The 72,089-nt window shown below is 46.0% G+C and overlaps 2 protein-coding genes across 2 annotated transcripts in view; one reads left to right on the forward strand and one right to left on the reverse strand.

Moving 5' to 3' along the window:
- Nucleotides 1–3,509, reverse strand: part of UCHL1 (ubiquitin C-terminal hydrolase L1) — a 20,914-nt gene extending 17,405 nt beyond the window's left edge. The window contains exons 1-2 of the mRNA XM_073657002.1: nucleotides 3,428–3,509; nucleotides 308–436 (exon numbers count right to left, since the gene is read on the reverse strand). Of these exons, the coding sequence (XP_073513103.1) occupies nucleotides 308–436; nucleotides 3,428–3,439 (141 nt within the window). The 5' untranslated portion in view covers nucleotides 3,440–3,509. The remainder of the gene's footprint in view (nucleotides 1–307; nucleotides 437–3,427) is intronic.
- Nucleotides 3,510–22,791: 19,282 nt separating this feature from the next.
- On the forward strand, nucleotides 22,792–54,141 carry LOC141165732 (uncharacterized). The gene is made up of 4 exons (XM_073651628.1): nucleotides 22,792–22,818; nucleotides 52,770–52,911; nucleotides 53,009–53,156; nucleotides 53,237–54,141. The coding sequence occupies exons 1-4, from the start codon at nucleotides 22,792–22,794 to the stop codon at nucleotides 54,003–54,005; spliced, it is 1,086 nt and encodes a 361-aa protein (XP_073507729.1). The 3' UTR covers nucleotides 54,006–54,141.
- The last annotated feature ends 17,948 nt before the right edge of the window (nucleotides 54,142–72,089 follow it).

Consider the following 72,089-nt stretch of genomic DNA (forward strand, 5'->3'; position numbering starts at 1 on the left):
AGCACAGTTTGGCACAGAGGGCATTGTGCCATGGTCGGTTGTGCACACTAACCCAACAGCTATACTGGAACAATTGCATCTTTATAAAATTGCCTTTTGAAGGAGTATTCCCACTTAATGTAACTATGTAAAAAGTCAAACTTAACGCAACTAAAAGTTGAACATTTCAACCTTGTGGACCTGCAAGTACCAGATTAATGGCAAGTCTTGTGGTTATTCCAGTAATGTATAATATAGGAATAAGTAAAGCAATATAAAAAAAAAAAAATCTCTACACCTAATTAGTGCAAAATATGCCATAAACTACCTGTTGGGTGTGTGGGAAGAGCAGCAGCAGTGCATAGACTTCATGAGAAAATGACTTGAGATAATCCTCGTCAAACCCCAAAACATCCACAAACTTGCAGGTTGGAGAGACCCCCACCTTCATCATTAGCTGCAAATAAAGACATTAGGAGACACTGAATATAGAAATCAGTGACATGTAATGAACTTGCAAGTTTTATAGTTTTTTTTGACAATCAGGTATACTGAAACTGGGCATGTGTAGAACAAAGGGCTAATTTTCTCCAACTGATATTGACCAGTCAACTTAAGGACATACAATTATGATCTGCAAACTCATCGTTATCCGGAAGACATTACAGGCAAGACGGGAAGGGCGGCTGCAGTGAAACCTTAGCAGTGTCCATCTAAGGAGGAACGCAGATCAATATTGCATTTCTACAAGAGAGACTTTTTCCATCATAACTTGATATCTAGAGCAGAAATGCATATACCATGGAAGGGCAAGACTAGTCTAGTGACAGTGAGCTTCCCATTAAGCTAAGGTAGTTAAGGCAAAAAAAAAAAAAGTTATGTTGATCTATACAACTGGATGCTGGCAGTGCTCCCCATAAAACAGTAAGAAAGTATGGGAGTTTTCTTTAGAAGATGCAAAGTTATCAGCCATCCAGCATAACCCATCGATTCCACTGTTATCACCCTCTATTAGGAGCCATGTCATGTTCACCATTTCCCCACCAGACAGGAGTCCCAAGTGTCAGCACCTGCAAGGGACCCACCAAATTATAGCCTGCAGTAATTGGCACCTGTATTTCTGCAGTGCCCAAAAGGCAGAACTACAAGGGCAATAAGAAGTTAAGCCACCCTGATAGCATCTACCTTAAGATCTCTGCTTCTTTCCAGCAAAGGGGATGCTTAACTACTGTCAGGCTTTAATGGTCTTGTCCAATAGTATTTAAAGCGCATCTGTCAGCAGGATTGTGCTTAGTAAGCCACATACACTGCCATGTGAGCACAGTTACACTGAGTAAAATGAGACCTTTATTGATGAAATCCATCCTGTGGTTCTTTGATAATCTTTATTTTCATTTCTGCCATAATGAGATGCTTGTGCTTTGGTGCAGCCTTTGGGGAGGGGCTGTAACTGGTGCCCTCATTATGTATGCCTATCTCTGGCTTCTGATAGGTCATTGTCCTTTCAGTGACCTGCCTACTATTTTAAATACTACCTTTGTAATTTCTGTGCCAAAGTGAAAATTTACATGCCCCAAAATGGACGCCCATGCTGTAGCATCTTTTGGTTGCTGGGAGATGTGACTGCACATGCCATTTTGCTTTTGGAAAAATAGTTTAGGTGCAGCAATATGGCACCGCACAGTAGCATCTCTGGGCAACCGAGAAATGCTACTGCACAAGCAGGAGCCATATTACTGCAAGCAAGTTTTTCTCCTCTAGCAAGATGCTACTGCTTGGGTGGCATTTATCACTTGATGATTCTACTGCGCAGGTGCCATTTTGCTAGAGGAAGAAAGTTGCATGCAGCAATATGACCCCCACAGTAGCATTTCTCGATTGGGTGCAGCAGCATCTCTAGGCAAATTCTTTCTAAAAGCAAAGTGGCTACTGAGCACATGGCAGTGGCCATTTTGTTGTATGTAAATTTTGTTTGCCACAGAAATTACAAAGGCAGTATTTAAAATAGGCATAATGAGAGCACCAATTACAGCCCCTCCCCAAAAGCCACCCCAAAGCACGAGCATATTATGTCAGAAATGAAAAGATAACAGAACCTCTGGACAGATTTCATCAAAGGTATCATTTTACTCAGTGTAACGTCACCCACCTGACAGGGTATGTGGTTTACCAAGCACAATCCAGTTGACAGGTGCGCTTTAAGCCATGGAGAGAAAAAAAAAAAAAAAATCCCATCAGAAAAAATTCAACTACTTCAGAATTGCCAATAAACGTCAGGGGGGGGGGTACACTTTCCTGTATATTGATGTTTTAGTGTGTGAGCGCATGTTAAGCAGCTGACATGAAATTCTGAAGCTGTCCGACTCTCCCACGAGAGGCAAACCTGCTGTATTACTAGGTTTGCCTTCTTAATCATTATATATACCAGGGCTGTAGAGTTAATATAAAATGAATCAACTCACAAGTTAAATAATTTGGGTACAGTAGTACAAAGCAGGATGTGCTGGAGAGGTTAAGAATTTGGGAAAGTTGTGAAATGTGCTATAAAGGTCTGTTCCTGATCTAAGGATTTTGGCTTTTAGTTGAGATGAGCGTGTACATAAAGTGCAGCACTGACTCAGTAGTGAGGCCTTGTGGAGGAGTCAGTTTTAGCTTACCAACTCCACAGCCCTGTGTATACAGATTAGGAAACACCACTGTGCTTCCTCTTCTACACCCAGTGATCACTGGAGGGAGAGAAGAGCTGCTGGATGCTAGGAGACCCAGTCAGCTCTGCAGCCCAGAGGCTGAATTTCTCCTGTAAGCCATACCAGCAATTAACAGTTTACAGATTTGTTAAGATACCAAAGTCTTTAAAAACTCTGATTTTCTGTGGGCACTGCAAAAAAAACTACCACTCTGAGTCAGTATGAAGCACTAGCCATGATAAAAGTCCTAGAAATATTTTTAGCCATGTCACTGCTTGTAACCCTGCCCAAGACAGGGGTGTGGGGTGGGGCGCTGGCAACACCATCACAGCCAGAGGAAAGTGGTATTGAACAGGTTAAAAAAACAAAACAACAACAACACAGGCCTGCTGTGAGCATGAGCCCACCCGGAGAGATACTGACACCCCAATAGATAGAGGTCTTATGGCCCTTCATAGTGTGTCCCCTATGTTGGGGGGGGGGTGCTGACCCTCATGTGTGGACTTGTATCCTCCAGTGTCAGCAGTTTTAGGCTTCCACACAATTAGCCCCTATAGATTTAGGCTGAGGATATACAATGATCATCTACCATTACAACTTTACACGTGGGACTAAAACCCCCAAAAGCCACCAGAAGTGAGGAGCAGCACATGTAGTGCAGGGGTGAGAGGAGGCACATGGACCGCGCCCTAATCCGGGTCATCCATTATTAATGGGCGCCGGCCAGGAAGGAGGACCACAGCCCCGCCATCTCCACTCACTTTATTCAGCATCTGTGGAGACACAAAGAAACGAACAGGGTCAGAGAGAAGCCGCCATACAAACAGACCTGGTCATGAGGAGAGAGCCGGAGCCTGTACCTCGGGGTTAATCTCCATAGGTGCCAATGTTGCCATGACAAAGCCTTCTCTGTCCGCTCTATACACGATGCTTCGGCGCTGCTCACTGACTGAGACAAGTGACACGCCCCGGCTGCTTTTATGTGGGAGGATAGGTACCAACTGAACCGCGAGAAGAGGGGGAGAGTGAGTCAGCTGGTACCTTCATTGGATCCTCCCCCCGAACAGAACCGAGTCGTCTGTTCCTGGCGCGAGATAACAGGTGCGAGCTCAGGGCGGGAAAATGTGGTGTTGATTGTTAAGTGCGCAACTCTTCGTGACAGGGCGTCTCGTGTGAGAGAAATAACGGCCCAGAGTAGGCGCCTGTGCACACAGTGAGAAGAGAGACGCTGCCAGACTACAGGCAATGGCCACAGGGCTTCCTCACTGCTGTTTCTCCATATTTCTGGAGTAATTTGCGCCATTTTTATTTTTTATTATAGAGGGGTCGTCAAATATGAGACATTTTAAAGGGGTTCGTTCCCTTTTTGTGGTAACAAAACAGTTAAAGACAAAAAAGCATCTGAATCATTAGGAATTTGGGCCTTTTTTTCTTCTAGATTTTGGTATTTTTTCACTTGTTTTTAATTTGTGGATTTTTTTTGCTGTTTGTCATTATGGGTGAGGTTTAGGAATTTCCAGATATTTTCAGGAGATTTATCAATTGTGACTTTAAAAAAATAAAATTGCAAACATTTGGTAGAAATTGTACTCCGATTGATCCCTTCTTGAGTGATTTTAGGTACAACGGTTAGTTTGCTGCAAATTTTTGCGAAAAGTTTGGATTTTTGCGCTCAACAGTCCTCAAAGTTTAAAAAAGGCAAAAGTACATTTATTTAACACAAAATTCATGAATTACATGCGCCGTGTTGAAGAATTTTGAACAAAAAACAGCAACGAATTAACCACAAGACTAAAAAAGAAAAGCGACTTAAAAGAAAAGGCAAATTCAAAGCAATTTTTAATATTCGGCCATATTAATGAGCCGTGTGCGCCATGGTGATGAATAAGGCGTAAGGCGTAAAAAATGCAAAGCATAAAAAAGAAAAATGACAAAAAAAAATTGCAAATAAGGAATCGGGGACTTTATATTTTATCCATCAATGTCCCGTCACTGATCAGCATACTAGGGAATTTTTTTTTCCCCAGATGGGAATTTGTAGCTTCATTACAAAATGGAACAAAAAGTTGGACGTCCGACCACCGCAACATTCACTCCCGTTGGGCTGCCGGGAAAAGCTGAGCGCAGCGCTCAACAGCCCCATATTTAGTGAATGGAGCGGGGGCCGAGCACTCACGTTGGAGCTCCATTATAACAGGATCTAAATGTCTCTGATCAGTGTGAATACCATCGGTCAGACCCCACCGATCAACAACTCATCACTGGACAACCCCTTGCACACCTGACACACCCATAGATGCACTGGTGGACACAGACAGAAAAGGGCCCCTGTGCAAGAACAATATATGGGCCCTTTGCAGCCCAAGAGCTACTAAAAATGCTAAATTGCACCTGCTTTGGAGGTATAAATGGGGCCCAGTGCGGCCGCACAAGTTGCAATATGTCTGCCCCTGCATAGATCAGCTGTTAACGCTGGTAGCGTCCTAAAAAGTGTACTGAGTAGAACAGCACCTCTCTATTCAATGTATAGAGGCTGCTGCAGGTCAGCTCTTGTTCTCTTAAAGAAGCACTCCAGCTTTTTTCCACACATAAAGCTTACTATCAATATTCCAGCAGTATAATTTATTTCAACCCACCTCAATTATAAATATATATTTACCCCCTCCCCCTTCATTATTGGAAGTTATCTCCAAAAAATGTCACAAATCGGGTCAACGACAAAAATGCAGCCCATTTTTATAAAACTTTGTGCAAAATTCTTTGAACCACGTACTCAGTTTTGAAGAATTTGCAGCGAGAAACGGCAATACATAACACAGGACATAGAAAAAAAGAAAAGTGACTTAAAAAACACCGCAAATGATGAATCGAGGCCAAGCAATTTGTACAAATAAGTGAAGTACATGCACTAAGGCCGGTTTCACACGTCCGAATATTTCCGGTACCGGAAAAAAACGGTATCGGAGATATCCGTGTGCCGCATCAGGATCACACGTACTGGTGCCTGGGAATCAGTGTACAGGTAGCACTGTTCCCAAGCGCCGAGTGCTGAACACTGCCCTCATCATGGTTCCATGCCGGTGCTGCGATAAGCATCAGCAGGGACAATGATGAGAGTAGTAGTCTTCTCCTGCTGTGTCCCTGTGTAAAAATAATAAAATCCTTATACTCACCTGTCCGGAGATGTCCCCCGCTGTAATCCTCTGACAGCCGACGCCGAGGAGACGGGGAGAATGAGCTCCGGGGCCCGCTCGCTGGAGCGGCTCATTCGCCCCGCCTCCTCTGCTGATCGGTCGCATGGATTACAGCGGGGGGACATCTCCGGACAGAAGATGTGTGCATGAGATTTCTGGAATCTCATAGACTTTGCTGGTACTGTAAAACGCAGCTGAAAATTTGCATAAAAAACGCAATATGTTAACATAGCCTTTGTAACGGGTCTGGGAGGTGGAACCTCAGAGCAACTATACAAAGCGGCAGTCCTTGTAAGGAAGCGGGTGGCTCCCAGGGAAGGCGGGCAGGTAGTCACGGCAAGTGACAGGGACAGTCTCTGGGTAGAAGGGCAGGAGGTCACGGCAAGTGACGGGGACAGTCTCTGGGTAGAAGGGCAGGAGGTCACGGCAAGTGACGGGGACAGTCTCTTGACAGGCGGATGGTCACGGCAAGTGACAGCAGGGTAAGAGTCTCTAGACTGGCAGGTGGTCACGGCAGGTGACGGCTGAGCCTCCAGGTAGGCTAGCAGGCAGGTAGCAGGTAGGCGCTCCCAGGTGAGCAGGCAAGAGTCTCTGGACAGGCAGGTGGTCACGGCAAGTGACGGCAGAGCCTGCAGGTAGGCTAGCAGACAGGTAGCAGGTGGGCGCTCCCAGGTGAGCGGGCAAGAGTCTCTGGACAGGCAGGTGGTCACAGCAAGTGACGGCTAAGCCTCCAGGTAGGCTAGCAGACAGGTAGCAGGTGAGCGCTCCCAGGAGAGCGGGCAAGAGTCTCTGGACAGGCAGGTGGTCACGGCAAGTGACGGCAGAGCCTCCAGGTAGGCTAGCAGACAGGTAGCAGGTGGGCGCTCCCAGGTGAGCGGGCAAGAGTCTCTGGACAGGCAGGTGGTCACAGCAAGTGACGGCTAAGCCTCCAGGTAGGCTAGCAGGCAGGAAGGAGGTGAGCGCTCCCAGGTGAGCGAGTAAGAGTCTCTGGACAGGCAGGCAGGTAACAGGCAGGTATCTGGTAGGTACTTCCTGGTCCGCAGGCGGACTGATCCATAGACAGACTGGCAGGTGCTGGTAGGCAGACTGTCGGACCACAGGATAGCAAGCAGGTAAGCAGATATCAGGCAGGTATCAAGCAGGAATCTGGCAGGTGACTGGCAGGTAACTGGTAACGGGACCTGAGGGCTGAAGCAGTGTTGAAAGGCTTTGCAACAACATTGCTCGGGCACCTCCATTTTGGAGGAGGTGCCTTATATATGGTGAGGTCCTCCGGCCATTGGCCGGGGACTCCTTAGGACGATGCGCGCGGCACCTTTAAGAGAGGGGGAGCGCGCGCGCGCCCTAAGCACAGAGGCCGGGAAGCAGCGCGCGCTGCCAGCAGAGCGGAGGAAGCCGCCGGGCACGGAGCGGAGAGGTGAGGGGAACGGCGTCCCTGCCTAGCAAGAGGCAGGGACGCCGACGCTACAGCCTTACTCAGATTTTTTACAGATTTTCTTTCTTACTGAGCTGGAAATTCTGATCAGAAAGTAAATAAAAATTCAGTAACAATATATTCTTATAGGATCTGCTTTGTCATAACATAAATAATATAGGAGAGCTATTGTAGAAAAACCATGTGGAAATATTTGAGCCTTGAAGTCAACTTTCACATTGCTGGTGCTGTAGACATGTACATACCTGACAATGAGGACGAGGGTGGCAAACTGCTAATAGCATCTTCTCTATTAGATAGAGGAACAGTTTCTTTCTGCCTGTTTGGAAGAAGAAAAACGTGTAAATCACAAGTAAACGCAGAAGAAAAGGGGTTGTCTCATTATAAGAACACTGACTATAAGGCCTAATAAGACATATGTCTGTCATAGTGGGGAGAGGCCTTCTGCTCAAAACTACCTTTTATAAAGCAGAGCGGAATATAACTACCAAGAATGTCTGACATGTAATACTACATCTCTCCTACAGTGTGGGGAGTATTAAAATTGCATGACCGGCTGCCAGTGGTTATCACCTGCGATTTCTAAGGCCAAAAGCACAATGACCATGGGGAAGTGGATGTTGCATTTGATATTATGGTAATTATGTCCTATATTTGGTGTTGTGCACATATATCACCCTGGAGCTCCCAGTAATGACTCCATAATCCACTCACATTTCTGAGATGTTTGTGTCGGATGCTGGTGTGATACACTCTGGAGGGGACTTGGGATCCTCAGCCTTCATCATCCCAGTAGGAGTGGTACAGAGCTAAATGAGGACAACAATAAGATATTACATTTTTTATTTTTTTTAGAGGTCTTTTTCTTTTTTTTTTACATATTTTTGATTTATTGATCACATACTTACTTTAGAAAGCCTTTCAGAAGATTATGTTAATTTTAGGAAGAAAAAGCTCTCATTGTCCTCACTTGTGCCCTCCTCATCCTCTGAGACAAGATGGTTGTTTTTCATCAGATTGATCTAAAAGACATAGGTAATGAAGTATTATTTGAGGTTGTCAGTATAACACAGTCACAATTTATCACTAGCTGACTGGATGCTACAACGTAATTCACAGAATACATGAACAAAAACTCCTGTACAAAATTAGGGAAATAGCAGTATTGGCCCATGGTCAACATAATTGGGATCCATGAAACATGGATAACATAGTAGACCTATTGCAGAAAAACCATGTGGAAATATTTGAGCCTTGAAGTCAACATTCACATTGCTGGTGCTGTAGACATATACATACCTGCCAATGAGGACGAGGATGACAAGCTGCTAATAGCATCTTCTCTATTAGATACAGGAAAAGTTTCTTTCTGCCTGTTTGGAAGAAGAAAAACGTGAAAATCACAAGTAAATGCAGTATAAAAAGGGGTTGTCTCACCAAAAGAGCACCAACTATAAGGCCTAATAGGATATATGACTGTTATAGAGCGGAGCGGAAAACAGCTACCAAGAATGTTTGACATGTAATACTACATCTTTCCTACAGTGTGGGCAACACTAAAATTGCATGACGGCTGCAATTATGGGCTGTTATCACCAGTGATTTCTAAGGCCAAAAGCACAATGACCACTAACCATGGGGCGGTGGCTGTTGCATAAGATTATGATTATGTCCTATAATTGGGGCTGTGCATATATATCAGCCTGGAGCTCCCAGTAATGACCCCACAATCTTCTCACATTTCTGAGATGTTTGTGCTGGATGCTGGGGTACACTATGGATGGGACTTGGGATCCTCATCGTTCATCATCTCAAAAGCGGAGTTACAGAGCTAAATGCGGACAGCAATAAGATATTAAATACTTTTTTTTACTTTTAGAGGTCTTTTTTTTTTTTTTACATATTTTGGATTTATTGATCACATACTTTCTTTAGAAAGCCATTCAGAAGATGATTGAAAATTTAGGAAGGCTCTCATTGTCCTCACTTGTCCCCTCATCTTCTGAGACCAGATGGTTGTTTATATCAGAGTGATCTGCAAGATATAGGTAATTATGTATTATTAGAGGTTGGCAGTATAACACAGTCACCTTTTATCACTAATATTAATGGGAACCGAAGGTCACATATTAGGGAAGACGAGACAAACAAACACTTAGTCTAGATTGTAGCGTCGGTGTCCCTGCCTCCTGCTAGGCAGGGACGCTGTTCCCCTCACCTCTCCGCTCCGTGCCCGGCGTCTTACTCCCACTCTGCTGGCAGCGCGCGCTGCTTCCCGGCCACTGTGCTTAGGGCGCGCGCGCGCTCCCCCTCTCTTAAAGGGGCCGCGCGCGCCGTCCTAAGGAGTCCCCGGCCGATGGCCGGAGGACCTCACCATATATAAGGCACCTCCTCCAAGATGGAGGTGCCCGAGCAATGTTGTTGCATAGCCTATCACTCTGCTTCAGCCCTCAGGTCCCGTTACCAGATACCTGCCAGTTACCTGCCAGATTCCTGCTTGATACCTGCCTGATACTTGTCTATCTACTTGCATTCCTGCGGTCCGACAGTCTGCCTACCAGCCCTGCCAGTCTGTCTATGGATCTGATTGCCCTCTCACCTGGGAGCGCTCATCTGCTACCTGCCTGCTAGCCTACCTGGAGGCTCTGCCGTCACGTGCTGTGACCACCTGCCTGTCCAGAGACTCTTACCCGCTCACCTGGGAGCGTCCGCCTGCTACCTTCCTGCTAGCCTACCTGGAGGCTCTGCCGTCACGTGCTGTGACCACCTGCCTGTCCAGAGACTCTTACCCGCTCACCTGGGAGCGTCCGCCTGCTACCTGCCTGCTTGCCTACCTGGAGGCTCTGCCGTCACGTGCTGTGACCACCTGCCTGTCCAGAGACTCTTACCCGCTCACCTGGGAGCGTCCGCCTGCTACCTGCCTGCTAGCCTACCTGGAGGCTCTGCCGTCACCTGCTGTGACCACCTGCCTGTCCAGAGACTCTTGCCCGCTCACCTAGGAGCGTCCACCTGCTACCTGCCTGCTAGTCTATCTGGAGGCTTAGCCGTCACCTGCCATGACCACCCGCCTGTCAAGAGACTGTCCCTGTCACTTGCCGTGACCTCCTGCCCTTCTACCCAGAGACTGTCCCTGTCACTTGCCGTGACCTCCTGCCCTTCTACCCAGAGACTGTCCCCGTCACTTGCCGTGACCTCCTGCCCTTCTACCCAAAGACTGTCCCCGTCACTTGCCGTGACTACCTGCCCGCCTACCCTGGGAGCCACCCGCTTCCTTACGAGGACTGCCCCTTTGTATCGTTGCTCAGAGGTTCCACCTCCCAGACCCATTGCAGTTTGCTCGGGCCATGGAACCCGGTGGCACCCAAGCTCCCTCGCTCTCGGACTTGTGTCATGAACTTTCCCGCCAGAGGTCCCAACAGGAGTCCATCCTGAGTCATCTGCGTAGTGTTAACCCCCGCCTAGACACATTGTCTACCTCTTCGGGAGCTGCCTCCACACGTACACTTACTACCCCGGCACCGCCGGAGCCCATCAACACCATGCAATCTCTTCCCGGTCCCCGCCTCTCCGCTCCTCCTCGTTTTGGCGGAGATCCCAGCCAGGCACGGGGCTTCATTAACCAGTGCACTCTGCACTTCGAACTGTTGGCACACCAGTTTTCCACCGACCGAGCCAAAGTAGCTTTCATCATGTCCCATCTCACGGGAGAGGCACTGGCTTGGCTAAATCCTCTATGGGAGAGAGGAGACCCCCTGGTGTCCAACCTGCCAGCCTTTCTCACGGCTTTCCGGAAAGTCTTCGACGAACCAGGACGGAAGACCTCTTCCGCATCATCTCTGCTATTCCTCCGTCAAGGAAATCTCACCGTGGGCCAATATGCCATACGGTTCCGTACCCTTGCTTCGGAGCTGGCCTGGGATAACGACGCCCTGGTGTCTGTCTTTTGGGAGGGTCTGTCCGGCCGTATTAAAGATGAACTCGCCGGTCGGAACATTCCTACCACTCTCGACGACTTAATAACTCTTGCCACCCGGATAGACATCCGGTTCCAGGAGCGCGCCAAAGAGGTCAACCGTGAGAGGAGGTTTCCACGTCTAGCCCCTACCTTCCAGAAACCCGTCACTTCTCCCGTTACTCCCCAGGCGCACTCACCCGAGCCTATGCAGGTCGACCAGATGGTCAAGACCCGTCAAGAGTTACGCCGAGCCGAGAGGAGCTGCTTCTACTGTGGCAGTAAGGAGCACCGGATCCGTTCCTGCCCGGAGAGGTCGGGAAACGCCTGTGTCTAGGATCGCTCAGAGAGGTCGTCCGAGAAAAGAGTAAACCCTCTCCATCTCTGTTGCTGTCGGTCTCTATCATCTGCGGGGAGAACCGTTATTTTGAACTAGCCCAACTTGACTCTGGAGCTGCCGGAAATCTCATTTCTCAGTCCCTGGTAGAGAAATACCGCATTCCCACCAAACCTCTAGCTGTACCCTTATCTGTCGCTGCCGTAGATGGGGGCCTCTTACCACATCCCATCCAACTCATCACCGAATCCATAACTTTGCAGGTGGGAATGCTGCACTCTGAGAGCATCTTCTTTCATGTTCTGCCTGGACTCTCTCACGCCCTCTTGCTAGGCCTACCTTGGCTTCAGAAACATGCACCCGTGCTTGATTGGCAGACCGGAGAAGTCCTTCGCTGGGGACAGGACTGCCATAAGACTTGTTTAGTTCCCGTCCATCCTGTCCGTCCTTCTCCTACCCCAGCCAATCTACCTGGTCTTCCGGTTCCCTATTGGTCTTATGCGGACGTCTTTAATAAAAAGGAGGCAGAGACATTACCCCCTCATAGACCATACGACTGCCCAATCGACCTAATGCCCGGCGCTACTCCTCCCCGTGGGCGTATTTACCCTTTGTCCGCTGCTGAGACCCGGTCCATGTCTGAATATATTGAGGAGAATCTGGCCGGGGGATTTATCTGGAAATCGACCTCCCCGGCGGGAGCAGGCTTCTTCTTCGTCAAAAAGAAGGACGGCTCACTCCGTCCCTGTATAGACTATAGAGGCCTTAACCAGATCACGGTGAAGAATAAATACCCCCTTCCGCTCATTCCGGAATTATTTGACCGTCTGAGGGGGGCTAGAATCTTCACCAAGCTGGACCTCCGTGGGGCGTATAACCTGGTCCGTATCCGTCAGGGGGATGAATGGAAGACGGCATTCAACACCCGGGACGGCCACTATGAATACCTGGTAATGCCCTTCGGTCTCTGTAACGCTCCCGCCGTCTTTCAAGAGTTGGTCAATGACATCTTCCGGGACCTTCTCTACTCCTGCGTAGTGGTGTACCTGGACGACATCTTGGTCTTCTCTCCGGATCTTCTCACTCACCGGAGGGATGTTCGTCAGGTCCTGCTCAGGCTCAGGCAGAACCACCTCTACGCTAAATATGAGAAGTGCCTCTTTGAGCAGACCTCGCTTCCGTTCTTGGGCTACATAATCTCTCAGACCGGCCTACGAATGGATCCTGAGAAACTGTCTGCCATCCAGAAGTGACCCCGAACAGAAGGGTTGAAGGCTATTCAGCGGTTCCTGGGCTTCGCCAACTACTATCGCCTCTTCATACCCCACTTCTCTTCCCGGACTGCCCCAATCTCTGCGCTCACCTGTAAGGGCACTAATCCCAGAGAATGGCCGCCCGAAGCAGAGGAAGCCTTTCTTTCCTTAAAACAGGCTTTCTCTTCCGCCCCGGTGCTCCATCGTCCGGACGGCAACAAACAATTCTTCCTGGAAGTGGACGCCTCCTCCTCTGGAGCCGGAGTGGCACTTACCCAAAAGTCGTCTTCCGGAAGAATGGTAACTTGCGGCTTCTTCTCCAAACTCTTCTCCCCTTCTGAGCGCAATTATTCTATAGGAGACCGAGCGTTATTGGCCATTAAGCTGGCACTGGAGGAGTTGCGTTACCTGCTCGAGGGGGCTCTTCACCCGGTAATTATTTACACGGACCACAAGAACTTGGCTTACCTCCAGAGCGCCCAGAGACTTAACCCGCGCCAAGCCCGGTGGTCCTTGTTTTTTGCCCGCTTTGATTTCGTTCTTCATTTTCGCCCGGCAGACAAAAACATCAAAGCTGACGCCTTGTCCCGATCCTTCCTGGTGTCTGATCTAGAGAAGGAGCCTAAGCACATCATTGATCCCGCCAGAGTAATGCAGGTGGCCCCCGTGAATCTAAATCGTCTCCCTCCCGGTAAGACGTTCGTAACAGTACCTGATCGGAAGAAGATCCTACACTGGGGTCACTCGTCTAAGCTAGCTGGCCACGCCGGTCAGAAAAAGACCCTCCAGCTTATTACCCGGCATTACTGGTGGCCTACCCTGCACAAGGACGTAATAGACTTTGTTTCAGCCTGTGTGTCCTGCGCCCTCAACAAAGTTCCGAGACATCTGCCAGCCGGTCGCCTCCTTCCTCTTCCAGTACCTGCTGCCCCGTGGCAGCATATAGCTATGGACTTTATAACGGATCTCCCTGTCTCTGCCGGTTGTACGGTCATTTGGGTGGTCGCTGACCGCTTTTCCAAGATGGCTCACTTCATTCCCCTGCCGGGCCTCCCGTCTGCACCCGAGCTGGCTAAAGACTTTATCCGCCACATCTTCCGTCTCCATGGCCTGCCCCTCCACATCGTATCGGATCGTGGGGTTCAGTTCACCTCACGCTTCTGGAGAGCCACATGTAAGTTGCTGGACGTCACCCTGGACTTCTCCTCCGCTTACCACCCACAGTCCAATGGTCAAGTGGAGCGGATCAATCAGATCCTGACCAGTTACCTCCGGCACTTCGTTAATGCCCACCATTCGGACTGGGTGAATCTCCTACCATGGGCCGAGTTCTCTTGCAATAATCATGAGAGCGAATCTTCCTCCAAATCCCCGTTTTTTGTAGTCTTCGGTCAGCATCCTTGGATCCCATTTCCCGTCTCCACCTCGGTGGACAATCCGGCTGCGGAATCTCTCATTAGCGAATTCTCCTCCATTTAGGAGAGTACCCGATCCGCACTCCTTCAGTCGTCCGAGCGGATGAAAAGACACGCTAACAAAAAACGCCTGGATCCTCCACAATTCCGTCCTGGAGATAAAGTCTGGCTCTCGTCCAAGTATGTCCGGCTCAAGATTCCTTCCTACAAGTTAGGGCCTCGGTTCATCGGCCCACTGGAAGTTATCAAACAAATCAACCCAGTGGCCTATAAATTGAAACTCCCGGCCAACTTGCGGATCCCTAACTCCTTCCATGTATCTCTCCTCAAACCCGTGGTACTTAACTCTTTTTCCAAGTCTACAGGTACGCCTCCTGCTCCGGTTTCCGCTGAAAACGAGTTTGAGGTAGAGAACATTCTGGCCACCAAAAGAGTAAGAGGAAAGACCTTTTTTCTAGTGGATTGGAAAAGGTTTGGTCCTGAGGAGAGAACGTGGGAGCCCCGGGAGAACATCCATGCCCCTTTCATCCTTGATAAATTTCTGTCTGGCCTAAAAAAGGGGGGGCCTAAAGGGGGGGTACTGTAGCGTCGGCGTCCCTGCCTCCTGCTAGGCAGGGACGCTGTTCCCCTCACCTCTCCGCTCCGTGCCCGGCGTCTTCCTCCAGCTCTGCTGGCAGCGCGCGCTGTTTCCCGGCCACTGTGCTTAAGGAGTCCCCGGCCAATGGCCGGAGGACCTCACCATATATACGGCACCTCCTCCAAGATGGAGCTGCCCGAGCAATGTTGTTGCATAGCCTATCACTCTGCTTCAGCCCTCAGGTCCCGTTACCAGATACCTGCCAGTTACCTGCCAGATTCCTGCTTGATACCTGCCTGATACTTGTCTATCTACTTGCATTCCTGCGGTCTGACAGTCTGCCTACCAGCCCTGCCAGTCTGTCTATGGATCTGATTGCCCGCTCACCTGGGAGCGCTCATCTGCTACCTGCCTGCTAGCCTACCTGGAGGCTCTGCCGTCACGTGCTGTGACCACCTGCCTGTCCAGAGACTCTTACCCGCTCACCTGGGAGCGTCCGCCTACTACCTGCCTGCTAGCCTACCTGGAGGCTCTGCCGTCACGTGCTGTGACCACCTGCCTGTCCAGAGACTCTTACCCGCTCACCTGGGAGCGTCCGCCTGCTACCTGCCTGCTTGCCTACCTGGAGGCTCTGCCGTCACGTGCTGTGACCACCTGCCTGTCCAGAGACTCTTACCCGCTCACCTGGGAGCGTTCACCTGCTACCTGCCTGCTAGCCTACCTGGAGGCTCTGCCGTCACGTGCTGTGACCACCTGCCTGTCCAGAGACTCTTGCCCGCTCACCTGGGAGCGTCCACCTGCTACCTGCCTGCTAGTCTACCTGGAGGCTTAGCCATCACTTGCTGTGACCACCTGCCTGTCCAGAGACTCTTGCCCGCTCACCTGGAAGCGTCCACCTGCTACCCGCCTGCTAGCCTATCTGGAGGCTTAGCCGTCACTTGCCGTGACCACCCGCCTGTCAAGAGACTGTCCCCGTCACTTGCCGTGACCTCCTGCCCTTCTACCCAGAGACTGTCCCCGTCACTTGCCGTGACCTCCTGCCCTTCTACCCAGAGACTGTCCCCGTCACTTGCCGTGACCTCCTGCCCTTCTACCCAGAGACTGTCCCCGTCACTTGCCGTGACTACCTGCCCGCCTACCCTGGGAGCCACCCGCTTCCTTACAAGGACTGCCCCTTTGTATCGTTGCTCAGAGGTTCCACCTCCCAGACCCGTTACATAGATGACGTCACATTCTAGTTACTGATAAAGAAGCTGATGTCCACGTCTGACTCAAGCTGAAGAACATACTCCAGCCTCTGACTTAGAATGTTGTCAAAGTCTATGTCACTCAGGAGTGGATGATCCTTGATCTCAAATGCTCCTCCTGGAAAAAGAAATACAAAAGTGATGTGGATTTTGTCAGAGACTGCTCCATATCTGAACAGTTTATCTTAATCTGAAAAAATCATATAAGTGAGCCAACATTAAGGAAATAGACTGAAAGTCATAGTATGGAAAACAAGAAAAAAACAAGCTGATAGAGACGTGCTGATCCTTATGAACATGAGCGATATGTTCTTGGTGTAATAAGTAAATATTAATACTATTATATTCTGTTACCTGTCCCAAGTCTATGCACAGGATTTGTAGGTACCATAATGCTTAATGAAGGTGCCAGGGACTGCGCTGGGCAGTAAAGTGTTACCATGCATGATTATTTTTTGATTTGGGTAGCCACGGAAGTTAATTTGCTGAAGGGGTAAAATGGGAGGGTCACAAAGGGGTATATAGGACAAGGGCAGGAAGAGATTCCCCTCTACCTACTTCTGTCCTGAAGGAAACACCCACCCTCCCTCCGTCTATGGTATGTTTTGTTTTGTTTTGGTTTAATTTGTCACAGCCGGTGGAAAATTTCGGGCCTTGAGTTCACATTCTCACCGTATCTACAGTGACTAACATGTTGGGTTTTTGGAAAAAAATTGGGTCAAACGTTTTTGTGGTATGGTTGTTGATAAATAAATAATTAATAAATCTGTGACCGTTTTTTCACCCAACACCAGGTTGTTCAGTTTTTATTTAAGAGATAAATTATCATCCAGGTTAAATATATATATCAGCCTTGTTCTGAGCAGCATAGTGAAGGGGTTTTGAGCATCTGGGGGAGGAGTGTGATCACAATCCCAAATTATGTATGTTGTATAGAAACTTCTTTAATGAACTATAATATAAAGCAAAGTAAATAACTAAACCAATGTAACCAGTCAAAGCAATGATCAAATTATTCTTACCAATGACAACATTTTTATAAAGCTTATTTAGGGAATCCCCATCAGAAGGTACACATCCCACAAGAAATTCATGTAGGATGATCCCCATTGACCACCAGTCAATAAGTCTTCCATAGCCTTACTTCAAGATGACCTCTGGGGCTGTATAAAACAGGGTTCCAAAAGAGATGAGATTAATGAAACTATAGTTCTGAGAAGTTGCCGCCATGAAAACACAATGAAAGAAGATAAAATCAGCAGAAAACTTCTCCAGAAATGAAGAGCATAGAGAGGAGAAAATACTGTGATAACATTTGTAAAGAACAAGCTGAGTTCTTGTAATTGTTGCCAACCTCACGATCGTGGAACCCTCTGCTGATTTTCTCCGCTGATTCCTTGTAGATGTTGGTTTTCGGTATCATTAGACTAAGTTTTGAAAGCCCAATATCTGTGACTTTAATGTGTCCAGCTGATGTTATCAGGAGACTGTGAAAGAGAAGATGGTTTTAGCCTCACAGATCATGTGATAATAAATTAGAACTTTCCCCCCTTTATTATACTACAGGGAGCACTTACTTCTCTGGCTTGAGTTCTCTGTGCACCACACCAAAGTTGTGTAAGTATTCCACAGCAAGAACGGCTTCTGCAAAGTACAAGAGGGCTAAGGGGATAGATAAATGATCCCTAGTGCTTAGAAGAGTCCCACAGTCTCCACCTATAGAAGAAAGGAAATATAACTAGTGAGTGTTTTATACAGCAGATCACTATGATGTATAATGTGAAGTGAGCAGAGACATTAGGGCAGGAGAGAATATATACAGATATAATGTATAGTGCACATAATATTAGTCTGAAGTCACAGTGAAATGTCCTCCATGTCACCAATAAAGTGATGTCACATCTCGTCTACAGCTGAAGATATCGACATACTCAGTGCGGACATACAGAGGAAATCACACAGATCAATGACTTTTTGGGCATCTTGGTAATAGATCACCTATAATAAATGCTCTGTGGGGATGTAACCGTTCACATGGACAAGTCTTAATGATATGAGAGGTAATAAGATGAAGGCAGACATGGGCTGAATATATAGCACAATGTACGTGTCCTACCTCTTACATACTCCATGACCATACACTGGTGAGATTTAGTTGGAAATGAGCAGAGCATGGAGACCACGAAGGGACAATCTGCGATTATTAAGCTGTCCCTCTCCAGTAAAGCCCATTCCACTTTCTGTGGAGTATCCAGGTTTTGCTTAGCCATTTTCTTCATAACAAAGATCTGTTGTCTTTATAGTGCACGAAGTAGACGGACCTAGAGAGAAGGAGAGTCCATGGTTTATAAGAAATTCTTATTAACAATCCGTCTATAAAAGTCATTATATGATCTTTTATACTAATGTTTAATACTAGAAGTCCGGCCGTCACTAGAAATCCTCATCTAGAAATACATGAAATATCACTACATAGATCACCTATGGGAGGTCTGCACAATGCCACGTCTGCCAAAGCCCTCACCCATGTCACATTACAGATGACAGAATCTACAGAAATTCTTGGGCAGATTCGCTATATTGACCAATTGCTGTAAAAAGACGTTTATTATGATCTCCCCACACCCCAAGGCAGAATAAATGGACGGAAGTGAAAATATAATTAAAAAATTATACCCACCTGTACTAGGCCCTCACCTGTCCATCATTGCAGTCCTCCATCCTCTGTGCCAGTGTTTGGTTGTTCTAGCATTGCCTTATGCTGCTGAGGCCAGTTATCGGACCCAAATGGTCATGGTAGATGGTGGAAGGAGCAGATGTCATTGACGTTAATATCATGTCACACTTCACGTGACAACATGTAGCCAATCACTTTTACCAGCTTCTTAATGAAGCCCCGAAAAAAGAGAAGATCTTCGTGGAGGAGCAGGAAGCTCTGGTGGAGGTGGCAGCATAAGAACAGATGAGGGTCTAGGATAGGAGAGTGTAATGTATTATATTATTGTAATCTCTTTCCTTAACAGTTTGATTTGTTACAGATCAGTTTGCTCAACTCTATATAACTTAGCTGAATAGTGACATTTAGATGTGGACAGTGATGTGGACTTATATCGTTTCCCCATGATAACGCTGAATGGCAGAGCACAGCGGCCGAAGCATTGTTATAGGGAACCCTGAGAAATGTGGATTAACAGAAATCTCACCCAAAATTTCCACTGCTGATCAGTTTGGATGTTTCATAGTCGCTCATAGGCGGCTCTCCTGCCAGGACCAATGATTTGATCACGTTCTAAAAAGAATAAGAAATAATACTAAAATATAGAATCTGCAGAAAAACAGCTCCAGATGTAAAGATGTCTTCCTCCTTGTGATGAAATGGCAACAGGTAGACCCCGCAGAATCTTGCTGTTGCCACCACTTGTGATGGATCCACACCCCGCCACCCGCCTGAAGTCACAATTACGTCAGACGAAGCACGTGACCTGCCCTCTGCACCTACGTGACGTTCTTCACCCCCCTCGAAGACGCATAAGGTCAGATTGGTACCGTTCTGCACAGACAACCCCTGTCCACACGGGTACCGGAAGGCACCAGGGAGTGAGAAGAGGAGGTCTGCTCAGTCACTGACGTGGCACCACACTCGCTCACACCCCTGACAGGCTGAGAGACTCTTTCACTAACTCCAGTGAAGCAGAGCCTGGTCGGCCTGGGAAAGCTGCCACCAGTTTCTATTTGATATAACGGACTTATATCGGGCTAGAAACCAGCCCGGTAGCGTGTTCATTGGACCGAACAATGGACGTAAGGTTCGTGGATCGAGATAAAAGAACAGCCCAAGGTTAAATTATATATTTAATCGCCTTAAAGGCACACTAAACAATACGCTATATACATAAGGGTTATACATACACAGTGGTCAGAGTTACAAACACAAAAGTATGGGTACAAAAGATATAAAGCAGTTATTACAAGTCAGTTACCGGTTAGATGGAAAGGTCTGGCTTGTGGGGGAAGGGCTGCCACATGGGAGGCTTGTGGGCCCTCACTTGGTTGATGGACTCCTTCCACACGACGTGACATCAGGGCCTTCCCAGGAAAAAGACAATGGAGCCAGGGCTGCTGGAGTTCTTAACCCTTTTAGCTAAGAAACTCCCAAAACTTAAATGGGTCATATGTCCTTACTGGACGATCCTACGGAGTTAGTTCTGGTGTCATCTTACCCAGCCGGGCCCCTGCTACGCGTGCATACGAAGCACCAGGTTCCTAGGGGCCCCCGCAAGGCTGTGCTGGGTATCTCCTTTTCCATACGCGCTAGACTGCGTTGAAAGCTTGGGTGACATTCTCCCGGTTCGTGCGCTTCCAAAAATTTAGTTTGTTTATCACTGGGATGTATCGTATTCCCATAACTCGGTGTTGAATTATAGTTTCTTACACAAAGGACCACATGGCTGGGCTGTGGCAGCTTCACAGCTGCTGGGGGGGGGGGGTTGTCACTCACGGCCTGTCGGCCCCCTCCTTTGCAAGCTGCAGTGTCGAATTACACAGTACATGGAAATCTCTATAAAACCTGCCAAACAGGGCACAGTGATTGACATGGGATTGTCTTGAATATTCTTCACACTCCTATATTATGTCCCAGCTGATTTACACTGATCCGATGTAGGTGACGATACAAGCAGGACACTCCGCATGGATATAATATAAGGGGGATCCTCTATACACCGGTATCATTATAAAGTGCTGGATAATACGAGAGATCACACAGGGAAGAACTTAAAAGGAATCTGGCAGCAGGTTGTTGCTATGTAATCTACAAGCAGCATGATATAGGAGCAGAGACCCTGATTCCAGCGATGTGTTACTTTCTAGGCTGTGAGCCGTTGTTTCCATAAAATCAGTGTTTTATCAGCAGAAGAGTGTCACAAAAGGACTATCTGTCTTGTGCCATGTAGTTCTATTGTTCTTTCTAACTCTGCCCCAGCCACTGATTAGCAGGTTTGTGCCTATGCATAGTGTACACAGAAAGCAGCCAATCAGTGATGTGGGCGGTGTTATACAGAGGTCAGCATTCAGAGCACTGCTAGATCTGCAACATAGAAAACAGTGATTTTATCACAATTGTTGCACCCAGTAAAGCAGAAGTGGAGAACCTTTTTTCTGCCAAGGGCCATTTGGATATTTAGAACATCATTCGGGGGCCGTACAAAATTATCAACTTAAACATTTAGCCCACTATATATTTTTTTAAATCATGTGTTTTTATTAAATTAAATAAAGCATTACAAACATTACAACAAACACCCCAATCCCCAAACCCATCCCACAACTTAAACACATATAGCCCTCTATATTTAGTCAAACATTTAAATAATCCCCCCCTAATGTGATGGCTGGAATGGCTTCTCTTTGGTGAGTTGTGTGATGTTTGGGGGTATTGATGATGTTGCTACTTGGAACTGGTTTTCCAAGTTTGCATTAGTCAGTCTGGATCGCAGTTGAGATTTCGTGATGGAAAGTTTTGAAAAGAACTTCTCAGAGCAATAAGCTGTTCCGAACACAGATGCATATTTCAATGCATGTCTCCTCACAATGGGAAAATTATCACTGCTCACATGATGTTTATAGAGCTCAAGCAGTGGGAGGTTGTTGTACCTAGCTTTTAGCTCGTCATCGCTTTGCAGCTGAATGATTTTGTGTTGTAGGTTATCAGCTGGTTCCACATTGAATGATGTAGCAAAGATGTTCAATTCCATTTGTTTACATTGACATCCTTGAATCTTTCACTAAATGCCTTAATTAGTTTTGCTCATTCACCAACATATTCAAGTGTTGTAGAAGGCTTTTGTCTACCCAGAGTGGGGAAATGCACAGTGTTATTTCTTTCGAGTTGCACTTTCCACAGCCTTAAGCCCCCGTCACACTAAGCGAGATCGCTAGTGAGATCACTGCTGAGTCACAAGTTTTGTGACGCAACAGCGACCTCAGCAGCGATCTCGCTACGTTTGACACTTAGCAGCGACCTGGCCCCTGCTGTGAGATCGCTGGTCGTGTCGGAATGGTCTGGACATTTCTTTGATCGTTGAGGCCCCGCTGGGTAGCATGCATCGGTGTGTTTGACACCTTACCAACGACCTTGTTGACGACTCAGACACAGAAACACATAGGCGTGCATCGTTATACAGATCGTTACAGGTTGCTGCATCGCTGCTGCGTCGTTGGGAAGATCTGACTGTTTGACATCTCACCAGCGACCTCATAGCGACGCAGCAACGATCCGTGACAGGTCGTATCGTTGTCAGGATCGCTGTAGCGTCGCTTAGTGTGACTGGGCCTTTAGTTTAGCTTCAAATGATTTCACGTTTGAAAGCAGGGAGCTAAGAAGCTGGTTGGGGCTCTGCAGCATGATGACGTCCAGCTCTGAGAGGTACTTGGTAATGTCCACCATGAACGCTAGATCACACTGCCACTTGCTATCATTGAGTTCACTGACATGTTTCCCCTTCATCTCCATGAACTGCTTGACTTCTTCCAGCAGTTCGTAAAACCTCATGAGCTAATTACAACTCAGCCACCACACATCACAGTGGTAAACAAAGATCACCGTACTGAATTTCAAGATCATTCAGTATCTTCTTAAACCGGCGACTGTTCAACACTCTGCTTTTTCTAAAGTTTAACCATGACACTACTGTTGACATCACATTATTGAGCCGCAATGACTGTGCACAGAGACTTTCTTGGTGTATGATGCGGTAGCATACAATTAATTCACTTGGATCAAGGCTAAGACGATTCATTTCTTTCCTGACAAATTCAATTAATCATTTTTGTGAGCCACCCATGGCTGGAGCTCCATCTGTAGTAAGGCCAGTTAACTTTTTAAATGGTTGCTCAAATTTTTTTAGTGATAAAACAAGTCTCTCAAACAAGTCCTCACATCCTGTACTGCCATGCATGGCTTTGAGTGAGAGCAGTTCTTTTTGCGTATCAAACTCTGCAGTGATCCCACTAATAAAAATGGCCAGTTGGGCAGTATCTGTAAGTCCGTTGTCTCATCACAAGCTAGAGAGAAAAATTGGAAATCTCCTGCCGAATCTTTGAGTGTTTTTTTCAATGTCTTAGGCTAAGTCAGTAATCCAATCTGAGACTGTTCTCCAAGACAAACTAACAGTCTGAAACAATTTTACTTTATCTGGCGCTAACAACTCTGCAGCAGCAACCATGCACTCTTTTACAAACTCTCTCTCTACATGAGGTCTCGGCTTCTTTGCTATTAGCTCGCTCACTACATACAGGTGCATCTCACTAAATTAGAATATCATCAAATTTATTTTAGTTTTTCAATACAAAAAGTGAAACTCATATATTATATAGAGTCATTACAAACAGAGTGATCTATTTCAAGTGTTTATTTCTGTTAATGTTGATGATTATGGCTTACAGCCAATGAAAATGCAAAAGTCATTATCTCAGTAAATTAAAATTGAAAAATGTTTTTAAAATCCGAAATGTTGGCTTACTGAAATGTATGTTCACTAAATGCTGAACTTCTGTGCTGCGGTGCAAGGAGGGACCAGAGGAGCGTAACTAGGTATCAACTCGGACTGATCAAGGTCGCACGGCGTCTCAATCGACTCCGTGAACCAGGGAAGGACCGAGCAGAGGGACCAGGTGCTACTCTGGGCCAGTCCTTGTATGAGAGAAGGTGACTCCCACGGGTCAGAAGCCAGCGACTGACCGGTACAGCCGATGAGCACGGCAGGCAGGCTGACGGGTGATCCGGGTAGACGGACTGGCAGACACCACAGGTAACTGTCAGGAGCCTCCAGGTAGGCTGGCTGGTAGACACAGCAGGTAACTGGTACGTTCTCTGGGTAGGCAGGCAAGCCTGGCCCATAGGCAGACCGTCGGGCTGGAGAGTGTACTTGGGAGGCGGAGACAGGTAGTCAGGCTGGCGGACAGGATTGGTAGTCAGGCTGGCGGACTGGGCTAGTAGTCAGGCTGGCGGACTGGACTGGTAGTCGGGCTGGCGGACTGGACTGGTAGTCGGGCTGGCGGACTGGACTGGTAGTCGGGCTGGCGGACTGGACTGGTAGTCAGGCTGGTGGACTGGGCTGGTAGTCAGACTATCAGCGGGACCTGAGGGCTGAAGCCGAGTTTAGAACACAAGCTACAACCTTGCACGGGCACCTCCATTTTGGAGGAGGTGCCTTTTATATGAGAAGTCCTCCGGCCATTGGCCGTGGACTCCTTAGGATGGCGCGCACGGCCCCTTTAAGAGGGATGGAGCGCGCGCGCGCCCTAAACACAGTGCCCGGGAAGCTGCGCTCGCCAGCAGCAGCAGCAGGAGAGCTGGAAGACGCCGGGCCAGGAGCGCGGCGGTAAGGGGGACGGCGTCTCTGCCTGTCAGGGGGCATAGACGCCAATGCTACAAGCAGTCTTCCCCATGATTGTGAAGCCTACTGAAACAAACTATGGGACCTTTTTAAACTCTTAGGAAGCCTTTGCAGGTGTTTTTTGTTAATTATTTTAATTTACTGAGATAATGGCTTTTGTGTTTTCATTTGCTGTCAGACATAATCATCAACATTGACAGAAATAAACACTTGAAATAGATCACTCTGTTTGTAATGACTATATAATATATGAGTTTCAGTTTTTGTATTGAAGAACTGAAAAAAATTAACTTTTTGATGTTATTCTAATTTAGTGAGATGCACCTGTAGCTCATCTGAATAATGTTGTCTCTGTCACAACAAGACCTAGTAAAAGAGGCTTGTTGTGATTCCAAACTCCGCTTTAGAGCATTGATTTTATTGAGACGCATTTGACCTTCCAATTCACTGAGTTTTGCATGTTTAGTACTGTAATGACGCTCAAGATTGGCTTTTTTCATTACTGCTAATGCATCACCACAAACCAGGCACACAGGTTTGCCTTTGACTTCAACAAAAAAATAATCATTTGTCCATTTATCTTGAAAAGATCAACACCTGCCTCAACTTTTCTTTTCTTTGCAGTGGCCATTTGTAGGATGTCACACCACTCCCTTAAGAAACCTAATTAAAAAATCAAAAGCATGACTGAGAAAAATTATTTCAGCATCAAAACAACAGTGAAATTATTATGCAAAACATGGAAACCATAAATGTCAAAAGAGAAAATCATAGTATATAAAAGTTACATTGGAGGTGCAAAAGATCCAGTTCAGTAATTAGACATATCAGCAGGAAAAGGTGATTGTGTAATACACATGCTACACATTGACTGCTGTGTACATCACATAGGAGACACTGAGCCTGAGGTATACATGACATAGGGTACACCGAGCCTGAGTACACAGCACATAGGGTACACCGAGCCTGAGTACACACACATAGGGTACACCGAGCATGAGTACACAGCACATAGGGTACACCGAGCCTGAGTACACAGCACATAGGGTACACCGAGCCTGAGTACACAGCACATAGGGTACACCGAGCCTGAGTATACAGCACATAGGGTACACCGAGCCTGAGTATACAGCACATACGGTACACAGAGCCTGAGTATACAGCACATACGGTACACAGAGCCTGAGTATACAGCACATAGGGTGCACAGAGCCTGAGGTATACAGTACATAGGGTGCACAGAGCCTGAGTTATACAGCACATGGAGACACCAAGCCTGAGCTATACAGCACATGGGGACACCAAGCCTGAGCTATACAGCACATGGGGACGCCAAGCCTAAGATTTAAAGCACATGGGAGCACCAAGCCTGAGGTATACAGCACATAGGGTACACCAAGCCTGAGGTATACAGCACATAGGGTACACCAAGCCTGAGGCATACAGCACATAGGGTACACTAAGCCCGAGGTATACAGCACATAGGGTACACCAAGCCTAAGGTATACAGCACATAGGGTACACCAAGCCCGAGGTATACAGCACATGGGGACACCAATCCTAAGCTTAAGGCTGTGTGCCCACGATGCGTTTTTGAAGCGGTTCCACAGCAGCAAAAACGGTGCAGAAACGCTTCAAAAACGCATGGTAGAAGGCCTGCCATGTTCCCCAATGATAATCTGCATGTGCTGTGCACATGCTGCTCAAATTTCCGCTGCCGGTTATCATGGGGAAAAAAACGCAGCACTACCAATTATTTTTCGGAAGCGCTGCGTTTTCGCCGCCATAGACTTGCATTGGAACTCTTCAAATCCGCAAATATGTAAAACTACTTGCGGAGTTGAAGCGCATTTGCTGCAATTTTGGAACACAAGACCGCAGCAAATGGGAAGTGACCTCATGCGGGGGCGTTCCAGCCAACCCAGACCATCCCATAAATCCAGGAAGATGAGAATCCCACATCATTCCCGTCTTCCTGGATCATGGCTGAGCACCTGGGGTGGTACAAGAGGATGGACCTAAATGTCCCAGTCAAGATTAGTGTCTGCGGGTGTCTGCGTGGGCTGTGCGGTGTCTGCGTGGGCTCTGTGCGGTGTCTGCGTGCAGGCAAACATAGGTCGATGTGACACTACTACTCCCATCAGCCTATGTCTGTTCCCCATCCACTAGTGCCCGCAGGATCAGCTTGATGGGAGCAGTAGTTCCCATCATCTTGATCCTGCTTTTAAAATTGCCCTAATGTGTCCTTTAAACTGCCCCCATATGTTTATTTTTGGCCCCCATAGGCTTATATTTTTACCCCTATACATTTTTTATTTTTTGTATGCCCCCATATTTTTTTTTTTGGCAACCTATTTTTTTTTTTAATTTACAGTCCCCATTTTTTTTTTTGGGTCCCCAATAAATTTTAAAAATACATTTAATTGGTGGCCAGTGGTTGCCTAAAATAAATTTAGTTTATACATTACCTGTCCCCGCCGATCGCCACCTAAAATAAAGTAAAAAATAAAAAAATACACCTATACTCACCTAGACACCTAATTCCCCGAAGTCATTGATCTCCTGTAATAAAATAGAAAATAAAAAAACACAATTTTATCCTTACCCCTCCGTAGTAGTCCACGAGTGTCCCACGAATATCTTCAGTTTAGAGCAGCCACATGAAATGTGACCACTCTAAACCACTGCCGCCGCTACAATGACGGGGCCGTAAAGCGTCCCCGTCATTGCATAAGCGAGTTCACTGGAGTTCAGGCAGCGCTGCTCCGGTGACCTCCTTTACGGCCCCGCTGACCGTGAGAAAATCCCATGGTACAGCAGGGCCGTAAAGGAGGTCACCGGAGCTGCGCTGACTGAATTCACTCCGGTGACCTCAGTCAGGGGCTCATGCTGCTGGGAGTGGACGTGTTCCCGGCAGTGTGAGCTTACAGCAGCCATGCACATCTGTCACATCTCCAGATGTGACAGATGTGCATGGGAGATCATCGCAAGAACATGGACAGGTAATTTTTTTTTTTTTAGTAAATTAATAATTAAATAAAATTGTGTGTTTTATTTCAAATAAATATTTTTTTCTGGGTGTAGTGTGTTTTTTTTTTTTTTTAACTCTTTGTAGGTTAGTAATGGGGGTGTCTTATAGACGCCCCTCATTACTAACCTGGGCTTCATGGCAGCTGGTGCTGACATGAACCCCACCACTATTACCCCCTGCCACCGCACCAGGGCAGCGTAGAAAAGCGAGGCTAAGCGCCAGATTTGGCGCACAAATATGATGCGCCAAATCTGGGGCGGCTGAGGGCTGATATTATAGCCTGGGAGGGGGCCTACAACCATGGCCCCTTTCTAGGCTATTAATATCAGGTCGCAGCTGTCCACCTAGCCTTTGCTGGCTCCAATTTATAGGGGGACCCTATGTAATTTTTTTTGGGGGGTCCCCCTGTAGAATGGGCAGTAAAGGCCCGTAAAGGCTAAGCTAACTTCTGCAGCCTGATATTAATAGCAAGGGAAGGGGCCATGATCCTTGGCTGCTTCCCAGACTATAACATCAGCCCTCAGCCGTCTGCTTTCCCTCTGCTGGTTATTAAAAATACGCGTGAGCCCACCCATTTTTTTTTTTTAATACATTGAAATGTAAGATTATTGTACAGCATATGCGTGACCAAGCATACATTGAAATGGGTCTGTGTACGTCTCCGGTATGTGTGGAAAAAGTCATCACCATTGTGACATGTGAAAGAGCTGTAATTGGATATTGGGGTGAATAGGGGTTTGACTAGGAAATGACATCATTATTGGCCTTTTTTTTTTTATTTGCCCACAATGCGTTTTTTAAGCGTTTACGCAGCTGCAAAAACGCTGCAGAAACGCTTAAAAAACGCTTGGTAAAAGGCCTGCCATGTTTCCCAATGATAATCCGCATGTGCTTTGCACATGCTGCGGAAATTTCCGCTGCGGATTATCATTGCGGAAAAAAACGCAGCACTACCAATTATTTTGCGGAAGCGCTGTGTTTTCGCAGCCATTGACTTTCATTGGAACGCTTGGATTCCGCATCACTGCATCTGTACATGCGGAAGCAAGCGTTTCAATGTGCGGATGGTACCCGGGTCTGGAGGAAAGGAGACTCTCCTCCGGACCCGGGTACCATAGTACCTGTAAAAAAAAGAATAAAATAAAAAATAAATATTATATTTACCTTCTGGTTGCCCCCGGTCTCCTTGTCTTCACTTGCCGGCAACTCACGGTGGACTGAAGGACCTGCGCTGACGTCATAGTCATGTGACAGCAGGTCCTTCAGTGTAGTGTACCGCGAGCTGCCGGCAGCCAAGACGGAGCGAAGCAAGACTGCGGGGGCTATCGGAAGGTAAGTATAGATTTATTTTTTTACATTCTCTCGGGTCACACTATATAAATCCATGCCGTTTGCATGGATTTATATAGTGTGACCAAGTTGACAAGCACTTTCCAAGTGATGCTAAAATCGCTTGGAAAACGCTTGTCAACCCGCATGCGGAAATGCATGTAAAATGCACATCCACATGTCCCTGGCAGGAAAAACGCATGTAAAATTCTCATGCGTTTTTTCTGCCAGGGAGATGCAGAAACGCTCAAAAAAAATCCGGAGCATTTCTGCATCGTGGGCTCATAGCCTTTCACTAACCTTTATTTGGCTTCAAAAACGCTTAAAAAACGCTTACAAAACGCATAAAAAACGCACATAGAATCCTCTTGCGTTTTTCTGGCAATGAGATGCAGAAATGGTCAGGAAAATTTCTGCTTCATTTCTGCATTGTGGACACATAGCCTTACAGCACATGGGGACACCAAGCCTGAGGTATACAGCACATAGAGTACACCGAGCCTAAGTACACAGCACATAGGGTACTTAGCCTAAGTACACAGCACATAGGGTACACCGAGCCCGAGTACACAGCACATAGGGTACACAGAGCCTGAGGCATACAGCACATAGGGGACACAGAACCTGGGGTATACAGCACATAGGGGACACAGAGCCTGGGGTATACAGCACATGGAGACACCAAGCCTCAGCTATACAGCACATGGAGACACCAAGCCTGAGCTATACAGCACATAGGGACACCAAGCCTGAGGTATACAGCACATAGGGAACACAGAGCCTGAGGTATACAGCACATAGGGTACAGAGAGCCTGAGGTATACAGCACATAGGGTACACAGAGCCTGAGGTATACAGCACATATGGTACAGAGAGCCTGAGGTATACAGCAGATAGGGGACACAGAGCCTGAGGTATACAGAACATAGGGTACAGAGAGCCTGAGGTATACAGCACATAGGGTACACAGAGCCTGAGGTATACAGCACATAGGGTACAGAGAGCCTGAGGTATACAGCACATAGGGGACACAGAGCCTGAGGTATACAGCACATAGGGTACAGAGAGCCTGAGGTATACAGCACATAGGGTACACAGAGCCTGAGGTATACAGCACATAGGGAACACAGAGCCTGAGGTATACAGCACATAGGGTACAGAGAGCCTGAGGTATACAGCACATAGGGTACACAGAGCCTGAGGTATACAGCACATAGGGTACAGAGAGCCTGAGGTATACAGCACATAGGGGACACAGAGCCTGGGGTATACAGCACATAGGGTACACCGAGCCTGAGGTATACAGCACATAGGGTACAGAGAGCCTGAGGTATGCAGCACATAGGGGACACAGAGCCTGAGCTATACAGCACATGGAAACACCAACCTTGAGCTATACAGCACATGGGGACACCAAGCCTGAGGTATACAGCGCATAGGTTGCACAGAGCCTGAGGTATACAGCACATAGGGTACACCAAGCCTGAGGTATACAGCACATAGGGTACACAGAGCCTGAGGAATACAGCACATAGGGTACAGAGAGCCTGAGGTATGCAGCACATAGGGGACACAGAGCCTGAGCTATACAGCACATGGAAACACCAACCTTGAGCTATACAGCACATGGGGACACCAAGCCTGAGGTATACAGCGCATAGGTTGCACAGAGCCTGAGGTATACAGCACATAGGGTACACCAAGCCTGAGGTATACAGCACATAGGGTACACAGAGCCTGAGGTATACAGCACATAGGGTACACCAAGCCTGAGGTATACAGCACATGGAGACACCAAGCCTGAGGTATACAGCACATAGGGTACAGAGAGCCTGAGGTATACAGCACATAGGGGACACAGAGCCTGGGGTATACAGCACATAGGGGACACAGAGCCTGGGGTATATAGCACATAGGGTACACAGAGCCTGAGGTATACAGCACATAGGGTACAGAGAGCCTGAGGTATGCAGCACATGGGGACACCAAGCCCGAGGTATACAGCACATAGGGTACAGAGAGCCTGAGGTATACAGCACATGGGGACACCAAGCCTGAGCTATACAGCACATGGGGACACCAAGCCTGAGGTATACAGCACATGGGGACACCAAGCCTGAGGTATACAGCACATATGGTACACAGAACCTCCGGTATACAGCACATAGGGGACACAGAGCCTGGAGTATACAGCACATAGGGGACACAGAGCCTGGGGTATACAGAACATGGGGACACCAAGCCTGAGGTATACAGCACATAGGGTACACAGAGCCTGGGGTATACAGCACATAGGGGACACAGAGCCTGGGGTATACAGCACATAGGGTACACAGAGCCTGGGGTATACAGCACATAGGGGACACAGAGCCTGAGGAATACAGCACATAGGGTACAGAGAGCCTGAGCTATACAGCACATAGGGTACAGAGAGCCTGAGCTATACAGCACATGGGGACACCAAGCCTGAGGTATACAGCACATGGGGAACACAGAGCCTGAGGTATACAGCACATGGGGAACACAGAGCCTGAGGTATACAGCACATAGGGGACACAGAGCCTGAGGAATATAGCACATAGGGGACACAGAGCCTGAGGAATACAGCACATAGGGTACAGAGAGCCTGAGGTATACAGCACATGGAGACACCAAGCCTGAGCTATACAGCACATGGAGACACCAAGCCTGAGCTATACAGCACATAGGGTACACAGAGCCTGGGGTATACAGCACATAGGGGACACAGAGCCTGGGGTATACAGCACATGGAGACACGAAGCCTGAGCTATACAGCACATGGGGACACCAAGCCTGAGGTATACAGCACATAGGGAACACAGAGCCTGAGGTATACAGCACATAGGGGACACAGAACCTGAGGTATACAGCACATAGGGGACACAGAGCCTGGGGTATACAGCATATGGAGACACCAAGCCTGAGCTATATAGCACATGGGGACACCAAGCCTGAGGTATACAGCACATAGGGAACACAGAGCCTGAGGTATACAGCACATAGGGGACACAGAACCTGAGGTATACAGCACATAGGGGACACAGAGCCTGGGGTATACAGCACATGGAGACACCAAGCCTGAGCTATACAGCACATGGGGACACCAAGCCTGAGCTATACAGCACATGGGGATACAGAGCCTGTGCTATACAGCACATAGGGTACACAGAGCCTGGGGTATACAGCACATAGGGTACACAGAGCCTGGGGTATACAGCACATGGAGACACCAAGCCTGAGGTATACAGCACATAGGGAACACAGAGCCTGAGGTATACAGCACATAGGGAACACAGAGCCTGAGGTATACAGCACATAGGGAACACAGAGCCTGGGGTATACAGCACATGGAGACACCAAGCCTGGGGTATACAGCACATGGAGACACCAAGCCTGAGCTATACAGCACATGGGGACACCAAGCCTGAGCTATACAGCACATGGGGATACAGAGCCTGGGGTATACAGCACATATGGGACACAGAGCCTGGGGTATACAGCACATAGGGGACACAGAGCCTGGGGTATACAGCACATAGGGGACACAGAGCTTGGGGTATACAGCACATGGAGACACCAAGCCTGAGCCATACAGCTGTTAGGATCATTCAGCCATGGAGGGTCCTTGTTGGAGTCGGGGTATCCCCGTAACAAGAAATACACAGACACGTAGTGTATAATCAAGTACTGGGAAGCCCCTGAGCGCGTCTGCCTCTATAGGTGCTGTCCCTTTATTTATACTAATAATCTTAGTTTTTTTTTGTCACACATGCGCAGTAAAATGCCTTTGTTTCACAAGCAGTGAAGTGATGATTCATAACAGTGGAATGTTGATAAGAAAGTTTCATAAACAGAAAAGTGATAGCAGTAGAAGGTTGCTGAGACAGCTAAAAACAAGTTACAATCTAATTTCTGGGCGTCAGTCCAAATGTCCAGATAAGGGAAGAATAACTTCATCTGTGTCTTACATCGTAGTCTTGGGTGAAGTATAACTCCTATCATCCTCTCAGTCCCCCCTTTGATTCTTCCTTATGGACTTTTGGTAGAAAACCTGGTCCGGGAGTTCTTTTCTTTCATATTCTTGAGTCCGTGTTACAAAGCTTATTTATGCATATTAAAATAATTTTTAATCCTATTTTAAACACTACATATATGACTACTATAATTAGCACAATCTGTAATATACCTTGCAGAATTCCAGCCACCCAACCTCCAATACCCTTAAACCAGTTCTTTGGGTTGAGAAAGGAGAAGGTGTCTGACCACCAGCTATCTTTATTTTGGTCATTGTGTCTGTCATATTCATCCCGTAATCGTTGTATATCTGCCAGCTTGAACCTCATACTCATTGTACTGTTTGGATCTATGTAATGACAACAGGTTGGACCAATAATTTGACACATTCCTCCCTGGGCCGCAGTTAGGTAGTCTAACACTACAGTATGTTGATTAGTAACAATTATAAGTTGATTTTGGACAGCTATACTAGTATTAAGTATATCCATAATATCCCATATCTGATCATCTAGATAGTCGGTGGCCTGAACTAATTTATCTCACATCTGCATCAACATTGGATACACAAAGAAAGTGCTGAATATTTTATTAGGAATTCCCATTTGGACCACATGTGGCCTACCTGAAGGTCTAGGCGAGTTGTCGGCTGCTCTTTTGTATAGTGTGTGTTTAGGTACTGCTTGCATATCTACCTGCTGATTCTGAACTATAAATGTGGCCGGTATTAAGCGTCCTAGAGTACATGCACCTTTTATTCCTACTGGGAGCCATTTGTATGCTCCATTTCCACAAATCCAGAAGGTTCCTTCAGGCAGATCCCATATTGCAGAGTGTTGGAGCACCAACCTATGTACCAAATCTAAAAATTTAGATACATTCTGAAGTATACACCAAGGGGGTTTTTGACCTAATGGACTACAGTATCCTGCATCTGGATTTTCACAAGTTGGTGTACCTGGGTCATATGCACTTGACTCATTACATAATATATTACCTGGTATCTTTGAACATGTATCATTGTTTCCATCGGGGAATAATTGTGAATATTTCCAACCATTATTGTGTATGTATTTTTCTACTATATCAGGTTTAAAAGGTTGAGAAGAAGATACTGTGCTACTAAAACTGAGTTGTATATTTTCTGTCATATTACCTTGCCACCAGGGAAATCCCACCCACCCCACAACTGGGATGGCAACAGTGGTGTTCCATAATCTAGAATTAACGGTTTGGTTATTTGCTAATTTGTCTGAGCAATTAGTCCATGTAAACACTTCCTCAGGGGTCATGGGTACGGCCAGGAAGGGTATGCTCGTGGCTGATATTGGAGAATGCGTACAAATCCAACAGTCTGCTATTTTCTGTCCGCCATCGAGCAGCCCGTTTACCAATGTCTCATGATGTTTTATAAATTTATTATCTGCAGGTTTTGGGGAACTTAGTTTATCCCACAGGTCTCCCTGATCTATCGTTATAGCTAACACAAGTACAATCACCACTATTTCTTTTTGCAATGGCTTGCATGTACCCATGCTGATTTTCCTTCCAATTTTACTGCAGTTGGAGTTGTCAATAACACCTGATATGGACCCTCAAATCTGGGTTCTAGCGTTCTTCTGTTATGTCTTTTTACGTAAACTTCGTCTCCTGGTTGCAGCTTGTGCGTTCCCTCAATGGAATCAGGATCTGGAATGGAAGAGAACACTAAAGAGTGTATTTTAGACACATGCTTACATAAATTTTGTACATAAGCAGTTAAGCTTTCAGTTTCTAACATTAAAGTCTGTGGGAAATACAATCCTGTATTGGCAACTCTACCAAACAATATTTCATGGGGGGTGAGTTTGCTCTTTCCCTGGGGGGTGTTTCTGACTGAATACAATGTTATTGGGAGACACTCAGTCCATGGTTTCTGTGTTTCTGCCATGGCTTTCTGTATTTTTAACTTAAGTGTTCCATTCATTCTCTCAACCTTACCAGAACTCTGTGGGTGGTAAGGGGTGTGTAGTTCACTTTTTATACACAACATTTTCATTACATTCTGAAAGATCTCTCCAGTAAAATGTGTACCTCTATCTGACTCGATCACTTCTGGGATACCATAACGGGGTACCAGTTCATGTGCTATTTTTACTGCAGTGACTTTAGCCGTGGCTGTATGAACTGGATAAGCCTCTGGCCACCCCGAAAACATGTCCACACATACCAGTACATACTCATAGTGTCCATGCTTAGGCATCTGGATGTAATCGATCTGAAGTCTCTGGAACGGATATAGTGGTCTTACATGGTGCTTCTGGGGGGTCTTAACAGTCTGTCCTGGATTGTGGGCTAAACAGATTTCACAAGAACCACATTTTGCTCGAGCTACCTGGCCGAACCCTGGGGCTAACCACTTCTGTCTGACCCTCTGTATCATACCGTTTGCAGACACATGTGTAGGTCCGTGGGCTTCACTGACCACAACAGGGTACCACGCTCGGGGGAGACAAAGCTCATCTCCTTTTCTCCATAGTCCTTCTTTTTCTTCTGCCCCCTGTTTCTGCCACTCTTCTTTTTCTTCTCTACTCACCTGCTGGTGGGCTTCTTTGAGCCGTGTAATTAAGTCAAATTCTGATACTGCACTAATAGTGTGGTCAGTTGTCAGAGGTTTTACTGCAGCTCGCTTAGCAGCCTTGTCGGCTCCGTCATTACCCCTAGCTATCTCGGTGTCGAGTCTTACATGTGCAGGTACTTTTATTACTGCTACTTGTTTGGTTGAGGCAGCTGATTCTAGGATTTGTCTAATCATTTGTCAGTGGCTAAATTTAGAGACAATATGCGGCGAAAAGTGAGGTTTGGTGGCATTAGTAAGGAGCATTGTAATCTAAGATGTCTAGCCATTGAAATGTGTTTTGGCAATACCTGATTCAGTATGCCATGTACATCATGTGTAGTTTGTACTATTAAGGCATGGTCTAGTACTATTTCTGAGGCTTTTTCTACCAAAAGAGAGACAGCTGCTACTACTCTGACACATGATGGTGCAGCTTTGGTAACATTATCTAATTGAGCAGAATAGTATGCGACAGGTCTTTGTTTATTTTCATGTTTCTGTGTTAGTACTCCTGTAGCATGATTAGACATTTCCGCAGCCATTAATTGGAATGGTTTGGCGTAGTCTGGGATTCCCAAGGCCGGGGCTGACATGAGACCTTTCTTGAGGTCTTGAAAGGCTATGAGCGCTGATTCAGTTAACTGAAAAGGCTCGATTTTTAAACAATCATATAGAGGTTGCATAAGCTGACTAGCATGTATAACCCATTGTCTGCAGTGTGATACTATTCCCAAAAATGCTCTTAATGTTTTGTAGTTCTTGGGAGGAACAAGATCTCTAATGATTTTTAGTCTGTCGGCGGTGAGGTGCCGAATACCTTGTGAAATGCAGTGTCCTAGAAATACTACCGTAGTCATACAAAGTTGTACTTTTTTCTTGTTAACTTTACAGCCCATGTCTGCTAGAAATATTAACAATCTTATTGTGTTGCTGTTTGCGGACTCTTGAGCAGGGGCACATAATAATAGGTCATCAACATATTGAAGAATTACAACCTCATCCGTAGGTTTGAAATTTTGAAGAACTGATCTCATAGCTTCTGAGTACAAGGTAGGTGAATGTATCATACCCTGTGGTAATCTTGTCCATGCTAATTGTCTATTCTTAAATGTAAATGCAAACAGTTTGTAACAGTCTGGGTGTAATGGTACTGAAAAAAATGCATTTGATAAGTCTATGACAGAAAATACTCGTGCTGTTGCTGGGATCTGTGATAGCAACGTGTGTGGATTTGGCACAACAGGAGTAATAGGTTCCAAAATTTTATTTATCTCTCTTAAATCATGTACCATCCGGTATCTAGCAGCTGACCCCTCAGTAGATTTCTTTTTTACGGGGTACAACGGTGTATTGGCTGGTGACTTTACTTCTATCAGTACTCCAGTTTTTAGATAATCTTTTATCTGTTCTCCTATGGCGTGTTCTTGTTGGGCACTAATAGGATACTGTCTCAATTGGGGTAGTGTCACACCTGGAACAGGAGTGACTTTTACTGGAGCTATTGGCATTAGTCCTACATCGGTGTCATGTTGTGCCCATAATTTTTCTGGTACCTCAGAAAGATCTAAAATAATTTGGGTAGGGGCAGGATCTTTCTCATCCTCTAAGGCTTGGACTTTTACAATGTTTTCTAGAGACTCTTGGTCATCAGGCACCAAAATTTGGACTCTACCATCCTCCAAAAATTGGATATTCATTTCTGTCTGCTTTAATAGGTCTGTACCTAGAAGACAAGTAGGTGCCCCTTTGACAAAAAGAAATTTAGATAAAAATATTTTAGATCCTATCTTTGTTTCAAGGGGAATACTATATGGGAGTGGCCTGATTCCTCCATCATACCCTTCGGTATAGGTTACATCATCTGATAAACAATCAGCATTTGGTAAGGCGTCTTCATTGAGGACGGAGGAAGTTGCTCCGGTATCTATTAGAAAAGGGCATTGTTTTCCTGCTACTTTTACCTGAATTATTGGGCGCCTTCCAGTCAAAGTGGTTTGCATCACGTCTAGTCACTCGCTTGCTGCAGGAGCAGAAGCCTGTACTGTCTTTTCTTGTGATTCTCTTGGGACATAGGTACCATCTTCTATATCCCTGGCTTTTTTCCTGCATTCTCTAATCCAATGTCCTCCCATAGTTTCCTGTTAAACCTGTCATGCCTTGCTACCTGAAAAGTTTTGCAAACTTTCCCTAAATTCTTAGTTGCTTCTACACCACACCTTTCTTTCACGATTGTATAGACATCTTGTTCATCATTTGTGGTCTTAGTCTGTTTGTTGCCCATTTTTCCTGACTATTCTTACCTTAGGAGGCTTTTTGGGTTAGATAAAATATATTCTATATTTTACCTTTCCTCGTTACCTATTCTGTCCTAAGGAGCCATTGTTGCCCATTTTTCCTGACTATTCCTACCTTAGGAGGCTTTTTGGGTTAGATAAAATATATTCTATATTTTACCTTTCCTCGTTACCTATTCTGTCCTAAGGAGCCAGTATCTGAAACGGTTTCTCTGGACCGTTTTGTCTGAAGTGTAGAGTAATTCTAACACACATATATATGGCAACAAGGGCAAGACCAACAATACATAAAATGAACCATACAGTCTCCATTATATATCGTGTCCCTGGAGTATTATCATTACTTCCATGGGCTCATTCTGTCAATCTCTTATCCGTCAAAAAGGAGGACAAAGGTTCGGGAGTTAAGCGTGAGCGAAGGTTTCCCCGAAAGGACACAACCTTATGACTCAGTTAGGCAATCTCCGTAATACTTATGTCATCTACCTTAGTGCGGCTTATGAGGCTATTCCCGACATCCACATCTCTTTCATACCATCCGTTTCATAACCTTCTCTGACCTCTCCTTCGGCAGATCCTACAGTATATACATGAATGACCCGAGCTATAGGTATCCTTCTCTACTAGTTCCTCAATCCCAACACAAGATATGCATGAAATTTACGGACTATCGCAGAGCAGATGTAAGAGAACTAACAGTGTCTCTTACCTGGCCAGGTTTGTCATCTGCTGTTCCGATGTCCCAATCTCAGCGGTTACTCGTGCCGGTCGATGAACTTGAAGGAATACGCAGACCTCGGGTCCCTGTTTCGGGCGCCAGGAATTGTTAGGATCATTCAGCCATGGAGGGTCCTTGTTGGAGTCGGGGTATCCCCGTAACAAGAAATACACAGACACGTAGTGTATAATCAAGTACTGGGAAGCCCCTGAGCGCGTCTGCCTCTATAGGTGCTGTCCCTTTATTTATACTAATAATCTTAGTTTTTTTTTGTCACACATGCGCAGTAAAATGCCTTTGTTTCACAAGCAGTGAAGTGATGATTCATAACAGTGGAATGTTGATAAGAAAGTTTCATAAACAGAAAAGTGATAGCAGTAGAAGGTTGCTGAGACAGCTAAAAACAAGTTACAATCTAATTTCTGGGCGTCAGTCCAAATGTCCAGATAAGGGAAGAATAACTTCATCTGTGTCTTACATCGTAGTCTTGGGTGAAGTATAACTCCTATCATCCTCTCACAGCACATGGGGACACCAAGCCTGAGGTATACAGCACATAGGGTACACAGAGCCTGGAGTATACAGCACATAGGGTACACAGAGCCTGGGGTATACAGCACATGGAGACACCAAGCCTGAGCTATACAGCACATAGGGAACACAGAGCCTGAGGTATACAGCACATAGGGTACACAGAGCTTGAGGTATACAGCACACAGGGGACACAGAGCCTGAGGTATACAGCACATAGGGTACAGAGAGCCTGAGGTATACAGCACATAGGGTACACAGAGCCTGAGGTATACAGCACATAGGGTACACCAAGCCCGAGGTATACAGCACATAGGGAACACAGAGCCTGAGGTATATAGCACATAGGGTACACAGAGCCTGAGGTATACAGCACATAGGGTACACAGAGCCTGGGGTATACAGCACATGGAGACACCAAGCCTGAGCTATACAGCACATAGGGAACACAGAGCCTGAGGTATACAGCACATAGGGTACACAGAGCTTGAGGTATACAGCACACAGGGGACACAGAGCCTGAGGTATACAGCACATAGGGTACACAGAGCCTGAGGTATACAGCACATAGGGTACACCAAGCCCGAGGTATACAGCACATAGGGAACACAGAGCCTGAGGTATATAGCACATAGGGTACACAGAGCCTCAGGTATACAGCACATAGGGAACACAGAGCCTGAGGTATACAGCACATAGGGAACACAGAGCCTGAGGTATACAGCACATAGGGGAACACAGAGCCTGAGGTATACAGCACATAGGGGACACAGAGCCTGAGGTATACAGCACATAGGGGAACACAGAGCCTGAGGTATACAGCTCATAGGGAACACAGAGCCTGAGGTATACAGCACATAGGGTACACAGAGCCTGAGGTATACAGCACATAGGGAACACAGAGCTTGAGGTATACAGCACATAGGGTACAGAGAGCCTGAGGTATACAGCACATAGGGTACAGAGAGCCTGAGGTATACAGCACATAGGGAACACAGAACCTGAGTTATACAGCACATAGGGTACACCAAGCCCGAGGTATACAGCACATAGGGTACACAGAGCCTGAGGTATACAGCACATAGGGGACACAGAGCCTGGGGTATACAGCACATAGGGGACACCAAGCCTGAGCTATACAGCACATAGGGTACACAGAGCCTGAGGTATACAGCACATAGGGTACACCAAGCCCGAGGTATACAGCACATAGGGTACAGAGAGCCTGAGCTATACAGCACATAGGGTACACCAAGCCCGAGGTATACAGCACATAGGGTACAGAGAGCCTGAGGTATACAGCACATAGGGTACAGAGAGCCTGAGGTATACAGCACATAGGGTACACAGAACCTGAGGTATACAGCACATAGGGTACACAGAGCCTGGGGTATACAGCACATAGGGTACAGAGAGCCTGAGGTATACAGCACATAGGGTACACCAAGCCCGAGGTATACAGCACATAGGGTACACAGAGCCTGAGGTATACAGCACATAGGGTACACAAAGCCTGAGGTATACAGCACATAGGGTACACCGAGCCCGAGGTATACAGCACATAGGGTACACAGAGCCTGAGGTATACAGCACATAGGGGACACAGAGCCTGAAGTATACAGCACATAGGGTACAGAGAGCCTGAGGTATACAGCACATAGGGTACACAGAGCCTGAGGTATACAGCACATAGGGTACACAGAGCCTGAGGTATACAGCACATAGGGTACAGAGAGCCTGAGGTATACAGCACATAGGGTACACAGAGCCTGAGGTATACAGCACATAGGGTACAGAGAGCCTGAGGTATACAGCACATAGGGTACACCGAGCCCGAGGTATACAGCACATAGGGGACACAGAGCCTGGGGTATACAGCACATAGGGTACACAGAGCCTGAGGTATACAGCACATAGGGAACACAGAGCCTGAGGTATACAGCACATAGGGTACACAGAGCCTGAGGTATACAGCACATGGAGACACCAAGCCTGAGGTATACAGCACATGGAGACACCAAGGCTGAGCTATACAGCTCCTTCCTTGTCTCTGATGGGAAGGGGTTAAATGATATTACTTTTTTTTCTTTTTTAAATATGGTGATTGGATCCACTCGTGGCTTTGGAATACATCCAATCAAGACCAAATAGCCCAGTGTGAACAAGGCTTTATCACTATCTGTAGAATTAATTAGACTTTTATTATAAAGCATTTTGCTCATGTATAAACACAACTCTCATGATGAGAGTTTTTACATGACACGAACTCTTTCCCTGTGACCATATAGAACGTTTCTTTGATGTTGTATTCGCCTAATGTTGCCAGCAGTTGTCACTGTTGCAGTAGATAACTCAATACAATTCCGACTATTGCACATTGTGAGTCTGAGTATGACAAGGGAAATGATTCATAACCAGGGCTGCCAACTGTCCAGAAATTCCAGAACAGTCCATAAAAATATTTAAAAAAAAATTGCCCTGTCCTTAAAAAAAATTTAAGGTGTTATTTTTTGAAGATGACAAAACTTCTACAGAATATTTTTACTTGAATTATTATTTTACAGTGCACAGTGAATGCAGCTGATGTCTTCATATCGGAATTATGGGCTGTAGACGGATCACTTATAATCATAATGATTTATTGTGGTTTTCCAATGTGTCTGTGAAAATATCTGTCCGTGATTTTTTGATAAGTTGTCCAGGAAAAATAAAGAGTCAAGTTGGCAACCCAGTTAATAAGTCAGGTAAAAATAGCAGACTACATCACATTTTACATGTAGCATAATGCTGCAACTTGAAAACAACCTAGGTTTATGTGTGAGCTGTATAAGTCCATATTAATAGGGTTTAAGAATTCAAGAAATCAGCCCCAGAAAATGATACAAAATGAAAAAAAAGCTGCTGCAACACTATTACAGGATGCTTATAGCTTAACGTGGCAGCCCAGTGCCAGAAGAATGGCTTAATAAATTGCTTGTCAGTCTAGGGTCTTTTTACCTGTGACGATAAATGTATAAACATGAACCCCATGCTGTTGCTTCTAGTCATTGGGGTGTTGCAGGCGGCTGTAACAGTCACCATTCACTACACAGTGAGGAGTGCTGTGATTACTTCCCCTGCTTCTTGACTTACAGCCCGCTCTGCACACGCACAAACACACCGCAGAGCAAGTTGTCAATCATTGTGCAGGGAGAGTAAGCACAGCGCCTTCAATGTGTCGTGAGCGGTGACTGTTACAGCTGCTTTCACCACCTCGATGACTTTAAAGGGACTGTCCGCACAGAATTACTATTCAAACTGTGTTTCCTACCGCTCTGCTTCATGGTGCGGCGAATCATTTATACACACCTTCCTATCTGCATGGTTTCCATCTATCTCCTCATTTCTCTGGCCCTATAAAGCAGGAGCTGTCAAAGAAGAGAGGGTGGAGATTAAGGGAAAACAAGCAGGTTGGAAGGTGTATTTAAATAAATGGCCACGGCATAAAGCGCCGAGCGGTGGTACTTAGTTTGAGCAGTCACTGTGCTCAAACTGCTGACAGAGTCCCTTTAAGTGAGTGACTGCAGGGAAAATATAACTTCACTTTCTTCCTGAAGCCGCTCTTCCACTAATCCAGCAAAATATGGTTGAAGTACTATTTACCTGCAGATTACCACTACATTTCTAGGTAAATACCATATTTTGCAGACTATAAGATGTACTTTCTCCCCACCAAATTTGGGTGGAAAGTGGGGGTATGTATTATAATCCGAATGTAGCTTACCGGAGCAGGGTCACAGGTGGCAGGGTCGGCAGCAATAGGGCGATGCTGCAGGTCCTGGGATGGGAAGAGGGAGTGTCTCGAATGTGGTCTTCAAGAAAATGTCAGTGGTGCGGGCAGGAGCAGAGTCCCCGCTCTGCACATTGCTCTCCCGGTGGTTGGTTTCAGGAAAATAGCCGTCGGAGGTGGCGCATGCACTGATTTAGATCTCAGCTCAATGCCGGGACACCCCTTCCTCCCAGCTCAGGGCCCGCAGCATGGCCCCACTCCTGCTGCGGCAACCCTGCCTCCTGTGACCCCGCTACACCGCTGCCACTTTGGTAAGCTAAATTGGGACTATAAGAAGGACCCCCATTTGACACATTAAACTTTTTTTCCTACTTTCCTCCTCAAAATTTCTGGTGCATCTTATAGTCCGCAAAATACGGTATTCTTTTTTTGTAGCAGACAGTTTTGTTGTAAATTTTAAAGACAAGAATAAATGTGTGATCTAGTTTTATAAAATTGATCAACAAATAGGCTATGAATATTAGATTGATGATACTCTGACTATCTACACCCCCATTGATCAGCTGTTTGAAGAAGCCAAGAAACTAGTACAAGTACCGCACTATATTCAACATTTTCAGCAGGTTGGTTTGTAGTATTCCTGCTCTGTAGTTTTGAAAGCAGTGATGCAAAGTATTGCAGCGTTATGTTATTCACTTCAATAGAGCAACTCTACAATATTGTGCAAGGCCGTTAATAAGAGTACAAGCAAGTATGACCAAGAATGCAAGCTGCTGAAAGCAATGATGCTGCAGAGATTGCATGAAAGCCAAAGCCTCTTTAAATAGCTGATTGGAAGGAGTGCTCATAGTCGGATTATAATGAGGGCAATCTGGGCTACCGCATGGGCCCTGATCCTCCAGGGGGCTCCGGGGTGTCTATGGCCAGATTGCCCTCATTATATGTGTGGCGCCGCGGCACATACCGGCCGACAGTGGCGGGGGGCCCCCGGACCGCTCCACCAGCAGCGGCGCACGGCTGCTTCTTCTTCGGCCAGGCCAGCACTGCAGCAGTTAACTTCCCTGTGCTGGCCCGGCCGTGTCACTGCTAGGAGACATGGCCCTGTGCGCGGCAGTGTCTCCTAGCTGTGACGTCACACAGTGCGCGCCCGGCCTGCCCTGCTGCACCGGAAAAGAGCAGGAGGACTGGAGCCGAGCCGGGGGATGGTGAGTGTGTGTGTGTGTCTGTGTGTGTGTGTGAGTGAGTGTGAGTGTGTGTGTGTGTCTGTGTGTGTGTGTGAGTGTGTGTGTGTGTATGTATGTGTGCGTGTGCGTGTGTGTGCAGGCAGATATCATTGTGTGATGTCTGTTTATATGTATTTTTGTGTTTCAAATGTGTTTATGCGTGTATGTATATGTCTGTATATGTTTGTGTGCGTGCGTGCGTGACTGCGTGCTGCCTCCTGCTGAGTATAGATGGCACCGTGCGGCCTCCTGCTGTCTCTGGGGGGGCGCCTTGCGGCCTCCCGCTGTGTATAGATTGCGCCGTGCGGCCTCCCGCTGTGTATAGATGGCGCCGTGTGGCCTCCCGCTGTGTATAGATGGCGCTGTGTGGCCTCCCGCTGTGTATAGATGGCGCCGTGCGGCATCCCGCTGTGTATAGATGGCTACGTGCAGCCTCCCGCTGTGTATAGATGGCTACGCGCAGCCTCCCGCTGTGTATAGATGGCTAGGTGCGGCCTCCTGCTGTGTATAGATGGCTATGTGCGGCCTCCTGCTGTGTATAGATGGCTACGTGCGGCCTCCTGCTGTGTATAGATGGCTACATGCGGCCTCCTGCTGTGTATAGATGGCTACGTGCGGCCTCCCGCTGTGTATAGATGGCTACGTGCGGCCTCCTGCTGTGTATAGATGGCTACGTACGGCCTCCCGCTGTGTATAGATAGCTACGTGTGCTCAATATTGAGTCATACAATTAATGTAAGGCTATGTGCCCACGATGCAGAAATGCTCCGGATTTTTTTTGAGCGTTTCTGCATCTCCCTGGCAGAAAAAACGCATGCGGATTGTACATGCATTTTTCCTACCAAGGACTTGCGGGTGTGAAGCGTTCTTCACATGCATTTCCGCATGTGGGTTGACAAGCGCTTTCCAAGCGATTTTAACATCACTTGGAAAGTGCTTGACAACTTGGTCAAACTATATAAAGCCATGCAACCGGCATGGATTTATATAGTGTGACCGTAAAAGAATGGTAAAAAATAAATATATAATTACCTTCTGATGGCCTGCCGACGTCAGCGGTCGCGTGACCCGTCACATGATTAAATGACGTCACGGCAGGTCCTTTTCAGACCATCACGAGCTGCCGGCAAGCCAGGACGCATCGGATAAAGACACCGGGGGCCATCAGAAGGTAAGTATAATATTTATTTTTTATTTTATTCTTTTTTTTACAGGTTCTATGGTACCCGGGTCCGGAAGAGAGTCTCCTCTTCTCCAAACCCGGGTACCATCCGCACATTGAAACGCATGGATTCTGCATGTACAGCTGCAGTGATGCGGATTCCATGTGCTCCAATGCAAGTCAATGGCTGCGGATTTTTCCGCAATGATAATCCGCAGCGGAAATTTCCGCAGCATGTGCACAGCACATGCGGATTATCATTGGGGAACATGGCAGACCTTCTACCAAGCGTTTTTTAAGGTTTTCTGCAGCGGACTTGCCGCTGCGGAAACGCTTAAAAAACGCATAGTGGGCACACAGCCTAAAAAAAATTATTATAATTAATATTGTGCCAAATTAATTTCACGTGAACTATCCCATGATCTATCACAGGGGATCATGTGACATGTCACGTGATACATCAGGTGTGTGTGTGTGGGGGGGGGGGGGTGCACCTTCTAAACTGCCCGGGGCCCTTGCTACTCTTAATCCACCCCTGGGAGTGCTGATAGTCAAAAACCCACTGATCTAAGGTAGAGATGAAACTATTTAAAAAGATGTATTACCTCTTCTTCTTATATAAGAATAATTGTATATATACAGTGGGTACGGAAAGTATTCAGACCCCTTTAAACTTTTCACTTTTTGTTTCATTGCAGCCATTTGGTAAATTCTAAAAAGTTAATTTTTTTTTTCTCATTAAAGTACACCCTGCACCCCATCTTGACTGAAAAAAAAAAACAAAACAGAAATGTAGAAATTTTTGCAAATTTATTAAAAAAGAAAAACTGAAATATCACATGGTCATAAGTATTCAGACCCTTTGTTCAGTATTGAGTAGAAGCACCCTTTTGAGCTAGTACAGTCATGAGTCTTCTTGGGAATGACGCAACAAGTTTTTCACACCTGGATTTGGGGATCCTCTTCCATTCTTCCTCGCAGATCCTCTCCAGTTCCGTCAGGTTGGATGATGAACGTTGGTGGACAGCCATTTTCAGGTCTCTCCAGAGATGCTCAATTGGGTTTAGGTCAGGGTTCTGGCTGGGCCAGTCAAGAATGGTCACAGAGTAGTTCTGAAGCCACTCCTTTGTTTTTTTTAGCTGTGTGATTAGGGTCATTGTCTTTTTAGAAGGTGAACCTTCGGCCAAGTCTGAGGTCCAGAGCACTCTGGAAGATGTTTTCATCCAAGATATCTCTGTACTTAGCCACATTCATGTTTCTTTCAATTGCAACCAGTCGTCCTGTCCCTGCAGCTGAAAAACACCCATAACATGACGCTGCCACCACCATGTTTCACTGTTGGGATTGTATTGGGCAGGTGATGAGCAGTGCCTGGTTTTCTCCACATATACCGCTTAGAATTATCACCAAAAAGTTCTATCTTCATTTCATCAGAGCAGAGAATCTTATTTCTCATAGTCTGGGAGTCCTTCATGTGTTTTTGAGCAAAATCTATGCAGGTTTTCATATGTCTTGCACTGAGGAGAGGCGTCCGTCGGACCACTCTGCCATAAAGGCCCGACTGGTGGAGGGCTTCAGTGATAGTTGACTTTGAGGAACTTTCTCCCATCTCCCTATTGCATCTCTGGAGCTCAGTCACAGTGATCTTGGGGTTCTTCTTTACCTCTCTCACCAAGGCTCTTCTCCCACGATCGCTCAGTTTGGCTGGACGGCCTGGTCTAGGAAGACTTCTGGTGGTCCCAAACTTCTTCCATTTAAGGATTATGGAGGCCACTGTGCTCTTAGGATCCTTGAGTAATGCAGAAATTCTTTTGTAACCTTGGCCAGATCTGTGCTTTGCCACAATTCTGTCTCTGAGCTCCTTGGGCAGTTCCTTTGAGCTCATGATTCTCATTTGGTCTGACATGCACTGTGAGCTGTGAGGTCTTATATTGACAGGTGTGTGCCTTTCCAAATCAAGTCCTATCGGTTTAATTAAACACAGCTGGACTCCAATGAAGGAGTAGAACCATCTCAATGAGGATCACAAGGAAATGGACAGCATGTGACTTAAATATGAGTGTCTGAGCAAAGGGTCTGAATACTTATGACCATGTGATATTTCAGTTTTTCTTTCTTAATAAATTTGCAAAAAAATTCTACATTTCTGTTTTTTTTTTTGAGTCAAGATGGGGTGCAGAGTGTACTTTAATACTTTAATGAGAAAAAAAATGAACTTTTTAGAATTTACCAAATGGCTGCAATGAAACAAAGAGTGAAAAATTTAAAGGGGTCTTAATACTTTCCGTACCCACTGTGCATACAGTACAGACCAAAAGTTTGGACACACCTTCTCATTTAAAGATTTTTCTGTATTTTCATGACTTTGAAAATTGTACATTCACACTGAAGGCATCAAAACTATGAATTAACACATGTGGAATTATATACTTAACAAAAAAATGTGAAACAACTGAAAATATGTCTTGTATTCTAGGTTCTTCAAAGTAGCGACCTTTTGCTTTGATGACTGCTTTGCACACTCTTGCCATTCTCTTGATGAGCTTCAAGAGGTAGTCACCGGAAATGGTCTTCCAACAATCTTGAAGACCATTTTTGGTTTTGATGCCTTCAGTGTGAATGTACAATTTTCATAGTCATGAAAATACATAAAAATCTTTAAATGAAAAGGTGTGTCCAAACTTTTGGTCTGTACTGTATATATTATAGTTTCGTAATTTTCCTCTTTCCTGCTGTCATATCTGCTAATACATGAGGGGCTGTAATGCTAACAGATTATAGTTTTTAAGCTGCAAAATAGATTCCATCAATGAAAAACAAATGAATTCTCACTGAGCATGCAGTTGCTACAAATGTTTATGCTAAACAGTAAATTGGAACCTTTGTTTGCTAGTACCATATTTTACAGAGTAATTGCCCCATAATCACAGCAACCTGCCCTTCACACTGACAATACTGGCAATAATGATTTGTCATACTTCACATGTAGCAGCCTTCACTGTGATGACTGTGTTGTGCACTGCATAGCCTTTTGTCCCTTGAAAATGAATGTGAACATCTGTGCTGTGCATATAGTATACACATGCTATGCTTTTAATGTAGCATTGAAGCCATCAGGTTAGCTGCAGCTGAAATATATGTGTTTATTGCAAAGCATTATGGAAGCAGTCAGAATATCATTGATACAAGTTAGTAAAATCTAAGTGTCATCAAAAAGTCTCCAGCAAAAAAAATAAATAAACCCATTTCTTCATTAACAAAATATTTCATTTATTAAAGGATATGGACACTTCTGGTATAATCTTTTTAAGAAAGCAGCGCCAGAACCACCGTCAGTACTTGAATGCAGCACCAGAACCACTGTCAATACATGAATGCAGTGAAAGAAACTCTGTCAGTACATGAATGCAGCTCCAGAAACAAAGGCTGAACATGAATGCAGCGCCAGAAATACCATCAGTACATGAATGCAACAAAAGAACCTCCATCAGTATATGAATGCAGCACCAAACTTAGTTCAGTGATCAATTGTAATGTCAGGTTAACCCCATATACCGTACATTTGTATTGCATGAACCAACAATTCTCAATAATTCCTTAACAACGGCAAGGAGATGCTGGGATTTGTTATTAACAGCCATCATCAGACTGTGGACCATACAGGAACCACAGCACTGATGAGAAATAGTCAGTATCACAAAATAAACTTACATCCAGGTACCTTATAAGTGCCATCTTCTCTGACTGGAGTAATTCCCATTCCTTTTGTCTCTATGTAGCACAGACGCCATGATGAGTTTTCATGCCCAGACTTGCCTCTTTAGCAGCTCTTCCCGACACTGAGTTCTTAAAAATAAAAGCATCATTATATTGCTCCATAAATAAAAATATCTCCCTTGCTCTGCCCATGAATAAATAAATGCCCCTCACTGTGCTTCCTGCATAAAATACCACCCACACACATTGCCCTTTTCTGAAATATCTCCCCCACACTGCCCCTCTCTATAATACTCCCCACACACAGCCCCTCTCCAAAATACTCCCCAACACTGCACCTCTATAAATTACCTCCCACACACTCTGCCCTCCAAAATATCCCCCACTCTGACCATCTGTATAATATCCCCCCACACTTCCCCTCTCCAAAATATCCCCCAAACTGCCCCTCTGTATAATATCTCTCCCACACTGACCCTCTCCAAAACATCCCCCACACTGCTCCTTTATATAACATCTCCCCCTCATAATATCCCCCTTACAACCCCTTTCCATTATGTCCCCCACATACTGCCCCTTTCCATATCTCCCCCAAATTGCCATTTTCCAAATACCCCCCACGCTACTGCCCCTCACTATACTATGCTCCCTTTTACAATCCCTCTAATTGCCCCATAATGTCCCAACTTGCCCTGTAATGTCCCAAATTGTCCCATAATGTCCCAAATTTCCCATAATGTCCCAAATTGCTCCATAATGTCCCAAACTGCCATATTATGTGCCCTCCTAGTAACATAACCCTTCCCTCCCCTGGCCCCTCATCTAAAATAACAACATTTAGGCTGTGTGCCCACGTAGCATTTTTCAAGCGTATATGCTGCGGAATTTCCGCAGCATAAACGCTCCAAAAATGCTTGGTAATCCGCCCCCCATGGTCCTCAATGAGAAGCCGCACTGTCAATGCCCACGCTGCGGTTTTTTCCGCTGCGTTTATGCTCCGCGGAAAAATCCGCAGCATGTCATTTAATTTTGCGGAAGCGCGGCGTAATCGCCGCCATTGACTTGCATTGGGCCGCTTCAAATCCGCAAATATGTAAAAATAATTGCGGAAGTGAAGCGCCTTTGCTGCCGTCTTGTACCTCAAAACCGCAGCAAATAGGAAGTGACGTCACAATTGGGCGTTCCATCCATCCATCCCATGAGCATCCCATAATCCAGGAAGACGAGAATCCCATAATATTCCCGTCTCTCAGGATCATGGCTGCTAACGTGGGATGGTACAAGCGGATGAATGTCAACGTGGGATTCATGATTAGTGTGGTAAGTGTCTGTATGTGTCTGTGTGGTGTGTATGTGGTCTGTATGTGTCTGTGTGGTGTGTATGTGGGGTCTGTGTGGGGTCTGTGTGGAGTCTGTGTGGGGTCTGTGTGCGCGGGTGTCAGCAGGCAGACATAGGCCGATGTGACACTACTACTCCCATCGGCCTATGTCTGTCCCCCGTCCACTCCTGCCAGCAGGATCAGCTCGATGGGAGCAGTAGTTCCCATCAGACTGATCCTGCTGTAAAATGTGCCCCAAAATTAAATTTAATAGCCCCCATATGTGCCTCCATATATTATTGACCCTATCCCCCCCCCCCCTATTTTTTTTTTTTTTGGGGGGGGTGCTATCATTATTAAAGTTTTTTTTTTATTTGCCCCAATAATATGTCATCTACTGCCCCCTTTTTTTTCATTGGTGGCCAGTGGTTACCTAAAATAAAATAGTTCATACATTACCTGTCCCCGCCGATCGCCACCTAAAATAAAGTAAAAAATAAAAAAATACACCTATACTCACCTAGACACCTAATTCCCCGAAGCCATCGATCTCCTGTAATAAAATATAAAATAATAAACCACAACCTTATCCTTACCCCTCCGTAGCAGTCCACGAGTGTCCCACGAAGATCTCCAGTTCAGAGCAGCCACATAGAATGTGACCGCTCTGAACCGCTGCCGCCGCTAGAATGAACGGGTTCGCCGGAGTTCAGGCAGCGCTGCTCCGGTGATCTGCTTTACGGCCCCGCTGTATCGTGAGAAATTCCCACGGTACAACAGGGCTGTAAAGGAGGTCACCGGAGCAGCGCTGACTGAATGCACTCCGGTGACCTCAGTCAGGGGCTCATGCTGCTGGGAGCGGACGTGTTCCCGGCAGCGTGAGCTTACAGCAGCCATGACAGCTGTCACATCTCCAGATGTGACAGCTGTGCATGGGAGATCAGCGCAGGAACGTGGACAGGTAACTATTTTTTTTTTTTTTAGTAAAATTAGAATTAAATAAAATTGTGTTTTATTTCAAATAAATTATTTTTTTCTGGGTGTTTGTCTTTTTTCTTTTTAACACTTTGTAGGTTAGTAATGGGGGTGTCTTATTGACGCCCATCATTACTAACCTGGGCTTCATGTCAGCTGGCGCTGACATGAACCCCACCACTATTACCCCCTGCCACCGCACCAGGGCAGCGTGGAAGAGCGAGGCTAAGTGCCAGATTTGGCGCACAAATATGATGCGCCAAATCTGGGGCAGCTGAGGGCTGATATTATAGCCTGGGAGGGGGCCTATAACCATGGCCCCTTTCTAGGCTATTAATATCAGGTCGCAGCTGTCCGCCTAGCCTTTGCTGGCTACAATTTATAGGGGGACCCCATGTCATTTTTTTGGGGGGGGGTCTTCATAAATAGTAGCCAGAAAAGGCAAAGTGGCTAGCCTTTGCTGGCTACAATTTATAGGGGGACCCCATGTAATTTTTTTTGGGGGGGTCTTCATAAATAGTAGCCAGAAAAGGCAAAGTGGCTAGCCTTTGCTGGCTACAATTTATAGGGGGACCCCATGTCATTTTTTTTGGGGGGGTCTTCTTATATAGTGGCCAGAAAAGGCAAAGCGGCTAGCCTTTGCTGGCTACAATTTATAGGGGGACCCCATGTAATTTTTTTTGGGGGGGGTCTTCTTATATAGTGGCCAGAAAAGGCAAAGCGGCTAGCCTTTGCTGGCTACAATTTATAGGGGGACCCCATGTAATTTTTTTTGGGGGGGGTCTTCTTATATAGTGGCCAGAAAAGGCAAAGCGGCTAGCCTTTGCTGGCTACAATTTATAGGGGGACCCCATGTAATTTTTTTTGGGGGGGTCTTCATAAATAGTAGCCAGAAAAGGCAAAGCGGCTAGCCTTTGCTGGCTACAATTTATAGGGGGACCCCATGTAATTTTTTTTGGGGGGGTCTTCATAAATAGTAGCCAGAAAAGGCAAAGTGGCTAGCCTTTGCTGGCTACAATTTATAGGGGGACCCCATGTCATTTTTTTGGGGGGGGGGCTTCCTATATAGTAGCCAGTAAAGGCTAAGCTAACTGCTGCGGCCTGGTATTAATAGCAAAGGAAGGGTCCATGGTTATTGGCTACTTCACAGACTATAACATCAGCCAACAACCGTCTGCTTTCCCTTTGCTATTTATTAAAGCTATGCGTGAGCCCACTTATTTTTTTTGGTTAAAAGATTTTATTAAAGTGAAAGATTATTGTACAGTGTATGTAGGTTCATTCACTGAAAGCTCCTGCATACGCTGTAAGGTTGATTTCTCACGTCCACATATCCACGTTAGTACAGATAAGTGTGACCGAGCATGCTTTGCAATGGGTCTGTGTGTGGGTCTCCGCTGTGTGTGGAAAATGGCATCAACACTCGTCCCGGAGATTGACGTGTGAAAGAACCGTACAATATAGGTGAGGGGTTAGTGTTGGTGTGTGTGCGTACATATCTCCATATGTTTATTTAATTTTTTTTGGGGGGTTAATCTTTTATTCCTCCATTTTGTTTTTAAAATAATATTCACACACGTTATTATTCACTGTAGATTGAAAAATATCCCGAAATATGGGACCGAGCTAGTCCTGACTACAAAGACAAGCAGAAGAAAAAAGACGCCTGGGCCTCTGTGTTGAGCCAAATGTATCCCCAGTGGGTGAATGCTGAACGTGATGCCCAAGAGGAAATTAGTAAGTTTTGATTTTTACACTTATTTTTATATCTATTTATAATTGCACTTTTTGGTGTCAAAGCAGTTCATAAATTGTTTTGGTTGTGTCATTGCAGTGTATGATATTAAAAATCGGTGGAGATCGGTCACCGACCGGCTGGTGAAGTATCACCAGTCGGTGCAAAGTGGCTCATCACCCAAAAAAAGAAAATTTCCTTTTGCGGACGAGCTGGCCTTCATACTAACCAGTAGGAGTTTGCGGAGGTAAATTCCCAAAACATATTAATTGAAATGTTTCCAAAAATGTTGTATTTACATTGGGATTTACCTTTTATTATATACAGAACTGAAGGAAACATCATGGCCCCAACAGCAGAAGAGGACACAAACACAGAGCAAGCAGAGGAGGAATCCGAGGACTTTTTCCAGCTTTCCTCACCGGATCCATCTGCTTCGGCATCTTCAGCATCTGGTTGTCCCTCACATTCTTTGTCCAATCCAGCGGACATCGGGACGGGTTTGGTGACTGATTCTCCTGCTCCTGCTCCAAGTGACGCTGGAAGCTCTGCTGGTGATGTGTTGAGGCCCACTGGGAGGGGGTCTGGTTCTGCTCATCTCGTGGCATCGAGAAGGGCGGGCAAAAAAAAGGCCAAAAGCCACGGGGGTGGGACTATTGTGCTTGAAGCACTCACAAATCGAACCCTCAGCCTTGTGGAAAGGGCATCCCAGGAAGATGCCATCGATAAATTTTGCTCAGCCCAAGCTGCCCGCATCAGATCTCTGCCACGAGATAGGCAGAACATGTACATGACTGCAGCAGGCGCTATGGTCATGGCAATTGAAGAGGCAGCAGTTATGCCCTCGCCCCCAGCCGTAGTATGCGGAATATTTAATTGTTTCAAACCCAGTGTGCCTCCACCACGACCAGCAGCTGCAACCCAGCGTTTTGGGCAGGTTGCTGCAGCATACCGTCCAGAAGATATGCAACCAAGTTATGGTCGGCAAATGGCTCATGGTGCATCATCATTTATCAGAGGACCATCCCCCAACTCTACTTTTTCTCAAGAAATGTTTCCTGGGTACAGCTTTGAAGAAGACCTTCAAAACTTGTAGTTAAAAAATTTTACCCCTCCCTGTCAGCATTTTTGGACCCTAGCAAATACAGACAGCACCTGTAGGTCGATAGATACACAATGTTTTAGAGAATCAGACAATTAACAAAGACCTTTTCTTATGGTCACCTATACCAGGCATCAGGCGTAGGGGACTGTAAGAAAAGGTCTTTCTTTTTATATAATTAAACAACCTACAGGTGCTGCCCGTATTTTAGGGCCCAAAACTGATTAGAGGACAGGTGTGCTGTACACAGTGTGTAATTTTTTCCCAAGTTATGGGCAATGTTTGTCCGATTAAATTTTCTAGAAGTTTGTTGTTTTGTGTTTTTAAAAAGTTTTTTACAGTTATTCTATATTACGTATTAAAAAAATTATTTAAACTATCTGTTAATTTTTTTTTTCAAGTGTATATGTGGTTGGATTGGGTTGTAATGAAAAAGTGTTCCCCTGATCTGCGCTCACCATAGCGCAGGTCAGAGGAACTCTACATTTTTGAAATTTGTTCAAACTAATCTACGTATGTGGTCGGCTGTATACAGTGGTTTTTAAATTAGAAATATACTTTGATATTTTGGACCACAACTATTTTTTGGATGAATACTACTCTCAACACTGTTATTTGCTAGTTCTGTTCTTAGCGCAAGCAAATAACAATGGTGAGGGTTGACTTTAGCAGACAGTACTTGGGAATAGCGCTCTAGGTAGTAATGCCAATTTACAGGCTCTGGTCTTTGTGGGTTGTTCACTTTTGCGTTGACGTATTGTCGAAAAAAAAAATGTAGAAGGTTGCAATTCAAGAAATATTTTAGACAAATTTAAGTTTAACCAAAATTTATTTTTTTTAAAAACATTTTTTTTTACATTTTTATTTTTAAAAAAAAGGAGGAAGTTCTTCTTTTATTGTTCATCAGATCTTCTCTGCTGGTCAGGCTGCTCAACACCAGCACAGGAGTATTGCCAGTGCACGGCACCTTCAGGACTCATGAAGTAGTCAGCGAAGGTTGGCCACAGTTTGAAAGCCTGCTGCGACCTGCAGCCAAGTCTCCTCGGTTGGAGAAGGCATCACGATGGGCTGCAACTTCTGCCAGATGACGGTACATGTGCACCTCACAATTCTGGAAATGGTGGATTTACCAACCCTAAATTGGAGGTGCAGTGATGTATAGCTCTCTCCTGTGGCCAAAAATCTGAAAAGGAAAAATAGATAATTAGAAAAGCCATAAAAAGAAATACAAGCCAACAGTAATTATCCATTATTAATTCATCTTTTAAAAAATTAAGGTCTTTATTACAAAAAACTATTCCAACAATGGGCTCTTTTTTTTTGGGGGGGGGGGGCTCCACATTCTCAATCTTTTTTGGTCATCTTTTGTTTTCTCTTGAGTTCACACATATCAATTTATAATGTGTTTTGACTTTGTGTCTGTGTTTGCCTACGATGTTTGCTCTAGAGTTTACACATCAGTGACCTTTTCAATCTGATCTCTGTGCATGGTGATCTCATGGTCAAGCCAAAAATATGTACACAAAGATAGACACAGTGGAGCCATCACCACAGGGTGGCTAACAAAACCAGGTACACCAGCCATCACCGCAGGGTGGCGAACAAAACCAGGTACATATAAATCAACATTCAACTTACCGCAAGGTGATGAGCAGCCTTTCCTCAGCAGAGATGGCCCTTCGCATTACAGTGTCTTGGAAGTCCAGGTCAGGAGACATAAGGCTTAGCAGCCGATCAAATGCAATAATGTTCAGACGGCAGAACTGTTTAAATTTTTCAGGAAAACTATAGTAAACAGAGAAAAAAAAAATATTAAAAGATAATTTTGGAACATAGTATACAAACAAAACCTTAAAAAAACAGCATAGACGGATGACATTATACTTTGTTCACATATATCTTACCTCCTTAAATCCTGGTAGAGAACATTAAAGTGGCCCTTGTCCGTCCGCTCCTGCAAGATAGGGTGCACCCAAATTTTTTTTGGTCGTCTTCTCCTCCTTAAACGCTCCTATAGAACAATAATAGGTTAGTACACACACTACATAAAAATAATGTACCCCAAAAAAACTTAGTTTATATTACCTGCTCAACGTTGTAGTGCAGGAGATTTAAGCAAGTCATTAGCAGAAGGTTTAGGCATGGTCTGCTGACCCGCAGGGGCTGCAATTCCTGTGGCATACTGTCTTTTGCAAAAAACAAAATGGTGAAGAGGGGTTGAACTAGGAAATGACATCAGGATTTCCATCTTTTTTTTTTTTTTTTTCAATAACTTTATTTGTGCTCAAAAACGCAGGAAATAAGCTTACAAAAACGCATGTAAAATCCGCATACAAAAACGCGTCAAAAACGCGTCAAAAACGCGTCAAAAACGCGACCAAAAAACGCACGCGATTTTCTGGCAAGGGACATGCAGAAATGTTGCAGAAATTTTCTGCTTCATAAATGCAACGTGGGCACATAGCCTTAATCTTTGGCTCCTCCATGGAGCGCTTACCATTGCCCGTCTCCTCTCCTTGTGTGGCGCCGACAGCAGTGTGATGACGTCAGCAAAGTGTATACCTCATGAAGCTGCTGCACGTCGAGGCAGGGGCTGACGCGTGCTCCTCTGCCTCAGTTTCAGCTCTGCAGTGTTCAAATGTATTTTTGTCTGAAAGATATGGCAAGAAGGAGCTGGTGTCTCCCGGACAGCTCCGCGGACCACATAGCATCATTCGGCTGGCTGTGTGTTGTGCAGTCGTTATATAGACCTACAAGCTAGCTTAAAAAACTTGAATATATGTGAATTTATCAAAATAGATTCTTTATTTGTACATAAATACAGTACAGACCAAAAGTTTGGACACATCTCATTTAAAGATTTTTCTGTATTTTCATGACTTTGAAAATTGTACATTCACACTGAAGGCATCAAAACGATGAATTAACACATGTGGAATTATATACTTAACAAAAAAGTGTGAAACAACTGAAAATATGTCTTATATTCTAGGTTCTTCAAAGTAGCCACCTTTTGCTTTGATGACTGCTTTGCACTCTCTTGGCATTCTCTTGATGAGCTTCAAGAGGTAGTCACCGGAAATGGTTTTCACTTCACAGGTGTGCCCTGTCAGGTTTAATAAGTGGGATTTCTTGCCTTATAAATAGGGTTGGGACCATCAGTTGTGTTGTGCAGAAGTCTGGTGGATACACAGCTGATAGTCCTACCGAATAGACTGTTAGAATTTGTATTATGGCAAGAAAAAAGCAGCTAAGTAAAGAAAAATGAGTGGCCATCATTACTTTAAGAAATGAAGGTCAGTCAGTGCGAAAAATTGGGAAAACTTTGAAAGTGTCCCCAAGTGCAGTTGCAAAAACCATCAAGCGCTACAAAGAAACTGGCTCACATGAGGACCGCCCAGTGGCGTACCGCCAATGGCGGCAGACCACGCGACTGCTCTGGGGCCCGTGAGCCGGCCGGGGGCCCCATAGCAGTCCAGGGGCGGACATACCGCCAGTGCAGCTGCACCGGGGCCTGGAGGGTCAGGGGGGCCCTTGCCGGGCGGCTAATATTGAGCAGCGGGCAGGGAGCAATCCCTCCAGCTCCGCTGCGGAGCTGGAGGGATCGGTCCTCTGCTTCCTGCCTGGCACTTCCTCCCTGACACAGACGCACGCAGCTTGATGACGTCGTCATGCAGCATGCGCCTGGGTCAGGGAGAAAGTTGCCGGGAACGAGGAGGATGCTGCAGGGGAGCGGGCTGAGAGGTAAGTTGTATTTTTTTTTTTTTACTGAAATGTTCGGGAGAGTAACAGGAGAATGAGGGGAGGTGGGGGACAGCAATGATGGGGCTGGTGGCAATGGCGACAGCAATGATGAGGCTGGTGGCAATGGGGACAGCAATGATGGGGTTGGTGGCAATGGGGACAGCAATGATGGGGCTGGTGGCAATGGGGAGAGAGCAATGACGGGGCTGGTGGCAATGGGGACAGCAATGATGGGGCTGGTGGCAATGGGGACAGAGCAATGATGGGGCTGGTGGCAATGGGGACAGAGCAATGATGGGGCTGGTGGCAATGGGGACAGAGCAATGACGGGGCTTGTGGCAATGGGGACAGAGCATTGATGGGGGTGGTGGGACAGAGCAATGATGGGGGTGCTGGGACAGAGCAATGATGGGGGTGCTGGGACCGAGCAATGATGGGGGTGCTGGGAGAGTGCAATGATGGGGGTGGTGGTGGGACAGAGCAATGATGGGGGTGCTGGGACAGAGCAATGATGCGGGTGCTGGGACAGAGCAATGATGGGGGTGCCGGGACAGCGCAATGATTGGGCTGCTGGGAGAGTGCAATGATGGGGTGCTGGAAGAGAGCAATGATGGGGGTGCTGGGACAGAGCAATCATGGGGGTGCTGGGAGAGAGCAATCATGGGGTGCTGGGAGCGAGCAATCATGGGGGTGCTGGGAGAGAGCAATTATGGGGGTTTCACTTTGCTTGTACTGTAAAGCCTTGTATGTTTTCCGTGTGCACATAGCCTTACAGTTAATTGGGGAGAGTCACAGAGACTGAATAATTTATATTATTGGCCGGAGGAGATTATAGTTAATGGGGGGCACAGTGCTGCTTATCACTTTACATTTTGATTGCTAAGTGGCTAATAGTATATTAATCGTGGGGGGTACATATCTCTATTCAGGGGCGCAGTGTGGGGGAGATACATGTATATATACAATATATGTGACCTTGTTATTTTCTAGGCTGGAGATCATCGTGACAAGACGAGTCGTGGCTGGGAGATGTCGACATGAAGGTCTGACCAGACGGAGAAGAAACAGCAGAAACTGTCTCTGATCAGATGAGACATCAGTGTTAAGTTCCTGGATGGAAATATTATTCTGTATCTGCACTGTGTGACTTGGAGTGATAATGTTGTCTGTAAAATCCCTTAGGCTGCATTCTCACATTTATGTGAGAAATGTCGAGATTTTTTTATCGAATGGTCCATGGACTCGTAGAGTTTTATATATCCATTCACACATCCATGAAAATCATGGATTTGAGAATGAGATCTGTGAGGGTCAGAGAATGTCCTGTTCTGATCCGATTTTGAGGATTAGAATAGGACATGCTCAATATGTCTGTAAAATAGGGCAGCACACCGACACTGCACACAGATACAAGAATGTAGCCTTATTATGTATAGCACAGTCCCTTAAAATATAGTGTACTCACTTATTATTTATAGCACAGTCCCTTAGAATATAGTGTACTCACTTATTATGTATAGCACAGTCCCTTAGTATATAGTGTACTCACTTATTATGTATAGCACAGTCCCTTGGAATATAGTGGACTCACTTATTATGTATAGCACAGTCCCTTAGTATATAGTGTACTCACTTATTATGTATAGCACAGTCCCTTAGTATATAGTGTACTAACTTATTATGTATAGCACAGTCCCTTAGTCTATAGTGTACTCACTTATTATGTATAGCACAGTCCCTTAGTATATAGTGTACTCACTTATTATGTATAGCGTTGTCCTTAATTATTTAGTTTCATCTTTTATTATGTATAACACCCTCCCTTATTACCTACCATCCTCTCTAGCTCTAGGAGGTCAGAGTTAGGGAATCATACTGTGTTGGGGTCAGCATACTTTGCCCTGGGAGTTGAGATGGGGTACAGTAGGGTCATTATACTGCGCATGTGGAATTCAACTTGGGCGTATCACTGTGTTTGGGGGGGGCACTTTTGTTGGCATCATACCTTATTGGGGAGGATTTTTTTTTTTTTAGGGGGGGGGGCCCAATTAGAACTTCTGCTATGGGGCCCCATGATTCCTATGTACGCCCCTGGGACCGCCCCAGGAAAGACCAAGAGTCACCTCTGCTTCTGAGGATAAGTTTATCCGAATCACCAGCCTCAGAAATCGAAGGTTAACACCAGCTCAGATTAGAGACCAGGTCAATGCCACACACAGTTCTAGCAGTAGACACATCTCTTCAACAAACTGTTAAGAGGAGACTTTGTGCAGCAGGCCTTCATGGTAAAGTAGCTGCTAGGAAACCACTGCTAAGGACAGGCAACAAGCATAAGAGACTTGTTTGGGCTAAAGAAGACAAGGAATGGACATTAGACCAGTGGAAATCTGTGCTTTGGTCTGATGAGTCCAAATTTGAGATATTTGGTTCCCAACACCGTGTCTTTGTGCGACGCAGAAAAGGTGAACGGATGGACTCTACATGCCTGGTTCCCACCTTGAAGCATGGAGGAGGAGGTGTCATGGTGTGAGGGTGCTTTGCTGGTGACACTGTTGGGGATTTATTCAAAATTGAAGGCATACTGAACTGGCATGGCTACCACAGCATCTTGCAGTGGCATGCTATTCCATCCGGTTTCCGTTTAGTTGGACCATCATTTATTTTTCAACAGGACAATGACCCCAAACACACCTCCAGGTTGTGTAAGGGCTATTTGACCAAAAGGGAGAGTGATGGGGTGCTACGCCAGATGACCTGGCCTCCACAGTCACCAGACCTGAACCCAATCGAGATGGTTTGGGGTGAGCTGGACCGCAGAGTGAAGACAAAAGGGCAAACAAGTGCTAAGCATCTCTGGGAACTCCTTCAAGATTGTTGGAAGACCATTTCCGGTGACTACCTCTTGAAGCTCATCAAGAGAATGCCAAGAGTGTGCAAAGCAGTCATCAAAGCAAAAGGTGGCTACTTTGAAGAACCTAGAATATAAGACATATTTTCAGTTGTTTCACACTTTTTTGTTAAGTATATAATTCCACGTGTTAATTCATAGTTTTGATGCCTTCAGTGTGAATGCACAATTTTCATAGTCATGAAAATACAGAAAAATCTTTAAATGAGAAGGTGTGTCCAAACTTTTGGTCTGTGCTGTATGTACAAATTATTTTCAGTAATACAACCCTAAGTCCCAAAAAGTTGGGATGCTGTGTAAAATGTAAAGAAATCAAGAAAGCAATGATTTGGAAATCTCTTATAGCCATATTAGATTCACAACAGAACTTAGATCAGAAGGTGAAAGTTAGACATTTTTCCATTTTATTAAAAAAAATTAACCCATTTAAAAATTAATGGCAGCGACATTTGAAAATTGTTAGGACAGGGCCGTGTCTACCAATGTGTAGCATTCCCTCTTCTTTCATAATAGTCTGTAATTGTCATTCTTGTCTGATGTAGGATTCTAGCTTCGCCACAGTCTGGGGTCTTTTTCGGACTCTTCATTTCATAGTGCACCAAATTTTTTCTATTGGTGAAATATCTGGACTGGTTCTTCACCTGAACTCTTCTTCTGTGTACACATGCTGTTGTGATAGATGCAGAATGTGGGTTATCATTGTCTTGTTGAAATATACAAGATCTTCCCTGAAATAGACGTTGTCTGAATGGGAGCACATGTTGTTCTAAAACCTCTATGTAATTCTCAGGATTGATAGTGCCTTTCAAGGTGTGTAAGGTTCCCATGCCATAGGCGCTAATGTAACCCCATACCATCAGAGACGCAGGAATTGTGCGCTGATAACAAGCTGGATGGTCCCTCCTCTCTTGAGTGCGCAGGCCATGGTGCCCGTGGTTTCCATTAAAAATTCATATTATGGTTCATCTGACCACAGAACAGTTTTCCATTTCCCCCCAGTCCATTTTGAATAAGCTTTGACCCAGAGAAGGAGGCAGTAGCGTTTCTGGATTGTGTTGATGTATGGCTTCTTCTTTGCATGATAGAACGTTAACTTGAATTTGTGGATTGCACGGTGAACTGTGTTCACAGACAATCATTTCTGGAAGTATTCCTGAGCCAATTCAGTAATTGGCATGACCTAATTATGTCTGTTTTTAATATAGTGCCGCCTAAGGACTTGTAGATCACAAGCATCAAATACTGACCGTCAGTCTTGTCCCTTGTGAACATGGATTTCTCCAGAATCGCTGAATCTTTTGATGATAATATGTAGTGTAGATGGTGGGATATTCAGTCTTTGCAATTTTATGACCATCTTTGCTTCTGAGGAACTCTGCTTCTCTATAATGCTCTTTTCATACAATCTTTTATACACAGTCTTGAGTTATTTTTTTCTCTAATGAAATGGAAAAATGTCTAGTTTTCCGTTTCTGATATTTGATCTATGTTCTGGTGTGAATAAAATATGGTTATACGTGATCCCCAAATCATTGCATTGTTTTTCCTATATTTTACACAGCATCCAAATTTTGGGGAATTGTGGTTGTAAATAGATAAAACGAACCCTATAAGACAATGTATAAACAACCCCCTAAAAACATCACAGGAAGCCTTTATAAAAATCCATGGCCACAAAACATGTTTAACCTTCAGTGGGAACCACAAGGTATGAATTGTGTAATAATATTAAATTTAGTGTTGAGCCACCCCCGTAGTGTTCGAGTTCGGTTCGGTTCGTCGAACACCCGTGTGTTCGCCGAACTGTTCGTCGAACTGTTCGTCGAACACCTTCGAACACCGTTAAAACCAATGGCAGGCAAACAAAAACACATAGAAACACATAGAAAACACCTTCAAAGGTGTCCAAAAGCTGACAAACTGCTCAGAAGACACAACTAACACATGGAAAAGTGACAAGTACATCTAGTCATGCGAAAAGAAAAGAGGTGGAGGAGTAAAAGGAGGGGGAGACACAGATATAGGCATGTCATGCCCTTCTAAAATCCAAAAAGTGAGAAGCCGACACGTTCAGTCCGCTCCTGCCCGTGCCACCTCCGCGTCGCCGGGTTTGTGCCAGAGCCGCGGTGAACCCTGACGGCCAGCCCCCCTCTCCCAATACTGGTGCCTGTCCGCTGGTGGGTCGAGCGAGCCCCCCTGTGGTGGAGGCAGCTCTAAGCTTTTTAATTTAAATTGTCTCTCTAATTTGAATGAATACACTTTAAATCCATTTACAAGGATCTATTGGAGGGCAAGTCTCATGCCAGCAGCCGCGTAATTCCAGCTCCAGTAGCGTCCACTAAAGCTGCTGCAGTTAAAAAGCTTTTATAAGGATCGAGCTCGGCTGTCCACCGCAAGGCATCCTACTGCCAGTCCCAGCCCCTATGCCTTGGGGTGCCTCCTGATGCTCTTCACTGAGTATCCCGTGGTCCCGAAGCATTTCCTTTGAAAAAATTTAGTGTCCAAACTACAGGTGGTGTAGCTTGCTTAACAGCCGGGATAATCCGCTGACTAGCAGACACTGCTACTAGGCACAAAGTATTTCCTGGGCTAGATGCAGTTAAAAATTTGTAATTAGATACTCTCGTTGGATGCTGAGAAAGCATTCCATAGAGTCTCCTGGCACGCCATATATGATTCTCTTAAAAAGCTTGGGGTAGGGGTCTAGGGGACCCTTTTATAGCCAAAATCACGGCCCTGTATCGCAATACGTCACCTAGGCTGAAGATAAATGGAACTGTAGCACCCTGAGGGCTCGGTTGCCACAGAGGTATTGCACCTCACCCAGAGGTGTGATATCTCACTCTCAGGTAAGGATGTAGTGTGGATCAGGACCCGACACCTGCATGCATTACACCACATTGCCGTGGGGCAGGGCGACCAATATGCCCCTGAGATGGGCACGACAGTCCCTGTCCCTGGCTGGAGTGGGGGGAGGGAACACTGAGGAAGGGGAACCCTGTAGTGCAGGAGCAGGGAGGAAGCAGTTCCTGGGTGCATTGAGAATTGAGTATAAAAGGTGGGCACCATCTTAGTTCAGTGCACAGAAGTCTGAGCAGAAGTGGCAGGGAGCAGGGGCTCTACATGAGCTCTGCTCCGGAGGCGGGCCTAGTAACAGAGGCCCAGGCCTGGAAGAGGGAGAAGGAAGGAAGAGGAGCGGAGAAGGCTCGAGGAACGAAGGGATCCCAGGGGTGCGGACGGGCGAGTCGCCACCGCACGCCCGAATCCACCTGCGTGGAGGGGTCAGGCCAAATGGGGAGACCGGTCCCCGAAACTAGTGGAGGCAGGAAACGACCCTCAGCTAGAAACAGGAGGCTGTGACATTTTATGTGGCGCAGCCCCTCGCTACACCCGCTAGGAAGGCACCACATAGGGTCAGGGAAACTGGCGCCAAGTTTACCAAGAGGAGGCCCGAGGCAGCCGGACAGAAGGGTTGGTAAGAAAGGCCAGACAAAGGACACACAAAGGGGGTCCTGTGAAGCGCTCCAAAGTTATCTGGGAGTTGTCTGAGCCCCTCACCTGGTGAGCACAGTACGACGTGGGCAGCCGTTACCTGCAGACGTGGTCTGGATAATAAGAACTGTGAGTAAAGGCCCTGGACTGCATCACTGACTCCGTGTCGTTACTGCTGCTGCCCTGCACCATCACCCCCATCCTCCGCATACACTGCCCTGAGGCTATACTCCTCCCGTGGGGAGTTATGCTACGCTCTGCTGCACCCACAACACCAGCCTCAGCGGTCTGCCCTGGAGCGGCGGTTCACTCTGACCGCAATCCACGGGTGGCGTAGTCGGACATTTAAACATCAAAACCACATAAATAGTTCCGCCACTGGTTTGACCGCCCTGAGCCACGGAACCGGGTCGCCGCCACGGAGACTACAACCACCAGCATCCACCAAAAAGGGTCCGGCTCCGGGTGTCCCAAGGCCCAGGGGGCGCGTCAGAACATTTTCATCACCTTTCACAATCACCAATGGGACAAGGCAGGGATGTTCTCTGTCCCCTCTCTTATACATCCTAGTGACGGAGCACCTGCTCTCATCAATTCGCCATAACCCCAATATTAGGTGGATTGAGGTGGGAGGCACCGAGTACAAGTGCTCTCTATTTGCTGATGATGTCCTAGTATATATCACTCAATCACATATATCCATCCATGCTGTTATGGCTGAAATAGATCACTTTGTTACATGGTCAAATTTTAAAATCAATGCAGCGAAGTCTGAGGCCCTCGATGTCTCCCTCCCCAAATCCATATAGGATTCCATCCAGTCCAACTTTCCCTTTGCCTGGCCCTCACAGGGTATCAAATACTTAGGAATTCCTATTCATAGAGACCTCTCCCATCTATGTTATCTTAATTTTGGGCCCTTTATTGAACAACTCCATACAGACCACGGTTGGCAAGTTAGAACTGTAAGATTCACTACGTGAACCACTGGTGTTTTGTGGAAAAGCACATGTACACTGTGTTCCAAATTATTATGCAAAAAGTGTTTAGGAGTGATAAGGGAAGAATTTGTTTGTTTGTCAGTTAAACTCATTGATGGTGATGTGTGTCAGGGCTCTTTATATCACTGTAAGCAATTGAAGACACCTGTGCTAATTAGTTTGGCAGGTGTGTCCAATGAAAGGCAAGACTACTTAAGAAGGCTGTCTCACATTATTAAGCAGCCTACATTTTCTGCCAAAATGGGAAAGAAAAAGGATGTGTCGGCTGCTGAGAAGCAACAAATTGTGGAGTGTTTAGGTCAAGGCATGACTACAATCAACATTGTGCGATGATCAGGATGAAGTGTCTTGGCAATCAAGAAGTATGTAGCTGATTCACAGTACACACGTGTGCGTGCTGATAAGGGCAAATTGAGGACTCTTTCCTACAGGCAATTACGTCAGGTTGAAAGAGCAGCGGCAAAAAAGCCTTGTCATAGCAGCAGACAAGTTTTTGAAGCTGCTGGTGCCTCCAACGTCCCCCGAACAACAAGATGCAGGGTCCTTCAGAGGTTTGCAGCTGTGCATACGCCATCCTGTCGACCTCCTCTATCCACTTCACACAAGCAGAAACGGCTCCAGTGGGCCAAAAATTACATGAAGACTGATTTCAAAACTGTTTTGTTCACGGATGAGTGCCGTGCAGCGCTCGATGGTCCAGATGGATGGAGTGGAGGATGGCTGGTTGATGGACACCCCACGCAAACACGGCTACAGCGCCAACAAGGAGGAGGTGGAGTAATGTTTTGGGCTGGAATCATGGGGAGAGAGATTGTCGGCCCCTTTAGGATCCCTGAAGGCGCTAAAGATGAACTCCATAATGTATGTGGATTTTCTCAAACAGCACTTCCTGCCATGGTTCAAGAAGAAGAACCGTGTATTTCACAGCAAGATCATTTTTTTGCATGATAATGCACCATCTCATGCTGCACATAAAACATCTGCATCTCTGGCTGATATGGGCATAAAAGGGGACAAACTTATGGTGTGACCCCCATGCTCCCCTGACCTCTACCCCATTCAGAACCTTTGGAGCATCATTAAAAGGAGTGTCTATGATGGCGGGAGGCAGTTCACATCTAAGCAACAGCTCTGGGAGGGTATTCTGTCCTCATGCAAAACAATTGAAGCAGAAACCATCCAAAACCTGACAAATTCAATGGACGAGAGAGTTCAGAAGCTCCTTTCGAACAAGGGGTCCTATGTGAAAATGTAACATCACCTAGAATAAAGTTTTGAGTTGAAAACTGTTTGATTTCAGTTTCTAACAACCTGCTAATGCTTATAATTTCAAAAATGACCATTTTTTGGTCTTTATTAAAATGAAAAGGTTGATTGAAAAGTTTGGGGGATCTAAGAGTGTGGCAACCCAGTAGTCATGATTACTTCGAATTCTGACAATATGAGGGTCATGCTGCAGGTAGTGCAGCAAGAAGGCACTTATGTGTCTTGCGCATCTCGGAGCCCCAAAATTATTTTCCGGGCTAGATGCAGCTAAAAATTATTATTAATTTTAAATCTGGTGAAGCTTTAGTATAGATGGCCTAATAGGATCAGTGCTGCACACTGCTACAAAGCCCAAATTATTTTCCAGTCAAGATACAGATAAACATGATTAGTAATTTTAAATCTGGTGGAGCTTATTATAGATGGCCTAATAGAATCAGTGCTGCACACTGCTACAAAGCCCAAATTATTTTCCAGCCAAGATACAGATAAACATGATTAGTAATTTGAAAGCTTAAAACGGTTGGTAGGGTGATTTTAACCAATCATCAAGCTTTTACTCTCCCCAGGATGACACAGGGGTAGAAAAGTCGTTTCGGATCCATGATTTGTTCATCTTTATGAACGTGAGTCTGTCTACATTATCAGTGGAGAGCCGCGTGCGCTTATCTGTCAGCACACCACCAGCAGCGCTGAACACACGTTCAGACAGAACGCTGGCTGCGGGGCATGACAAGATCTCCAAGGCGTAAGTGGCTAGCTCCGGCCATTTATCCAGATTGGAAGCCCAAAAAGAGCAAGGGTCCAGTGACACAGTCATGGCTTCAATGTTTACTTGGAGATACTCCTGTACCATCGTCTCTAGGCGTTGACTATGTGTCAGACTTCTTGTCTCCTGTGGCCTTGCAAAGGATGGGCTAAAAAAGTGGTGAAATGATTCCGCAAAATTGATGTTACCAGCAGATACTGTGGTTCTGTTACGGTTTGAGTGCTGAACACTTGACGGTCCCACGGTTGGCAAGTTGGAACTGTGAGATTCACTACGTGCACCACTGGTATTTTGTGGAAAAGAACATGTAAGATTCTGCAACAGTCTCTGCTGATACTCCTGCATGCGTGCATCCCTTTCTATGGCAGGAATAATTTCTGCAAATTTACTTTTGTACCGGGGATCTAACAGTGTGGCAACCCAGTAGTCAGGATTATTTCTAATTCTCACAATTCGAGGGTCATGTTGCAGGTAGTGCAGCAAGAAGGCACTCATGTGTGTTGCGCATCCAGGAGCACCAAGTCCCTGTTGTGTTGGTGGCGAGGTAACAATCATGCTTCCTTCCTCTGTCCTCTCCCCCCAACCTCGCACAACAGAAATGTGATCAAGGTCTCCCTCATCTGATGAGTCTTCCATCAGTTCGTCCTCCACTTCTTCCTGGGCTCCTGCACCTTCCTCACTAGTTTGGCTGCTACCATGCGCCCTGGTAAAACCATCTCCCCCGCCCTCACATGCCTGCCGCCTTGGTGCTGCCGACCGTCTGGACCTTGCAGATGTTAGCCCTTCCGCATACAACTCCTCCTCCTCTACTTCCTCCACCTCCTCTTGTGCCACCACCTGACTCAGAATTCTGTTTAACATGTGCTCCAGCATGTAAATCACCGGAATAGTCATGCTGATAATGGCATCGTCAGCACTAAACATCTTCGTCGCCATTTCAAAACTGTGCAGAAGGGTGCATAGGTCCCTGATCTGAGACCACTCCTCCAGCGTGATTTGCCCCACCTCTGGATCTCGTTGGCCCAGGCTATACGTCAGAACGTATTGCACCAGGGCTTGTCGGTGCTGCCACAGTCGCTGCAACATGTGCAGAGTTGAATTCCACCGGGTAGGCACATCGCATTTTAGCCGGTGAAGTGGCAGGCCCAACGACTTCTGTAGAGATGTAAGTCGCTGAGCTGCGGGATGCGAACGGCGGAAGTGAGCACACAGCGACCGTGCCCTCTGCAGAAGGCCATCTAGTCTGGGATAGTGGGCTAAAAATTGCTGGACAACCAGGTTCAACACGTGAGCCATACAAGGCACGTGTGTGACATTGCCCCGGCGAAGGGCCGCACCCAGGTTTGCAGCATTGTCGCACACGGCCTTCCCTGGTTTCAGGTCCAGTGGAGACAACCATTCATGAAATTGGTTCTCCAGAGCTGACCACAACTCCTCAGCTGTGTGACTCACATTTCCCAGACATTTCAATGTAAAAACCGCCTGATGACGTTGAGCCCTTCTGCCAGCATAGTAAGGAGGTGTGCAGGATCCCTTCTGCGCAGTTAGAAAGCTTGTGGCATGACCAGACAGGCTTTGGGTGCAGGTGGAAGACCGAGAGGAGGTTGAGGAGGCAGAAGCAGTGGAGGAACTTTGACATAAAGAGGATTGACGCACAACTCGTGGGGACGGCAAGACTTGGACAGCAGCCCCTTGTCCTGCTGTCACCATAGTTACCCAGTGCCCAGTCAGCGACATGTAACGCCCCTGTCCATGCCTACTCGTCCAAGTGTCTGTGGTGAAATGCACCCTGTCACACACAGAGTTTCTCAAAGAAGCGGTGATGTTGTGTGCGACATGCTGGTGGAGCGCAGGCACACCTTTCTTTGAGAAGTAGTGCCGACTGGGCATCTGGTACTGGGGCACTGCGACGGACATAAGGTCTCGAAAATCCTCTGTGTCCACCAGGCGGAAAGGCAGCATTTCTGTAGCCAAGAGCTTGCAGATGGTGAAATTCAACCTCTTAGCTTTCTCATGGCTAGGAGGAAATGGTCTTTTACTTGTCCACATCTGAGGGACCGAGGGCTGGCTATTGTGCTTAGACGGGGTTGATAAGGGTGTCCCCGGCAAACTGCCGGTCTGTGAGGAAGATGCAGGCGGACATGTTAGGTTGCCTTGATCCAAAGGTGGTGCTATCGATGTCGGACAGCGCTCAACACCATCTGGTGTTACCACCTCCAAAGAAAATGATGACCTGCCAATCACGCTGGCTGTTGCGGGTAAAGAGGTGGCAGGTCTGCGCCCCAAAACAGGTGTGACAGCTGTCCCCCCAGTCACAGAGGATGAAGAGGCCGCGGATGCACAAGATATGGCAGACGGTGGTTGGCCCGGCCGGCTAGGCCGCATTGTAGCACACTGAGCTTCCCACTGCAACTTATGCTTCATGTCCATGTGCCGGTTCATGCATGAAGTACTCAAACTATGTATTTTTTGGCCTCTACTTAGCTTTTGCTGACAAATGTTACAGATAACACGAGTTGGGTCATCTTTATCGATCTGAAAAAATGCCCAGGCTATGCAAGGCTTAGCACCCATGCGACCTGAAGAGCCACCACGACTTGTGGTGAGAGGCAGAGTTGTGTTTGAGGATGCAGTTGTTGACGTGCTTCCAGTACTACGTCTCTGTCCAGGAAGGCGCAACCTGACCTCGTCGTCACTAGCATCTTCCTCCACCTCCTCTGCTGACCTCATCTCTTGGCTGACTGTGGGTTGACAGTAAGTGGGATCTCCAACCTCATCATCATCACCCTGTGCGTTATCACACCCGTCGTCCTCAGAGCCAACCTGTTCCTGCCCTGACAAAAAACTAAAGTTGTCGCTCCAATCAGGTATTTGAGTATTATCATCGTCTTCCTCATTGTCTCCACCAACAGGAGTTACAGTTTGGGAATGAGGGTCTACATTATGGTCAGAACCTTCTGCGTCTGGTCCTGGATCCGACTCATAAAGATTCTGGGCATCAGTGCAGATCATTTCCTCGTCTGGATTCACAGAAGCGCTGGAGTCGACCTCTGATTCCCAGGCTATAGTATGAGTAAACAGCTCTGCAGACTCAACCATCTGTTCTACCTCATACTCAGATGAGCAGCTGGAGATTTGGGAGCTGTGAGGAAGCAAGTGCGATTGGGGTGACACCTTTGAGGACTGGAGTATTTGTGATGTTGAAGTTGATGTGGAGGAGAGCCCACTTAAAGGAGCACTTGATATCCGTTGAAGCACCTGCTGTTTTTGTGCCTCATCTGGAATTTGTAGCGATTGGCGTGGCCGTAAGAAAGGGATCTTATCACATTGTCCGCTAAAAGAAGTAGACATTTTAGTTTGGCTGGAAGATGGTCTTTCTTCTGCAGATGTTACTGTTGCTTTAACACCTACCCCACGGACACAACCTTTTTTCCCCTTCCCAACACGCCTATTCCCCTTTCCACCAGCAGCAGGCCTTTTTCCACTCATTTTGGTGGTTAACTAATTCACAACTCTGGAGTTGTTTGCACAAAAAAACAATGGATGGGAACCGAGCAGAGCTGAGTGGCCAAACTGTGGTATTAGGCCAAAACTATTGGCTGGGTTAGATGCAGAAAAAAATTATATTCAATTTGCAACCTGATGGAGGTCAGTATAGATGGACTAATAGAATAAGTCCCACACACAGCTAGAAGCCCAAATATTTTTTCAGAGGTAGATGCAGAAAATTTTTTTATTCAGTTTGCAACCTGATGGAGGTCTGTATAGATGGATTAATAGAACAAGTCCCACACACAGCTACAAGCCCAATATTTTTTCAGAGGTAGATGCAGAAAAAAAATATATTCAGTTTGCAACCTGATGGAGGTCAGTATAGATGGACTAATAGAGAAAGTCCCACACACTGCTAGAAGGCCAAATATTTTTTCAGAGCTAGATGCAGACAAAAAATTATTTTGAATTTGCAACCTGATGGAGGTCAGTATAGGTGGACTAATAGAACAAGTCCCACACACTGCTAGAAGGCCAAATATTTTTTCAGAGCTAGATGCAGAAAAAAATTATATTCAGTTTGCAACCTGATGGAGGTCTGTATAGATGGATTAATAGAACAAGTCCCACACACAGCTAGAAGCCCAAATATTTTTTCAGAGGTAGATGCAGATAAAAATTATATTTAATTTGCAACCTGATGGAGGTCAGTATAGATGGACTAATAGAGAAAGTCCCACACACTGCTGGAAGGCCAAATATTTTTTCAGAGCTAGATGCAGATAAAAATTATTTTTAATTTGCAACCTGATGGAGGTCAGTATAGATGGACTAATAGAACAAGTCCCACACACAGCTAGAAGCCCAAATATTTTTTCAGAGGTACTGTAGATGCAGATAAAAATTATTTTTAATTTGCAACCTGATGGAGGTCAGTATAGATGGACTAATAGAGAAAGTCCCACACACTGCTAGAAGGCCAAATATTTTTTCAGAGCTAGATGCAGATAAAAATTATATTCAGTTTGCAACCTGATGGAGGTCAGTATAGATGGACTAATAGAGAAAGTCCCACACACTGCTAGAAGGCCAAATATTTTTTCAGAGCTAGATGCAGATAAAAATTATATTCAATTTGCAACCTGATGGAGGTCAGTATAGATGGACTAATAGAACAAGTCCCACACACAGCTAGAAGCCCAAATATTTTTTCAGAGGTACTGTAGATGCAGATAAAAATTATTTTTAATTTGCAACCTGATGGAGGTCAGTATAGATGGACTAATAGAGAAAGTCCCACACACTGCTAGAAGGCCAAATATTTTTTCAGAGCTAGATGCAGGTAAAAATTATTTTTAATTTGCAACCTGATGGAGGTCAGTAGAGATGGACTAATAGAGAAAGTC

The sequence above is a fragment of the Phyllobates terribilis genome, unplaced genomic scaffold, assembly GCF_046119375.1.
Source record: "Phyllobates terribilis strain yellow unplaced genomic scaffold, ASM4611937v1 Scaffold_1__5_contigs__length_1240528914, whole genome shotgun sequence".
NCBI classification, from domain to species: domain Eukaryota; kingdom Metazoa; phylum Chordata; class Amphibia; order Anura; family Dendrobatidae; genus Phyllobates; species Phyllobates terribilis.

Bases quoted from the DNA above. Each gene is read 5' to 3' on its own strand.
- LOC141165732 (XM_073651628.1), top strand. From the start codon at position 22,792: ATGACTGTGCACAGAGACTTTCTTGGT. The intron at 52,912-53,008 runs GTAAGTTTTGAT...GTGTCATTGCAG, and splicing joins TGATGCCCAAGAGGAAATTA to TGTATGATATTAAAAATCGG. The intron at 53,157-53,236 runs GTAAATTCCCAA...TATTATATACAG, and splicing joins ACCAGTAGGAGTTTGCGGAG to AACTGAAGGAAACATCATGG.